The sequence below is a fragment of the Ambystoma mexicanum genome, chromosome 6p, assembly GCF_040938575.1.
Source record: "Ambystoma mexicanum isolate Mex_15411 chromosome 6p, UKY_AmexF1_1, whole genome shotgun sequence".
In the NCBI taxonomy this organism is placed as follows: domain Eukaryota; kingdom Metazoa; phylum Chordata; class Amphibia; order Caudata; family Ambystomatidae; genus Ambystoma; species Ambystoma mexicanum.
In genome coordinates, this window is record NC_090935.1 from 1,075,219,418 (window position 1) to 1,075,291,506 (window position 72,089).

Here is a 72,089-nt window from a genome sequence, read left to right on the forward strand (position 1 = left end):
TTCAACAATTGACAAACAACAAACTGTCAGCTGTTGTCACTGCCCCCACAGGTTTAGCTGCCTACAACATAGGTGGTGTTACATTACTCCGATTACTACTATTACCAGTAGAACACCAGAACAAATTAGACTATTACAAACTTTCTGCAGAAGCTGCAATGGAATTACGCAGAGTATTGAAACAAATGAAAATGCTACTAATAGATGAAGTGTGAATGGTCTCCAACCTGATGTTAGCTTTGATTCACCTCAGATTACAAGAAGTACTCAAAACAGACTATGAAGAGCTCTTTGCAGGAAAACACATTATTGTTTTTGGAGATCTGCTTCAATTAACACCAGTAAAAGGTGAACCTATTTTTAAAACATTAGGGCACAAACTCTGCCGTAAAACTGTTGGCAGCATTGGAAATGTCAACCTTGGCAACATTTCCAATACAGAGAATTAACAGAAAACATGCGCCAATCTGCAGATCTAACTTATGCCAACATTTTAAAAAGTTTGAGAGTTGGTATACTTTCTAAAGAAGCAGAAGCAACATTGAAAACACGGCACATTAATGCACTTTATGGCGATAATGCATGTGCTACAGATGTTATGGAACAATTAGCCCACAAAAATGTCAGTTGTATGGCCTTAATGCCAACTCTTGCAAGCTGTCTCACATTCAATGAAATAATGTTAAGTAAAGAAATGCAACCAATAATGGAAATTAGCACCACAGACAAACTAGATGTACATGGTATGACACTACCCATGTGTGACCAAGCCACAACAAGACTAAATAATTTAGAAAAATCAATCTCAAACACAGCAGGCTTAGAAAAGATGTTAAAATTATCCTTAAATTGCAGAGTAATGCTTAAACGTAACCTTGACGTGGACCAAGGACTAGTTAATGGAGCACTGGGTACAGTTGTTGGCTTTCAAACATACCCACGTGACAACAAAATTCAGTTTGTCAATATACTCTTTGACAAACTTTCAGAAGTAAAACGGATAGGACGCTCAACAGCTAGATTCCTTCTCTTCAAAGATATGTATGTACGCAGAGAACAATTTTCTCTAACTCTTGCATACGCAGTCACGATTCATAAATCACAAGGTCTTACCTTAGACAAAGCAATGATAGATATTGGTAACACAGTCTTTAAAGAAGGCATGAGCTACGTAGCACTATCACGCTTACGTACACTTGACGGACTATTTACTAATGAACTTTGATGCAAGTAAAGTAAACGCTGATATTCCTTGCAATAGACTTCGCTCACTATACACTCCCCATCTAAACACATATTCTGTTCCACAAAAACTAAAACGTTGTAAAAGAAAACTAAATCAAACAGAAATGCAACAGGACGTCACTGAAAATCCTCCAAAGAGAGTAAAAGAAACTAATACTTCATCAAGTACCACAAACAAAAAAGAATCAATTAGAGAAAGTAAACCAGGTACTTCTTTAAAGAAGGAAGACAAACTCCAAAAAAAGCAGTTAGATACAGAACTATCTGGACCATTTAAATTCTCAAATATAGTTGGTGTAAGTTGCTATGCAAATGTAGCAATGAATATTCTATTTCAATTACCACCAATTGTTGACAACATTTACTTACACAGTACAGACCCATTGTGTTTGCAAATGTTAGTACTTCACAGAAATGCGGCAAACAATCCTGACAACACATATAGTGTTTTTGGAATAAGACGACAGTTGGACTACAGTGCTGGAATGGTGAAATTCACTATAAACTCACAGGAAGATCCACAAGAATTTCTAATGTACTTACTACATGTACTGGAAAACAAAAACATACCTATAAATGAAATCTTTCAGATTTCATACATGTGGAAACATACATGCACTCTCTGCAACAATGTTACACAAGATGAAATCCCCAATGAACGCTTCATATATATATCAATACCAAATTGTGAATCCATTCCATTTCAGCAACTTGTACAAAATGCAAACCATGGTAGATTATGCTCTACCTGCAATTCAGATATTCGCTCCACGTTAGTAATACAAACACATATTAAATACGTAATGCTAATGCTTCTACGTTACAATGCAGATGGTACCAAAAACAACTGCAAGCTGACTGGATTCACACATGGTCAAATATCACTTGCTAAGAAAACCTTCACAACAATAGGTATAATCTACCACGCAGGAGCCACAACCAATTCAGGGCACTACACTGCATATATAAAAAAGAAATGTGGATGGTTTGAATGTAATGATAGTACCATTACTCTAAAGCAGAGATTACCAGCAAATCTTACAAACGCTTATTTGATGTTCTTAAAACCAAAATTTGATAAATAAACTGTATTTAAACCTTTAAGTAAATTTGTGTTAAAAAATATAAACTGTTAGAATACTCCAAAAGCTATCTAACTGCTCAAAGATTCTACAACAACTAATCAGATAAATGAATACCACTAAATTAGACCAAAAAATACACAGTTAGAATATGCCAATTGGTATCTAACTGTCCCAAAATTATAAATTTGTGTTAAAATAATATAAACTGTTAGAATACTCCAAAAGCTATCTAACAGCTCAAAGATTCTACAACAACTAATCAGATAAATGAATACCACTAAATTGGGCCAAAAAATACACAGTTAGAATACGCCAATTGATATCTAACAGTCCCAAAATGTAACAATATCCAAATAGATAAATCAAAACCACTAAAATATATTAAAAAAATGGACAGTTAGAATACGCCAATTGGTATCTAACTGCTCCAACATTTTATAATATCAAAACAAATGAAGAATCTGTTACTGCTCCAAAAAAATACAACAAAGCAAAGTATAAAGCATTAGCCAGAAACAACAAGTGAACACTGAAAACAAACAAACAAATAAATTGTAGCATAACAGAAAAAGGTTTTTTTTTTTTTAATCCAACATGGATTTTTTTTTATCCCACAGACCTAATGATTTTAGCAACAAATACAGAAACTGAGCAAATTGCACAGTACTCTGATTTGTACTCTACTAAATATGAGGGTCGAAAAAAAAATAAATGTATATTGCTTATACAATGTAATAAGTCATTACAAAATACTAATACTAACATGCTATTTTCTTTTATCACAGAAATGAAGAAGAAAAACATGGACTCCCATTACTAGACCAAACAGTAAGTATACAATAATAAGGACAACCACAGCAGCATATCACATCCATAATATCTAATACCTTTGATCCTTATACATTTGTTTTTCACCCAAAGTTATAAGCAAATATGAATGTGATATGCTGTGGTGGTTGTTGTCAGGGCATACAATCTTGGGTGCATGGCCAAATGGCCATGCACCCAAGACTCTATGACCTGGCAACAACCACCGCAGCATATCACATCCATAGAGTCAAACATTTAACTATGATCTATGGGAAACTTTTAATGTCCGCGAGCAATGTGAGTGTTCTTAGAACACTTTGAACTTGCCAGCGAACAATACGGACACCGTTTTCAGGACACCCCCTACGAACATTTCAGAACAACGCGATAGTTCTTATAAAACTTTCAACTTAACAACGAACAATACGGACAGCGTCCTAAGGACACCCCCTACGAACATTCCAGGACACCGGGAGTGTTCTCAAAAACGTCTTCAGAACACCCCCATTTTGTTTATTTGCGAACATTTCAGGACACCGCGGGTGTTCTTAGAACACATTCAACTTGACAGAGAACAATACGGACAAAACCTCAGGACACCCCCTACGAACACTCCCCGGACACCGCGAGTGTTCTTAGAAGCGTCTTCAGAACACCACCATCTTGTTTATTTACGAACATTTCAGGACACTGCGAGTGTTCTTAAGACACATTCAACTTGACAGAGAACAATACGGACAGCGTCCTCAGGACACCCCCTACGAACATTCCAGGACACCGGGAGTGTTCTTAGAAGCGTCTTCAGAACACCACCATCTTGTTTATTTGCGAACATTTCAGTACACCGCGAGTGTTCTTAGGACACATTCAACTTGACAGAGAACAATACGGACAGCGTCCTCAGCAAACCCCCTACGAACACTCCCCGGACACCGCGAGTGTTCTTAGAAGCGTCTTCAGAACACCCCCATTTTGTTTATTTGTGAACATTTCAGGACACCGCGGGTGTTCTTAGAACACATTCAACTTGACAGAGAACAATACGGACAGCGTCCTCAGGACACCGCCTACGAACACTCCCCGGACACCGGGAGTGTTCTTAGAAGCGTCTTCAGAACACCACCATCTTGTTTATTTGCGAACATTTCAGGACACCGCAAGTGTTCTTAGGACACATTTAACTTGACAGAGAACAATACGGACAGTGTCCTCAGGACACCCCCTACGAACACTCCCCGCAAACCCGAGTGTTCTTAGAAGCGTCTTCAGAACATCCCCATTTTTTTTATTTGCGAACATTTCAGGACACCGCGGGTGTTCTTAGAACACATTCAACTTGACAGAGAACAATACGGACAGCGTCCTCAGGACACCCCCTACGAACATTTCAGGACACCGGGAGTGTTCTCAAAAACGTCTTCAGAACACCCCCATTTTGTTTATTTGCGAACATTTCAGGACACCGCTGATGTTCTTAGAACACATTCAACTTGACAGAGAACAATACGGACAGCGTCCTCAGGACACCCCCTACAGACACTCCCCGGACACCGCGAGTGTTCTTAGAACAGTTTCACTTTGCTTGCGAACAAAACAGACACATATTGAGTCCTTAGAACACCCCCAGTCAGTTTATTTAGAACATTTCAGAACACCCGTGATGTCCGCAAACAAATCGAACACAAAAAGAACGTCTAACACATAAAAAACACAACTTTCATCCTATCTCAGACACTCCCACCCTCCCCAAACACTCCTACACACCAACACACTCTACTAATACACATTTTGAACAAAGTTTCACCGCGCTTTCCGCGGACGTCCGCGAATCCAAGATGGCGGACGTTACCGAAAAATCTGACGCGCTTTCCTCTCCACGCCGTCCAATCAGCGAACACGTTGCATGTCCGCGAACATCACGCAAGACGATTGGCCAATCAGGACACTGTCCGCGGAGCGAACAGGGAAGTGTGTCCGCGAACCGAACACAGATATCACTAATTTTTTTTACCTACTTTTTGGTCATCTTAAAAAAAACTACTGGACGGATTTTCACCAAATTTGCAAAAGCACACTTTCGGGACCAAGCTGCTGCTCCTGGTCCAAATTTGGTGGAAATCCGTCCAGCGGTTTGGGCTGTAGGCGCGAGCAAATTTTTTTTCCCATTCAGTCTATGGGAAAAAAAAATGTTTTGGGACCCCCCTATAACTTTGCCCCCCCCTGCACGAATCCTCACCAAACTTTGCAAAAGAATTCAGAGTGACTCAAATACTTTTTTTTGCAAAGTTTGGTGAGGATCCGTCCAGGGAGAGCGAAGTTATAAGCCACCCAAAAAGTGCTCTTCCTATGGAAACAGCAATTTAACCATAACTACATGGCCACTAGCGTGGCCATGTAATATATATATATATATATATATATATATATATATATATATATTCAGTGCAAAATACTTATGAACATATACAGGGAAAGTACAGTAATAAAAAAAAAAAAAACAGAACTATCAGAAAGTGCTGATAACCCTACTGATTATCTTCATGCACAGAAAGCATTGCTATCTTTCAAACTTGTGTCTTCCCCTGTGTATATGTTTCATATGATGTGACTGGACCCTAAGGGAATTACTGTAAGAACATACTTGAAGGATAAGTCTACAAATATAGTACCTTTTACATTTTTTGTTCCTGATTGTTACTGAAGAAAACCATGTGGCCTAGATGTGCCAGTAAAGGAAAAAAGGGGGAGCCAGACATGTGATGTCATCAATGACATTTGTGATGTCATCTTTGATGTCCTGGGTGTTAGTTTTAGCAGTGCACGGTCGTGGCGCGAGTTATGGTTGCTTAGCTTACCATAACTGGCGAATTTCAGGGGTTTTTCGGTTTTACTTGGAACCATAACGTCCCTTTAACAAAGTTTTTTTTCTGAATTTCATAGGTTTTTGGTAGGCCACCTTAATTTGACGTCCCTTTAACAAAGTTTTTTTACTAAATTTCATAGGTTTTTAGTAGCACGACTTAACCATAATATCCCTGACTTTATATACATGTAACATAGAACATACTGAACCCCCAGCTAGTGATTTTGATGTCCGCAGACTGTGAGTATGTCTGCGGACGGATATGGACAACAGCAACACTACCCAAAAACTCAGGGGGTATCTTAAATTGTTATATCATGCCATATGAACACTGTACAAGTTCAAAAACAAGCACACAGACACATTATATGTAGTAATAAATAAGAAGTGGAACCTATATATCTAACACATCAACCATCCATTTAAATACCATATGTACTAAAATGGAATATACCAAAAGAAGAAAGATAGGCTTCAAACATAATTACCTCCCAGAAACTGCACAACTAGGAGCAACAGCAGATCTAAAGACCAGTAAGAACACAATTTACCAGAAGCTAGTAAGTATACTTCATTTTTCTTATATATTTCGAAAATGTCTGTATTAGATACACTAAAAGTAATATATATTTTTTTTTTTCTTCACAGAAATGTCCAATACTTTAGAATGGCTTGAGGAGAATTTTCCATGTGAGGAAATGTCTGAAGATAGTGATAGTGATACTAATGGTAGACACTTCTCTATATAACCAAATTAATAAGAATTACTTTATGTACACTTAATATATATATATATATATATATATATATATTTAACAGACCATCCAAACATTGAAAATAGTACACCAAAAGATACATTGGAAAAGACTCTCCAGCGCATGGAAGAAAAAATGGACATGCTCTTGGCAAATTTCAACCATTTGAAAAATGTTGTGGAGGACCACATAAAAGAAAAAATGAAATACCATTATCACACATTTACATGCCCCCCCTCTCCATATCCCAGTCAATTATCCCCAAACCCTCTCCACGAAGAAAAACGTTTTGATGAGACTTCCATCCCTTCATCTCCTCCTATCCATCCTCTTGAAACCCCCAATTCCCGTGTTTGTGTCAGTTTCTGCTTCCCATTCTCAATATTATATGTGTTTTAATTCAGTTCTTTTTTGTGTTTTTTTAAAAAAATAAAGGCAGTTGGGGTGTCTGTAGACAGCACGGATGTCTGGGATGTCCGTAATTAACCAAAATGGGGGTATCCTAAGGACACTATACCTGTCCGTACTGTCTGCAAGCAAAATGGAACTGTTCTTAGAACACACTCGGTATCCGGAATGTCCGCAATTACCCAAAATGGAGATGTCCTAAGGACACTATACCTGTCCGTAATGTCCACAGTCAGCTTCAAACTGTTCTAAGAACACACTCGGTGTCCGGGATGTCCGCAATTAACCTAAATGGAGGTGTCCTAAGGACACCATACCTGTCCGTACTGTTCGCCGGCAAGTTGAAACTGGTCTAAGAACACATGCGGTGTCCGTGATGTCGGTAATCAAACGAAAATGGAAATGTCCTAAGGGCACTATACCTGTCTGTACTGTTCGCAGGCAAGTTCAAACTGTTCTAAGAACAAACACGGTGTCCGGGAAGTCCGTAATTAAACAAAAATGGAGGGGTCCTGAGGACACTAAACCTGTCCGTTCTGCCTGAAGAACATCTACGCACATGCGCACCACACCCGTATGTTCTCCGAGCATCGCGCCTGTCCCTAACTGTTCGTCTCACTTGTGTCACACTTTTAATTAGTTTCAGGACCCGAACACTGTCCGTAGAACACCAGCGCGCATGCGCACAACCGTTCCCGTGCATTTGGTGTCCTGCGGACACCCGTTCCCTTCGCGGACATGTTCGCGACGCCGCTGAGCGTGTGTCCTGAATTGCAGACACTTTCCAGGTCCCCGAACATTTTTAAAGTACCTTTTCAGGCAATCCACAGTATTTTATAGTAAAAATTCACCATAGCACATGTCCCAGACAATGACCCTGACTTTCTACATACATTTTGGAACTTTTTGAGCCTTTTTGGCATGTTTGATCTGTCTGCGGACAGCGTGAGTGTCTGCGAAGCGCGCAACCACACTCCTATAAAAGGCCACACCCCAGAGCTCATCCTCATTGTGCTTTTGGCTATCTGACAAGGCACTGTCTACTTTGGCTGCCAATCCTCCAGATTTTGAAGATTCTGAAACCTGATAGCATCCAGGGGTCCTCTACTTCCACCTGATGCTACATCTGCCTCAGCACCACCCCACCCCCTCCACCACCACTACCTCCCCAAGGGCCTGAAGAGGGGAACAGGCATGAGGATGTAGAGGAGGAGTATGAAGAGGATGACGAGGATGAGGTAGTGGAAGTCCCTACTACCAGCACGCACCGTGAGTCTTATGTGTGGCGGTTATTTACCATTCATGATAACGTACCCAAGGCACATGCAAACAAGGTCACCTGCAACCAGTGGAATATGGTGCTTTGTCGCGGGAGGCCTAGTTCGTATAGCTTTGGTATGACAACTATGAAGCAACACCTAAGGTTTTTCCACGGTGGGGCCCTTCGCAAGGTTGTACCTTGTGAGGAACGTAGTAGGTTGAGTTCCTCTTCTACATCCTCCATTTCCGCTCCTCTCACCAAAAGAGACACTCCTGTGGGAAAGCACATCCCTCCAGCTGCCTCACAGGCCATTCACAATGCTGATGACCCTTACCTTTTGAGGGTCACAGTTTTGTGTATGCACTGAGACGCAGTACTCTGCAGGGGGAGAGACTTCGAAGTGCTTTCGAGACTGCGGTCTGTGAGCACGAGAAGACCTGCCCACTACCTAAATATGGCCCACCCTACATCTTCCTCTCTCCATCTGCCTTGTCTTATCCCTGTGGTTGGTGTCCCCCCTTACACTCCTTTCCCCTCCTCTCCTAATGTGTTGTGTGTAAGAAACCCCAAAAAATATAAAACAACAAAAATCCCCAAAAAATGCTCTTTTCAGAGCCGCCTTTAGCAGTCTAAAAATACAAGTGACAAATAAATGGAGCAGGGCCCTGTGCATTTTGTCCGCTGACAGTCCGCGGACATATAAAAAGTTTGGGGTGCTGGCCTATCAAAACCATTGTACTTTTCTCTGGGAGGAAGTGGTTGCTCTGAAAAGAGCCTTTTGGTGGTGTTTATTTGTGTTTCAAAAACTTGAAATAGTCAACACCTACTGCACAATGGATGGCTGTAATTCCACAAAAGGTCGCAATGCATTTTGTACATTTCTCAGAAAAATCTGATTACCAGCATAAGTAAGACGAACTCCATCTCAGCAAAACATATATGTGCTACGAAACATAATATTTTCATTGTGGAAAGAGGACATGCCAACATCTCCTAGAAAGGCACAAACAGCCTTATTAACATTCTGCCTTGCTTTCTCCATTTGTGGACCAAATGAAGAAGAACGCAGCCACATTTGTCTCTGCGCAATACGAGAAAATATTACTTGGGAATTTGGAAAAATGTCCATGACCTTCCCAAGTCGTTCTTTCATTGCAAATGGCAAATAAATTACTGACACATGTCCTAAACTGTTCCCTCCACAATTAATTATAATTATGTCTGGATGAAGCTCTGTCTCCAAACTAGCACAGAGAGGTACCAAGTCCAGCCACTTCATTCCACGCACTCCATGCCAGTGCACTTCCACATGAGGGAATCCAAGATCTGCAGCTACTCCACAGCATTCTGCATGCACCTCCAACCAATATATCCATGAGTCTCCCAAAATCCAGACAATCTGTTTTCTGAAACACACAGCCATAGCTAACTGTTCTTCTCTCAGGAAAAAGACTTTCTGACAAACTCTCTCCTTACACAACACACCCACTAAACTTTACTGACCAATCAGTTGTTCTGCTCATTCTCATTTGCATGCCTCTACACCCCAAAATCCCTGTATGTAATATGCGGTGTCCGCGGACTGACGGCATGTCCACGGACATATTGAAAATCTGAGCATGCTGAATGTAAATTTAAATAGTGTGCCCCATTTCCCCTTTGAGGTTGGCTCTGAAAAGAGCCGTTTTTTGGGGGTTTTTTTGCAGATGCTTGACAAACACCTGTTACTTTGCATTTTTTGGGGGGTTTTTTGTCCTTACTTTACTCCTAAAATATTCACATAACCTTCTTCAAAGCAACCCTTTCATTCCAAAACAGAATTGCATTTCCCAAAGAAGATAAGGAAATAAAATCTTCTTCAAAATGAACAGCATTACTGCAATCAATGTTCTCATTATTACAGAAGAACATACCAGCTCTATGCATGAAAGCACACATGCCTTGGTTGATTGCACACCTAGCAATGTTTTGCTGAGGACAAACAACCGAATGATTGTCCCATATTGCCTAAGGTACTAATCCAGAAAAAAATACTTTGCAATTTGGAAGGATGTTCATTACTGCTTGAACCAAGTATTCCAAATCTTCCAACAAAGCAGGGGCACTGACATAGCCCAAATGGAAAACTCCATAATGCAAAACTACCACATGGGGATTGTTCATCCTGCTCATATCTTGTACAACTTCCTGTGCATTGCATCAGGCACATTGCTCCACACCACCTCCACTCCTTTAACATCAAAAATATTTGCCACATTCCTGCATGGAGCATACTGCTGTAAACCATGCACAAACATACCTCCAAGCACCAACACCCTGACATTCTCGACCTCTGCCATCTTCACTACACTCAGTTTCTTTCAACGCAAATCCACAACCTCAACATCTTATTGGCTGATCCCTACAGTCCCCTTTCCATGCTGCATTTGCTGGAAAACCCCGGATGTGGCATGCCCTGTCGGCGGACAGCCACTATGTCCAGGGACCGCGTGACTCTTCCACATCACTTTCTGTGCCATTCCCTCATTGGATACAGCTAAGCAGTCACACAGCCATCCACCAATCACATCCAAGACCTCTGCATCTAACTCTATCATCAGAGTTCAGCACTTCAAATGTACTGTTGATCACTCTGAGTACAAGTCTCATATCATTGGAAAGTACCTACTACAAAAACTACTCTACAAGTCTCCAAGATTTCTACTTGCAGCTGCATGCATATCCACATGCAAGAATGCAAACTACAGGTATGCATATTATCTGCACAGTACATGCACAACTCTTAAAAATGCATATAAACAGATTAACTGCCAGTTAACCTGTATAACCTATAAAATGAACGTATTGTAATTTTTTCCATCTGCTATAATCAACTGTCACTTCTACACCTGTCTGCTATCTATTTTTTTTTACTAACACACCTATCTAAAAAATGATAATATTAGAAGATGGAAGAAATGACAATATAATTGTGGAAAAACACTTAGTAGTGTATCATAACATTACACACAGCCAGTAGAATTCCATGCATCTTCATACACTCACACACATAGACACTTTCATTGAAATGCTCCCAGCTGCAATAACACCACCACTTGTAAATCACATCCTTCTACTTTATTACCCACAACTTCACAAATTGATATATACCATGCTTTTCGATACAGTTTCTACCATTTAACTAATAAAAATTGCAAAATAAATATAACATTATTTCTTCTTTCTAACATTCTATAACACAGCTTTAAAAAAAACAAGTGAATTTCATACACTTAATATACTACTAATTTTCAAAGCTTGTTGAACTAACATAATATAAATAAAATATAAAGATGGTAGATAGTCAAAGGAAACTGCATGCATACACTATGTTCAGAAATCGAACAAGAATACTACTACAAAGACATAAAAATGAACCTCTCAATTAACATCACTGCTATAAACACACAAAATTATTAACTTCTTTCTTTTACAATTGCAGTGAAGACCATTCTCCTGGAAAACAGCAACATCTGGACTACAAACACCAACTACAAAGAAACCTGCTCATTCCACAAAAAAAGAGTAAGTACAATACTACCTTAGTTTCTCTGCCTAGTCTTTAAATCTCTCCACAATCTTGCTCCCCCTTACCTCTCCTCTCTCCTCTCTTTCTACACTCCCTCCCACTCCCTTCACTCTGCTGACCACTTTCTTCTCACTGTTCCTCCTTCCCCTTGTGCGACATCCCATTTCCGCTCCTTCCATCTCCTAGCCCCCCTGCACTGGAACTCCTTACCGCTCTCACTCCACTCTATTTCTACCTTTTTTTCATTCTGCACTTTCCTCAAATCTCTCCTTCTCCATTCCCCACCATGAAACCCCTCCCACCTTCTTGCCCCTCCCCCTTGCCTTATCTCCTTAATCATCTCCCTCCCATTCCCCCTCCCCCCATTCTCACCATTAACCCCATCTGTTTCCCTCCTCCTCCTCTTCCCCACCCCTCCCCCCTCTCACTTATACTGCACTACTCTCCTTCTCCCCTTCAGTTTAATTGCTCTACTTACTGTTTTCTTGGTCTGAGTCTCAATTTTAAATTGCTTCCACTGTTACTTTTATAATGTTAATTGTTATATGTATCCTCTTGTTGTTAAAATGTGTTACTCAAACACACTGTGCGGGTGATTCATGTAATTTGTGCACCCACAAAACAAAATTTTTCTGCACCATTCTGCCCAAAATCACCATTTATTAAACATGGATTAGCACGCAGAATGGCACACAAATCCTTGTTTTTCAGTGCACAAATAACATAACTCAGCCCCTTGAATATTAGTATTACAAAACAAAGAATTGTTTTAATGTTATACCATTTGATTTACTATTAGTGCTTATCCTCACCACTAGCTCACTTTCTACTGTCATCTGAACCGCAGTATAGTAACACACAAATAGAAGAATAGCCTTCCCAACTAATTGTAGCTGCCCAATGCACAATCACACCACCAGATACATCTGTACCATCATACTCAGACACTCATGCATACAGCACACATACATTGCACAACAGCCCAACCCATAGCTTCTATTTTTTTGTTTCAACAGACCCCACAGAATACCTACCAGAAAGCAAGTCTGTAGAAAGCAACGCAGAAATAGAGCAAATGAAAGTAAAAATGTCCAAAATAAGCAACCATCTCTAGCAGAGTTTGTACAAAAAGTTCAAACAAAACAGCTAATACAGTCATTTACCGAAACAAAACAATCTTCCAGTACAGAAACTTTGCCTCCTCTATCAAAATGTAAAAGAAAACAGAAAATGATTAACAGAAATGCTGCTACCACTACTGCTAAAACTGCTCCTATAAATCTTGATATAGTATGAAGTAACCATACCAAAAAAAGTATATTAGCAAAAATGTTCCGCCACAGAGTCCTTCAGAATCTTATAAAAACAGGAGACAAATCATGCACAACCCTTAAAAACTACCGTAGAAAATTAATCTTAGAAGCTTTGATAGACAGTGCAATCCTTCTCAAAAGAAAGTTATTTATTTTAGTGTTAAACCAAATGAAACCACTAACAAAACTAAGTACTAAATTACAAAAAAAGGCTTCTCAATAAACGGAATGTCAACAAAAATAACTTCTTAAATATCTGTGGAGGTGAATGGAGTCACACCACAAGCGCAGAACCATATTTCAATGAAGAAGCAAACAAACAAATTCAAACAAACACAATTGCCATCCATAGCAGTGGACAATGTTATGAAAAACTTAATGATACCATAATGGAACAAGAAATAGTGCTTACAAAAATATCCCCAGAAAACTCAATTCTCCATTCGACTAATCCATGTAAGTGATTTCAACCCAGCACTCCAACTAAGTCAATGCCTAGCGTGTGATGCACAGCTGAAACCCTTAATTATTTATTTATGTCTATAAGTTCTTTTATTTCTGAATGATGTACACTTTTATCACGCCCCTCTCTTTGAATCCCCCCGGTCACACTGACCAGGAAGCAGGCTGTTTTGCAAAGTTAAAAATATTTATTTTATGTATTTCACAATATATATATTTCACACTATTTTAATGGTTATACAATGATCACCAATGGGGTGATGTCACAATAAATCTCTTTAATCACATGGAGTAATGATGGGAAAAATACTGCAGCACATAGATAATACCTTTGTGTGGGTTCAATCAAAATGCAATGTGATTACTGTTCCCCCCTGCACACTACTCAATCCACCCAATATGCAATATAAAGAGATGGGAGGAGAGAAAACAGGTTTCAAGAATATAGAATTCAACAAAATAGTATCAATCCCAATTTCCCTCCAGCAAACACAGAGAAAAGCAGGAATGATTGCAAACTTGACAAAATGGTTTTGAATGTGGCTATGAATGAATGGTAAAACATGGAAACTGGATTTAATTCAATAAAATGGTTTCAATACTAATGGTAGCCGCTTTGTATGGTTTCAGATAAACACTAGCAATGATTATTGAATAGCTATCAAGGTGAAAAATTAATTCTGAGGTTGGATGCAATGAATAGCTACTTCACACGTTGTGGATTTAAGCCAAATGAAAAATTCATGGCAAACTTTTCTGCCGTTGTAAGCACGATTGCAGAATAACTCAGTTTCTAGCATGAACGGTGAAGAAGTTATGAAGGTTTTTGTGGAGGTCGTTTTTTTCAGAAAGAGGCAAATTTGCAAAACAAGAATGCGCTTTTTAAATTTACAAACAAGGTTTCTTTACACTAGGGGAGACTATGAAGATACAAGCTACACAACAGCGCAGCCACCAGCCCAGGATATCACTGGATGGTTTGGCCTGCCGAGACGTTCGCCTTTCTTCAGAAAATATATCAGCGCAAAGATGATTTTAACACTAGTATTACAAAGAACTACAGGGTAAGAGAAAGAGTTCAGGCAAGACAAAAGGATTTCTAGCGAAACAGTTCTGGATGTAAGAGAATGGGTTTGGATAGGATGACTTATGGACAATACATTTGCTAGTGACACTCCTATGCTATGGATACTCACTACCAATGTTTGGAATAGACCCGTCAGGGATCTGGTCAGGGATCTTTCTGGACAGGAATTCCGCTAGCACACCGGACTGGACTCAAGGCGCTCTGGTTCTGCAATCAGCAAGGCACTCCGGACACTGCATGGTGGGACTGGACTGGATCTGATGGGTTCTGGTTCTGTTTCGCAGCTATCTGGTCACAGCACGGCTCTATTGGGTTGGATCTTTGGATTCTGGCAATAGTTTTGAGCAAGAAAGCAGCACAGCACCGCCAGGCTGTTCTTTGGTTCCCCTTGGAGGTCTGGGCTCAAATCTGGTTTCTGGATTTTTAAAGGCCAAACTGAGCATGGTTCAGCTTTGGAAATTGGCCTTTCTGCTTTCAAAGTTCTGGAGTCTGGATTCTGGACTATGGATTTCTCTTGCGAAGTGCTCCACCAGCAATCGGTTGGTGCGTGAATGTGTGTGTCCTTCTAGGTCCTAAGCGGTCTCTATTTACGTATTTCCTAAAGGAGTGGGAATGCTGAATTCTACTAGGCACACGCCAGGTATTCTATTTATTAGGGTATTTCCTCTCCCTTGATTTGACAAGAAAAAAGAGTGTCATCAGGATGATGTGTTGTATGATCCAGGGAAACCTCCCCTTTGTTTCTGCACATAAAATCTACTTTTCATACAAGACATATTTACAAACTTGAGAGCAAAAGCATATCTCTATCCCATATTTTGTGGAGCAAGTATTCATCCGAGCCCGTCACGGTGAGAGCTTGGGTCTAGATTTGGCATTTTTTTGCACTTTTGGTCTGGTACCCAATGTCGGATTTGTCCACAAGTGTACACATGTGTGCGCATGATATCTGGACATAATCATATGAAGTTTCATGTTTCTGGCAACAACACAATTGCTACAAAACCACAATTTCTGCAGTCATGTCCCTGAACATAGCACAGAGTTCTGAGTACTTTTAAAATGTGACCAGAAATTTCACATTAACAACACTGTAATTTTCCAATTTTTACAAATTCGCACATGGCTTTGTTAGTCCATTTCAAAAATAAACTTTTCTGTGTTTAAGAATAAACAAAACTGTCTTTTCCCACCCCCAAAGTTCCTGGTGTCTCAAGATCAAACCCCACCTCTTTCCTCTGTCAGGGGCTTCTGTTGACACTTGCATCTGCATAGCCTTTTCAGCCAAGGAAGTCCTTTGTCTCTCCCAGGAGCAGCAGCTCAAATCTCCTCCCCTCTTCATTAACACCTGAATTTCAGTTCCTGGGCCAGAGAGCAGAAGGGAGGTGCCTTTTGTTGGGGACAGCTGTGGAATTTGCTTTGTAGTTCTTTGGCTGGCATCAGGCTGACTTTAAAAATCCACTTGTTTAAATTTTTCTTTGATTAAAATAAACTTAGAATTTAAAAACAGGCAAACAGAACTCTAATTCCAGTCTTTTAAACATAGAGATTAAATAGTTGCAACCTATATTACTTTTGATAGCAAGTCACTTCATTCCAACCATTTGATTTTAACTGCACAAGTTTAAACTTCTAATGCAATTAAATGACAGCTTCATACAGGCGGCCGGTGGTACTGCGCCCATATTTTGACTGATTTTTCCCAGACAAGCACACTTTTTAATGTGGATATTCTTATGATGGATTCTGCTTTTCCTGACATGGTGCGCTCCTGTGGATTCCATAAATGAAGTGACGGGTAACACCCAGCATGGATGTTGGATATTTTCATATGTTTTGGACCATTTTTTTATAATCTCAGCAACCAAGGGAAAAAAGGATTTCAGAGCACTTCTGGGTTTCCTTGCAATAAAGCCCTGCCTTTTTATTGTAGTTTCCATTTTCACTCTGTGGGCAGCCCAGTGACAGGTTTCAGCAGTGTGGTCTCCTTCCACTACTGACATAGGCAAAGTAGATTGGCAGCCATCTTTTCTGGTTTCACTGCGCAATTTTCCGAGGTTTAGCGTGCATAGGGCTTTTTGTGGCCATTTTGCTGGTTCTGGTGCCACCAGCCTGCAGGGATGTCTCAGGGAAGAGCCCAGTGGGTCAGTACATCCCACAAGCCCCCCTCGCGATTTGGCTTTGACCTCCCGTCAAGGGGAAGTCGTGAGATTGGGATGATCAGTTTCTTTTTTTTCTGGTCCAAATGGCAAAATTCATCAGCTTCTCCCATCAGTGGTGGATCGACCGGTTCTCCTCGCCAATTCCTGATGAGAGTATGGAGCGATACTCCGGGCCCCTTGGATCTTTCCTTCTGGTCCATGGGTGGTCCTCCTTTGTTTTAGTCTCCTTGGTTTCCAATTCTAGGATGATAAAGCAAAAGTATGTTTGTAGACATTTCCCCACCACTATTCATCTAGTGGGACAGATACATACATTTTGACATATGAGGACAATTTTTCTATTTGCAATTTATTGATTATATAGATGGAATAGTTTTAGTGTTGGAAATCTAAGGAGCTGGAGTGACCCCCTCTTGGGTTCCAGAACAATCCTCTAGTTACTGCAGAGTGTGCCTAGGATGGCAATACTTCAGTTGGTTGATATGGACCCACTTATCTTCCCCCTCTACCAAAATGCCTTTGGGGATGCGGATTTTGTAGGCGACTGGTGTGATTTTGTCTACAATTTCAAAGGGACCCCTCCAGCTAGCCAAAAATGTGCGCTGTTTGGCCTGGTTCCTTTGGAAATTGTATAGGTAGACCTGGTCTCCTTGTTGGTATTCTTTTCCAGTAGTCTTAAGGTCATAGTGGGTCTTTATACTCTCTGCAGATCTTTCTAGATTTTGCTGAGCACAGGCAAAAGCATGTTGAAGGTGTTTTCTCAGATTTTCAACATACTCATGAGTTGTGGAGGCATTGATCAATGTCTGCTCTTGGGTTCTGTAGAGCAGATGCTGGGGAAGCACCGTCCTGCGCCCAGTCATCAGCTCAAACGGTGACATTTTAGTTGCAGATGAAGAGGTAGATCTGATGGCCATAAGGACAAGAGGTAGTCGGATATTCCAACTTGCCCCAGAATCTGCCACAAACTTATTTAATATGCTCACAATTGTCTTGTTGTATCTCTCTACTACACCACTAGAGGCTGGCCGGTAGGCAATGTGTAGTTTCCTTTTGACCCCAAGTATCTCCCACATCTTTGTCATTACTTCACTAGTGAAGTGGCTACGTCGGTTTGACTCGATCCTTTGGGGTAGTCCAAAACGCGAGAAGATGTGGTTGATCATCAGGGCACCTGCGGTTTCTGCCTTGCAATTTGGGGCTGGGAAACATTCCACCCATTTAGTAAACAAGAATGTCACAGTCAACATGTACTTGTCCCCCATAGAGGAGCGAATCACGGGCCCGATAAAATCGACTTGTAAATCTGACCATGGCAGTGTCATCCCCCTCTTTTGGAGAGGCACACGGTGTGTGAGGGATGTTGGCTGAAATTGTGCACACACAAGACACCCCTTCAAGTATTGGTCGAAGTCCTGTCCCATGTGTGGCCAGTATGCAAACTCTCTTAAGATTTCAAGTGGTGTATGAAACCCCCTATGACCGGCTGTGGCTGCATCATGGGCGTGATTTAGCATCAGGCTTCGGAATGAGGTAGGGCCCACCCACTGATCATGGCCAGCTAGGGATCTCCTCACCAACAAACCGTCTTGGATTCGGACCATTTTTGGACATTTCATCAACACTCTGAGGTCCTCTTTGTGTTGATAAAATTTACCAATTATTGGATCCCCTTTTTAATAAAAAGGGCATCTGGGGTCTCCTTACTCCACTGTGCAGTTGAGAGTTCATTGTGAGAATTTGTCTGGGACCTAGTGATTGCAGTGACCTGGATTTCCCCCAACAGGGACTCTATCTCAAGTAGATCCCCTTGGATGGCTCCGGTTTTGGCCAGCTGATCAGCTAGGTCATTTCCAGTTTTGACTGGTCCCTTTACTTGAGAATGACCCTTGATCTTTTTCCAGTAGATGGTCATCCCATTCGAGGTGACCAGATCATCAATATTTTGGATTAATTTTCCATGTTTCAATGGTTTGTTGTTAGCACATAGCTTGCCTCTGGTTTTCCAGTTGACCAGGTACTCCACAAACCCGTTCCGTACATAATCCGAATCTGTGATTATGACCAGTTTGTGGAGTCGATGTTGGACAGTAGTGAGGATAGCTTGATGCACAGCCATCAACTCTGCCACTTGACTACTTTGGTACCCAATCTTGTACCCAGCAGATGGTTCTGGGGCATCTTTCACCCATGCATTTCCCACGTCGACCACAAGTTCTTTTTCCCCGTTGTTGTCAACATGGTAGATGCATCCATCCACATAGACAGTGGGCATTCCCTCACACTGGTCTTCTTCAAAGACTTTGTGTGGGGAATTAAGGTATGCCTCCATGTTGTCCTTGATTTTAAGACTTTCGTCCTCAAGACAGTTTTCTCTGGCACAATCATGCAAGTCAGCCAGAACTTGCGAGAGGGGACTCTTCTTGTTTTGGCCATATCTGACCTCCACAGGAAAGCCTTGCATTGACAGAATCCAGGAAGTAATTTGGGAATTACTCACATTTCCGGCCCGAATCTGTCACTTTGGAGATATTGCAGAAGCTGGTGTGGAGTCTCCACTATGATGTGTTCCCCCTGGATAAACGGGCGGTAATCCTTAAATGCCCGACACCGTTGCCAGGAGTGCCTTCTCACAATCGTTGAATTTTTCCTACACAAAGGATAAAGTTTTACTCGCATAAGAGATTACTTTATTGACCTTCTCATGCTTTTGGTATAATACTGCAGTTAAGCATGTATTTGAGAACCCTGTCTCCAAGAAGAACTTGTTTTTGGCAGGGTAAGCTAGGCAAGTCGCTTGTGAGAGGCTTCTCTTGAGTTGTCTTACTGCCTCAGTTTGTTCTGTACCCCACTCCTACTTGACCCCCCCTTCAAAAGATGGATCAGGGGTCTTGTGATCTCTGCGTAGTCCTCAATGAACTTTCTGCTCTAATTAGTCAATCCAAGGAGGCTCCATAGTTCCCTCGGAGTTGTGGGGTCCTTTAATTTCTGGAGTGCTTCCACTTTCTTTTCCTGGTTATAGAGACCCTGAGGAGTAATCTCATGCCCCAAGAAATTGACACAGGTTCTACACCACTGTGCCTTTTGAAAGGAGACTTTTGCTCCGGCAGCCCTCAACTGGGTCAGAACATAATGGATCTCTGCTGTGTGTTCCTCCACAGTTGATCTTTTGACTAAAACATCATCTACATAGGCCAGGTAACCCCTTTCACCCATGTCGGGCATGGCCTTATGTAGAAAAAAGTTAAATTCATTGCTGGAGTTGATGTATCCGAAGGGAGTCTGGGTCCATGCATACTGCTGCCCCCCGAAGGTGAAAGCCAGCTTGTATTAGTCCTCCCTACTGACAGGTACAGTCCAGTACCCATTGGTCGGGTCTATTATAGTGAATACCTTTGACCCCTGGATCAGGGCCAGCCCTTAGTCAATGTAGGGAAGAGGCCATCGGGAAGTATGGACTCATTTGCTGAGCACCCTAAGGTTGGCACAGAGTCTCCACTGGCCATTTGGCTTCAAAATCCCCAGCACCAGATTATTGAAGGTGCTGTGGACTGGACGGATTATCCCATGGGACTCAAGGTTCTTAATTATTTCAGTAAGAGACTCCATTGATGCGAGAGGCAAGCGATATTGCTTCACAAACACTGGAGTCATGCCAGGGTCCGTGGGAATTTTTGTTGTGTGGATGTCGGTGCGACCACAGTCATATGAGTCCACCGCAAAGAGATCCTGAAAATCCAAGAAAACTTGTTTCAATTTTTGCCTTTGCTCCAGAGTCTCACAGGCATCAGCTGGGTTGACACTCTCTTCAACCATCTGCCTGAAGCCTGGAAAGACTTTCGGTTTTGTTATCTCAGCGGCCTCCTCCAGCTGGGTGGAGAAGTCCCTGGTCAAAGTGCTGATTTGGACTGCTGGCTTCAGGTGGGGAAGGCAGTCCTCGCGGACTTGAAAAATCACCTCATCCCTCCTGAAGTCACAAGTCACATCTTCCTTACCAAAAGGTCAGGAAGTGTACACCAGGAAATTCCCCCCATGCCCGGAGAAGATCCTGTCTGGTGTTGTGTCATCGTCACTATCACTGTCAAAACAGTCCTTGGGGATTGGTCCTAACAGTTCATTACCTAAATCTATGGAAGAATGTTGGTCATCAACCACCATTCCAATAATGGTACCTCTGGCTAGAGTGATACTCTTTAAGTCGCTGTTATCCACCTCTATAACAATGGTGTCATGTTCTATATTGACTAGTGGTGTTGGGTTTACCCCCAACACTTGCTGTTGGAAGTGAGCATTCAGATGAATATAGGCGTCAGGGTTTTTCAATTTCTCTCCCCTTTCAACTTTCACTTCCACTGAGAATTGTCAGGTCGTTTCTGGGATGGTGACTTCCTCTCCAATTTGAATTTCAACTGCATAAGGCAGCAGTTGAGCTGACCTAAATGCTTTCTCTGGGTCATCAAAGCCCATGGGATTATCCGCTAATCGGGACCAAGCTTTGAAGTTTATTAGGTCCAAACTAATGGCAAAGCCACTGAGAATGTCACTGTCTAAGTAAAAGGCGACAGTGACATCTCACATGACCCAATCATGTTTGGAATTGGGTGTTTCCAGATCCATTTCCCATTTGTCTATCAGTTTAAATGTGGGAATGGCTGGATCTTTTGGGAGTATGCAGAACATGGCTTCGCTGATGAAGCTCTTACCGTTGTTCACACACACTCGGGCGAGAACAGAGTCCTTCCCTTCATTTAACTGAATAGGGATGAACAACTGGATCTGAGCTGATTTTTCATCTTTCTGCACTATAGGAGTGGGATTTTCTGATTGTGAATTTGTAAAGAATTTCAGAGTGTTTCCTTCCAGTATGGAATACCACCTTAGACTGGAAGGAAGGTTGATTTTCAGAAATAGAGAGGACCCCCCATCACCAGTTTGCTGTCCTACAGCTATTACTGTCACGTCTGGGATTTGGTTGTTCTGGAAGTAAATTCTACTTGGTCAGATTTTTGTTCAACCATGTGGCATGTGCCGTTTAAACTAACATGGTTGACACTCTGTTTTAATTTTATTGGTCGGCTAGTCTGGGTCCAGAAGACCTTGTTTACACAATCTATGAGGGGTGACAACCTACGCATGATGTCATTCCCTAGTAAACAAGGGGTGCCCTCTGGAGTTACAACTATGACTGGGTGCTTCACCTTGTGTCGCCCAATTTTAATGTCCAAATCCGCAGTCCCCTCAACGGGAATTTCCTTCCCGTCGAAGTTCTGAAGTTGTCCAGGAAGAGGGGTGAGAAGAATGTAGTATTTCTCCCCCTTCCCGAATTCAGTTGGTCAAAGGCCTCTTTTGACAGAAGGGTAGCTTGGGATCCAGTGTCCACCAGTGCCAAAATTGTACACTGCCCCTGTATCTGGATCGGGGCATAGAATCTTCCCTCCTTCTCCTCAAGGGGGCACAGATAATGTACATTTTTGGACAACTGGTGGGTTCGTTTCTTGGTTTTGGACACTGATAGAGAGGTGATTTGGGCAGTATTCTGTTTGGTGTCTTAGGAATCTGATAAGAAAAGATGACAGCTAGATATGTGAGCCGTTTTGGGTTCCCCTGGTTCTGGGCTGCCCCCCCTTTTTGGAGGCAGTCACCAGGATGGGTTTGAACAAGTGGATTTTCATGCTGATGATTCTGGGGTAGGATGATGGGCGGTGCTAAATCAGTCCCCACATCTACCCAGTCTGGATTTGGATCTTTTGGGAGCCATTTTTCTTTGGGAGGAGTTCCCCATCTCTGAAGGAGAAGATCCTTTTCCCAGAATCCTCTGAGGACCCCTCTCCTTCAAATTGGAAGATTTGTACCTTCTCCTCAAAATGGGTCTTTTTGGGCTCTTTATTTCTCCTACCCCCCTCTGCTCCTTCGGTTGCAGACTTTCAGGGGCAGGAGATTTTGGTTCTGGTTCCTGGGTTTCCAAGGGCGTTTTCCAAGTGGGGAAGGAAGCTTCCTCCAAGGCTCTACACCCCCCTTCCTCTTGTGCCTCCTCCGTGGGAACCGGTGGGTTGTCGGGGTTCTTCCCCGTCATTGCTCTGGAGCACCAGGTCCTGGATTCGAGGCATTCTGCGCCACCATGCTCATCTGAGGGTTCTGTTGAGCCCTCAGCATGTGACTCAGATCCTGTGCCATGTTCTGGACCTGGCGCTCTAGTTGTGACAGCCGCTCAGGCTGATATGGGGTTCTCATGTCTCCCCTGGGCTGATGCCAGGATGGGTAGCTATCCCTTCTCCCAAAATACCCCGGGTTAGGGATGTTTGGGTACCCCTCCACCCTTGGCCTCCCCTCTCCCGGATAAGGCTGTCTGGGCTCACGAAATTGGGAAAGAAGGATGGATTGTTTTGGGGTTGAAAGTTTTGTGGGTACCTCGGGAAAAAATTCTGTCCAGTATTTGGGGGATTACTGCACTCCTGGGGGAAGTTACGAGGGAAGTTCCCTGGGTTAGCTGCCGTTTGGTTGGATTCCCCCCCCCCCCTTGGGCTGGAGGAGTCCGCACATAACCCAGGATGGGTCTATTCCCCTTGTAGCGGGGGCTGATGTAGTCAGGGGAGTTAGGGGTCCCATTTGTGGGATTGCCTCCCTGGCTCCCTGTTTGTGATTGGCCTGAGGGCCTTCTGGGATTGGTGTTTCTCTAATTCTGTGCAGGCAGGTTTTTAGGCCCCCCATCTCCAAATCTAAAATGGGTGCAACCTTCACCTCTGCCACCTTAGCAGCAGCAGGGGTGTCGGTTGTTTTGGGGCTTTTTGGATTATTTTTGTTTTCCACTGGCTTTTGCACCTCATAAATGCGTGTGGCTTGTTCAATGATCCAGTCTAGTGATCTTTTCTCGTGAAAGTCTCTCACTAGCTGGGTCATGATGTACTTGGGGAGAGCGTGGAAGAAAGTATTCACAAACTCTTTGCTGTCAGTGCGCACCCTTCTGGTGGTCTGCGCAAAGGCACGCTTTAATTATTGAACACATTCTTGTGGGGCCTGATCTTCCCCGCATTTCAAGTTGTAGGCTGCCGTGCGAGCCTCCTGAGGATTCCTGTGCATAGACAAATGCTTCAAGATGGCCGCCCTATAGGTGGACCATCTAGAATGATTCTGGTCCTCCAGCCCCGCAAAGAAGCTGGAGTACTTGGGAGAGAACGTCCATTTCACATATTGAATACAGCTTTGGCTGTCGTTCAAGTGGAAAGTTTCCATCATCTGTTCAAAGAGCTCTGGGTGCTCCCAAACTGAATATTTTGCGTTCTTATGATAGGGTGTGATGACGCTCCTTATCGCTTTAATTTGTTTTAGGGGATCCTTGAGCAAGGCCCTTTTTACCTTATTGTCCTTTTTGGTTCGGGTAACCCTGGTCCACTTCTCCTCTGACTCAGAGGCACTGGTACCAGAGGTGCCTGTCTGGTCTTCTAGGCTCTCCCAGATTCTGCGAGCCTGGGAATGGCTGGCATAATGTGGGGGCCTAGTTTCCTGTGTCCTGGGGTGCTCAGAGGATTCTTCTGATTCCTCCTTACCCCCAGGATTTGATGAGTACCCCCCCACTGTCCTAGCTGGGCAGAGGTTTTCAGGATGCCCTTAGTGGGCCTAGTCTCATGGAGTTCCCCACTAAATTTGACAGCACTTGAGAACCCATACCCAGATGCCCGACTATCCATTCCTGGGAGGTGCTGATCTATGAGCCCCATACTCCTCATTGGATTGAATTCTGCCATCTCCGTGGTCCTTGGCTCATGTACGCCAGTGAACATGGGGTTGGCAGAGTCCAGGGATTGGAAGAGATGAAGCCCTCTGGTACTAGGGTTCCTGAGGTTATGCTCAGGTGTTTCCCTTTCCCAGCGGGCCTCATCTCTTTCAGCCCCTGCTCCCTGTTGCCATGCAAGAACCTGAGCTTTCTGTTCCTCTATCAAGGTCTTGCTAGTTTCTATCAGTTGTTCTTGCATAGCTACCTGTCTGTGGAGCCTGTCATTTTTCTCACAGAGAGCCTCATTGTCTCAATGTGCTTCCTGTGTCAATTTAGAGTACTGGACCAGTTTTTGCTGCAGGAGGGGTACCTTCTGAGTCCTGTCCATACTGGCATGGTCCTTCCTTGCTAGAGCATCTTTCACCCTCCTGGTGTGCTCTAGCAGTTTTTCATGGTCTTTTTGGAGGTCACCCAGCCCTGAAGGGCCAGGGGATTTTCTTCTATCTTCTCGTTTAAATAACAGACCTCCTGGCCTAAGGTGTCCCTTTTCTGAACAAGAGCATGCCTCTGTGTAGCCAGGTCGTCGCTCTGTCTTTGGAGCGCACCAGCTTTCTGGCGCTCTTCATCAAATTCTGCCTGGGTGAACTGGTCTTTCTGGACTAATTTATTACTCTCTTCTTTTTCTTTGTCTAGGCGGCTTTGCAGGGTGACTACCTGCTCTGCGCATGCCCTGTTAAAATGTATTTGCTGTTCCAGTGTTTTCTGGCTCTGCAGTAGAGAGTCCAAACTTTCTAGATACTCCTTCTGCAAGGCCAGCATTTTGGTATCCTGCTCTACCTTCTCCTGCTGCAGGATACCCATATCTTCTTTTATTTTTGTCAGGACCTGTCTGATTTCATTTTGGCTCCTCTGCAGGCTTTGCTCTGCAGAGTCCAGATCAGTTTGGGCTTTTTCTAATGCTTGTAGTTGCTTATTTGCCCAATCTTGGCCTTCAGAATATTCGTCCTGTATTGCTCCAATATGGAGGTACAGATATGCCGCTATTTTGGAAATCTTACTTTGCTCTTCCTTTACCTTTGGGACCATACACAGTTCACTCAGTGCCACATATAATGGACCCTGATCTTGCCATTTGTCTAACCCGGTTGCAGTGGTCTGTTCTGTGATTGCCTGCAACCACACATGCTGATCCTGCTCTGTCCATTCACCCCTGACAAATAGTTTGTGCAGTAGGTGTTCTTTAGCCATATTGATTTCTACCAAGGTCGCCATTCTGTAAATATTAATTTCCTTTCTGACTTACATGAGTTTATTTTATTTTTGCAAAACAGACTAAGTTCCTTAGAGCGTTCCTATTGAGGGGTGTTTTTCACAGTGTAACACAGTGTACTAGCCCAACCGGGTTTATGTACCCCATCAGTTAGCACACTGTATTAGACTGTCACAAGTGGTATATCTAATTCAGAAATCCCGGCACACAAGCCCCCAATCTTGTAAGTGATTTCAACCCGGCACTCCACCTAAGTCAATGCCTAGTGTGTGACGCACAGCTGAAACCCTTAATTAATTATTTATGTCTATAAGTTCTTTTATTTCTGAATGATGTACCCTTATATCATGCCCCTCTCTTTTAATCCCCCCCCGGCCACACTGAACCAGGAAGCAGGCTGTTTTGCAAAGTTAAACATATTTATTTTATGTATTGCACAATATATATATCACACTATTTTAATGGTTATACAATGATCACCAATGGGGTGATGTCACAATAGATCTCTTTATTCACACGGAATAATGATGGGAAAAATACTGCAGCACATAGATAATACTTTTGTGTGGGTTCAATCAAAATGCAATGTGATTACTGTTTCCCGCTGCACACTACTCAATCCCCCCAATATGCAATATCAAGAGATGGAAGGAGAGAAAACAGGTTTCAGGAATACAGAATTCAACAAAATAGTATCAATCCCAATTTCCCTCCAGCAAATACAGAGAAAAACAGGAATGACTGCAAACTTGTCAAAATGGTTTTGAATGTGGCTTTGAATGAATGGTAAAACACGGAAACTGGGTTTAATTCACTAAAATGGTTTCAATACTAGTGGGAGCCGCTTTGTATGGTTTCAGATAACCACTAGCAATGATTATAGAATAACTAGCAAGTTGAAAACTTAATTCTGAGGTCGGATGCAATAAACAGCTGTTTCACGCGTGATGAATTTAAGCCAAACAAAAAAATTCATGGCAAACTTTTCTGCGCGTGGTAAGCGCGATTGCAGAATAACTGTAAGGAGTTGGGATGCGCTTCTGGGTTTGTTGGAAAGCTGAGGATGTTAGCTTCAATTAGACACTTAAAATTGCATTTCTAGCATGAACGGTGAAGAAGTTATGAAGGTTTTTGTGGAGGTCATTTTTTTCAGAAAGAGGCAAATTTGCAAAACAAGAATGCGCTTTTTAAATTTACAAACAAGGTTTCTTTACTCTAGGGGAGACTATGGGGATGCAACTACACGACAGTGCAGCCACCAGCCCAGGCTATCTCTGGATGGTTTGGCCTGCCGAGACGCTGGCCTTTCTTCAGAAAATATATCAGCGCAAAGATGATTTTAACACTACTATTACATAGAACTATAGGGTAAGAGAAAGAGTTCAGGCAAGACAAAAGGATTTCTAGCAATGCAGTTATAGATGTAAGAGAATGGGTTTGGATAGGATGACTTATGGACAATACATTTGCTAGTGACAATCCTGTGCTATGGATACTCAATACCAATGTTTGGAATGGACACGTCAGGGATCTGGTCAGGGATCTTTCTGGACAGGAATTCCTCTAGCACACCAGACTGGAGTCAAGGTGCTCTGGTTCTGCAATCGGCAAGACACTCTGGACACCACACGATGGGACTAGACTGGATCTGACGGGTTCTGGTTCTGGTTCACAGCTATCTGGTCACAGCACGGCTCTATTGGGTTAGATCTTTGGATTTTGGCAATAGTTTTGAGCAAGAAAGCAGCACAGCACAGCCAGGCTGTTTTTTGGTTCCCCTTGGAGGTCTGGGGTAAAATCTGGTTTCTGGATTTTTAAAGGCCAAACTGAGAATGGTTCAGCTTTGGAAATGGGCCTTTCTGCTTTCAAAGTTCTGGAGTCTTTCTGTTTTCAACGTTCTGGAATATGGATTTCTCTTGCAAAGTGCTCTGCCAGCAATGGGTTGGTGAGTGAATGTGTGTGTCCTTCTAGGTCCTAAGCTGTCTCTATTTATGTATTTACTATAGGGGTGGGTATGCTGAATTCTACTAGGCACACCCCTAGGTATTCTATTGGTTAGGGTCTTTCCTCTCCCTTGATTTGAGAAGAAAACAGAGTGTCATCATGACGATGTGTTTTATGATCCAGGGAAACCCTCACCCTTTGTTTCTGCAAATAAAATCTACTTTTCATACAAGACATATTTACAAATTTGCAAACTTGAGAGCAAAAGCATATCTCTATCCCATATTTTGTGGAGCAAGTATTCATCCGAGCCCCGTCGCGGTGAGAGCTTGGCTCTAGATTTGGCCATTTTTCACACTTTTGGTCTGGTACCCAATGTCGGATTTGTGTACAATTTTACACATATGTGTGCATGATATCTGGGCATAATCATATGAAGTTTCACGTTTCTGGCATCAACACAATTGCTACAAAACCACAATTTCTGCAGTCATGTCCCTGAACATAGCACAGAATTCAGAGTACTTTTAAAATGTGACCAAAAAATTCACATTAACAACACTGTAATTTTCCAATTTTTACAAATTCGCACAGTCCTTTCTCAGTCCTTTTCCAAAATATACTTTTCTGTGTTTTAAGAATAAACAAATCTGTTTGTTCCAGCCCCCAAAGTTCCTGGTGGCTCAAGATCAATCCCTGCCTCATTCCTATGGCAGGGGCTTCTTTTGACACTTGCATCTGCATATTTTTTTCAGCCAAGGAAGTCCTTTGTCTCTCCTAGGAGCAGCAGCTCAAATCTCCTCCCCTCTTCATTAACACCTGAATGTGAGTTCCTGAGCCAGAGAGCAGAAGGGAGGTGCCTTTCGTTGGGGCCAGCTGTGGAATTTGCTTTGTATTTATTTGGCTGGCATCAGGCTGACTTTAAAAATCCACTTGTTTAAATTTTTCTTTGATTAAAATAAACTTATAATTTAAAAACAGGCGAACAGAACTCTAATTCCAGTCTTTTAAACATAGAGATTAAATAGTTGCAACCTATATTACTTTTGATAGCAAGTCACTTAATTCCAACCATTTGATTTTAACTGCACAAGTTTAAACCTCTAATGCAATTAAATGAGAGCTTCATAAAGGCAGCCGGTGGTACTGCGCCCATATTTTGAAAGATTTTTCTCAGGCAAGCACACTTTTTAATGTGGGTATTCTTATGATGGATTCTGCTTTTCCTGACAAGGTGTGCTCCTGTAGATTCCTTAAATGAAGTGACGGGTAACACCCAGCAAGGATTTGAACCATTATTTTATAATCTCAGCAACCAAGCGAAAAAAGGATTTCAGAACACTTCTGGGTTTCCTTGCAATAAAGCCCTGCATTTCCTGTAGTTTCCATTTTCACTCTGTGGGCAGCCCAGTGACAGGTTTCAGGAGTCTGGTCTGCTTCCACTACTGACATAGGCAAAGTAGATTGGCAGCCATTTTTTCCGGTTTCAAAGCGTAATTTTCAGAGGTTTAGCGCACATAGGGCTTTTTGGTACCATTTTGCTGGTTCAGGTGCCACCAGCACGCAGCGATGTCGCAGGGCAGAGCCTAGTGGGTCAATACATCCCCCAGCCATAACGTCCAGTATACAAATGGCCATGCACGTCAATGTGTATCATTGCCAAAAAATCTTTCAAATCTTTAGTTCCTCAATCAATATGTGAAAGGCAAAGACAAAATCAAAATAAAACTGCTGCAAAATATGGATACCTGTCCAGTGCGCAAATACACAGGACTGCAAGGACATTCATTGGCCTGCATTTCAGGACCTATTTCAAAAGCAGCTTCCATCATATCAAAATGATATCAACACATCATTCAACTATAAGAAATCTAGTCTATAAACTGTACTATGCTAAAAGTCCTGCTTTAGCACCAGCCAATTTAAATAACAATGTTCTACATGGTACAGCCAAAGACCTACTCGAAGAAATCAACCATATCCAGAGTAAATATTTTGGAAGTGAAAACCACTTACAAAATGCAATAGCTTTACAACAGACTAGCAACAATTCTGCACATGGCAACCTTCTACTATACACATACAAAAAAGAAATACTAAAATTCAAAAGTACATCCTCTGAAGTACCAAACCATGTGTGTGTGTGTGTGTGTGTGTGTGTGTGTGTGTGTGTGTGTGTGTGTGTGTGTGTGTGTGTGTGTGTGTGTGTGTGTGTGTGTTGCCGCAGAACTTTTTATAAAAGTAACACAAAAACTATAGACATAACATACAAAATAGAAGACAATGAAGATTCCAAATGGTTTGAATTAGCTCTCTACCTTATAGCAGAAAACAAATATGAAATAACTGACCCTTAACACTTTGCAGTTACTGCACTCCAAAACTTGACAACAATCAAACTCCTTCACGTGCTATCACAAATAATATGGAATTATTCACTCTGCCAAAACCCCTGCAACTACTCAATTTATATGAGAGCATCATAATTCAAACAGTGCACCTATTTCAAGCAATAATAAGCCTTCAACCAAAAACAGCAAAATTACCGCCCTCTGAATTAGTGAAAGGCATTTGCGGCAAAGTAGTATATTTACCATTAGATCTAAAAGAAAATGTGCACGTTTTTGGCTATTGTTTCTGTGTCTTGGTACGGTTTTAGAGAACTCTTTTTCTGGATGCAGCAGGAACAAGGATTAGCAAGACTAGGTTTTCAGATTTCCCATGCAAGGCTGTGTCGGTTAAATAGTCTGTGGCTTCGTACCAACCACATTCTCTATGGGAGAGCATTTTTATACCAAAGCTGTATACTTTTTGTGATAGTGATTTGTCAGATGACATGTCATCCCAGAGGTCTTTTATGTGTTTTAATAGCTTTGGCTAAGTAGGCTGTGACATATCGTGCAACTGCATTTGAATTGTCCGCAATGTACTGCATGTCTACGTTTGCATTCCACATGAGGGCAATGATTGCATTGTAATCATTGATGTACTTTGATGCTTCAGTTATTTTTATGCACTATGTGTTCTTAGATGATTTGCCTTTCATACTGTTTACTTGTCCTTTCGTTTAAACTGGTTTAGGGAAACCAAAGCAGCATTTGGTATAGAATTTGCCATTTGCTGACAATACTTCCCAGATTTGTGTCTTTGAAACCACAACATTTGTGAATGTAGGTCACTATGTGTGCTTTCTGAAGGAATTTCGCAAGTGACTTGTGAATGTACTGCAAAACAGTGGCATCACTGTCTTGACCAAATTTAAGAGCATCTTTGATTGACAAAAGCATGTGGATGTGTGGTGCGCCTGTGGATTCCTCCAAAAGAAGTGTTGCACTTCTCCGAGGGGAGGAATTGTTTCATTACAGATGAAGTGCAGCATGACAATAAAGCAGTGATGGAAGTACTTTGACACATTCACAGGGTCAAGAGAGCAGAGTTCTCCTGGTGTTTTCATGTCTATCCCTCCTTTGTTTTTGTTTGCTATGCGTAGGAAATTGTGCAAGTCTTCCCATGCATACTCTGCACAATTTAAAGTGACAAACCATGTGGGTGGGCCAAGGTTGCATAGCATACACTGTATATCTGCGTGACATCAGAACCAGTATTCTTTCGTACCATGCATGTTTGCAAAGAGATTTCTAATACTGGACTGTAATGTTATCTCTCTCTTGCACCTTTTGAAGTTGCTGCGTAGCAGACATGTTTAAAAAATTGAAACCTGTTTTCAATGTGTGTGCAAATCCGTAACATAGAGTTGCTAGTTCACTTTCTAAAAGGAGATGTAATATATATTCAACGTTTTGTCTGAATCTGGGGCCATCGTAATACATTTGTAAAGAGCAGTATTCTCATGCTGTTATCTGTGTGCATCTTTCATCATACCTTCCACCTGTGAAAGGTGGCTCTAAAAAGAGCCTTTTTTGTGTTTTGTGAATTTTTGGGGATTTTTTTAAACACAGCACACACGGGAGGGAAGGATTGAGAGGGTAGAGAAGGGGCACAACCACATGGATAAGAAAGGGCAGATGGAGAGATGAAGATGTTGGGTCCACCTCATTGAGGTAGGGGGCACTTTCCTTTGTGGTCCCGTACCATAGCCTCGAAACCACACCAGAACTGCTCACCCCTATAGAGTACTTCGTTGCAGCACACACACAAAACAGTGACTGTTGAAAGGTAAGGATCTACTGTGGTTTGTATGGCCTGAAATGCTATTTGAAGGATCTGATGTCCCACAGGAGTGTCCCTTGTGGCGACAGGAGCAAATGTCGAGGATGCTGCAATGGAACTCAACCTACTGCCCTTTTCGAATGGAACGACCCTCCGTACTGCTGCTTTGTTGCTGGATCTCATGTGTCACCGCATGAAGGTAGTGCCATAACTGTACATCCCAGGTTTGCCGTGACTGAGAACCATGTGGCACTCATTGCAGTGAACCTTGGCTGTGTGAGCCTTGGTTACCCCCAATGGTGGTAAAAAAGCCTAAACACCCAAGACTCACTTCGGCAGCTGGTAGTGGGGACTTTCATTACCTCATCTTCTTCTTCCTCTTGTTTCTCCTCTGAATGATCATGCCTGTTCCCTTCACCAGGCTCTTGGGAAGGTGGTTGTGGTGTTGGTAGGGGTGGGGGTGGTTCTGAGGCAGAGGCAGTAGATGCAACAGCAGTGTATGCCATTATTCAGGTCATCCAGCAACTCAGCAGCCCAGCAATGCAGAAATTTGGAGCAGCACTGGAGCAATACAGCAATATGCAATAGAAAGGCAGCAATCCAGCAATCTGGTAGAGTGCTCTGTTTAGGAAATCCAAAAACAGAATGAGGAGCAGCAGTGGGGCATGGCCTTTTATGGGGGCGCTGGGGAGTGCTCTGTGGAAAGTCGAGCGCTTCACAGACACTTCGAACCCCAAGCTGAGCTCAAAAAGTTCCAAAAAGTGTCCAGTGCATTGTCTGGGACCGATTCAAAGGTGAGGTTTCACAGTAAAACACCTTGGATTGGCCCCAAAACACTTTTTTGCTGTTCTGGAGCCCAGACCATGTTTGTGAATTAGGGCCAATGCTCTGCATGGGTGTAGTCACATGGTGATGTTGTGAACGTTTGTGAATAGGACGGCTGTCCGCAGGACACCTATTGCACGGGATCCATTGTGCGCATGCACCTAGGTGTTCTACAGACAGGTTTGGGCTCCCCGAAATAATGAAAAGTGTGGCACACGTACAGCGGATAGTTCCGAACAGGCGCAGTGTTCGGAGGACCCAGGGGTTGCGATGCGCATGTGCCCAGGTGTACATGGGTGGGCTCCCCGAACTAATTGGAGTATGTCACTGCTTTGAGTAAATTGCCAAACAGGCCTGTTGTACGTAGTACCCGGGGGACAAGATGCGCATGTGCCAGGTATCCGCCGGACATGGAAGGGCTCCCCAAACTAATTAAAGTACGTCACTTCTTTGTGGACATGCAGGACAGGCTTGTTTTAGTAGGTTCTGGGTGGAAGAGATGCACACAGCTTTGCTTACATGCCAGACAGGTGCGTTGTCTGAAGGACACAGGGAATGTGATGTGCATGTGCCCAGGTGTCCGCAGGACAGGGGTGGGGTCCCTGAACTAATTCATGTTTTGTCACAGATTTGCAGACATGCCAACCAGGCATGGAGTCCTACAGACACCTCAATTTTGAATGCGGACAATCCGGACAGGCGCAGTGTCCATAGGACACCCACATTTTGATTAATTGCAGACATCTCGCACAGTCGTGCACTCTGCAGACACCAAACAGGGCTTTAAAAAAAAAAACACACACACACACAAAGCAACAGTATACACATAGAACTTTATTTACACATGCAAATACACAATTAGGAAAAGGAAGGGGTAGCGGAAACATAAACAGGGGAATTGGGGTTTGTATAGGTTGGTCATCAGGGAAGGAAGGGATTAAAGTCTCATCATACCATCTTTGCTCACAGGGAATTTGTGGGGATGGTAGGCTGGGACAGGGACAATGGGTACAGGTGCAAATGGGGCATTGGTACTTTATATTTCCCATTATATGTCTTTGTACAAACTCTTTTAAATGTTTGCCCCCAGACTCACTAGTTCATTGGCTGCATTGTGAGTTTGGTGCATCTGGCCATTTCCTTAACTTCCTATATGCGCTGCTAAAACAAAAAAAAACATATGTCAGTTACATGTGAAGCAATGTGTATTAATTCTCAAATGTTTCAAACTGCACTGTGTACCATTGGAGTTACTATCTTCACTCATTTCATCAACAGGGGAATTCTACTCGAGCCACTCCAGGGTGCTTGCCATTTCTGTGTTAAAAAATAAATAATAAATGTTACTAGTCATGTACACAGAACAAACTGCTACTTTCATTGGAAACATTATAGTGCACTTACCATTTTCTAGTACGGTTCTGCTGTCACTATTTTGCACTTCTCCTGCTGACAGTTGCTTTTCAGTTTGTATGTAAAGCAGCTTTGAGTTAATACTGTTGGAAGCACAGGTTATTTTTATCCTTTGTGCGTTCCATTATGCTGCACACCCTATGCAATTGCACTGCTGCTTTTATAAGTACAGAGTTTGTAGATCTAGTTCCTTTTAACTTATAATTCACTTATTTGTTGCTCTTTAAACATGTTCAGTGTCTTTGCTGCACGCTATCCTCATGTAAAATAACCCCTGATCTTTTGGGCAGTGTGGAGACTACCCAATATCTGCGAACAGTCGCACAGTCTGTGGATCCTGTGGTTATCAGCATCGGGTCAGGGGGTTCAGTATGTTGTATGATACATCTATGCAAATTAAGGGTATCCTGATAAAGACCTGTGAAATTCAGTGAAAAAACGTTGTTAAAGATACATTATGGTTAAGTTGCGCTAATACAAACCTATGAAATTCAGTGAAAAAACGTTGTTAAAGGAATGTTATGGTTAAGTGATGTCATCAATGACATTTGTGATGGGATGTCATGGGATGTCATGGGTGTTAGTCTTAGCAGTGCACAGTGGTGGCGCGAGTTATGGTTGCTTAGCTTATCATAACTGGCTAATTTCTGTGGGTTTTCGGTTTTACTTGTAACAATAATATGGACAGGTTTTTGTTATTGCAAAGTAACTATAACATCCCTTTAACAAAGTTTTTGCACTGAATTTCATAGGTTTTTATTAGCGACATTATGAACCATAATGTCCCTTAAACAACATTTTTTTACTGAATTTTGATAGGTTTTTATTAGCGCAACTGAGCCAGAACCTGTAACAAAGATTTTTCACTGAATTTGATGTTTTTATTAGTGCAACTTAACCATAATGTCCCCTTAATAAAGTTTTTTAACTGATTTTTATTAGCGCGACTTAACAATAATGTCCCCTTAACACATCTTTTCCACTGAATATATTTTTTAATTATTGCTATTAGCTCCTGGAGGATTTTCATTTATATAGTATTAGCAATTATCATACATTATTTGCCTATACCTACCTAATAATCATCAAACTTTGTTTTGGCTATGAAGCCATACAAATTTGACAAGCACGCAATTCAACAGTGTACACATACAAACACATCACACATTATTTACCCATGGGAGTACAGAAGAGGTAATGTCAGCATTAGATTAGAGCTATGCCTGTTAACGCTTAGTAATGATATAAAAGCTGTGATCAAACCAACTATCTACATTAGGGCATAAATGTTGGATAGTGTCATTGGACCATGAACCTTGATGGACTTAACAGGCAATCATCTCATGAGGTCGTATTGCTCAGTGCGGCAGCATTTGCTCTTGTTACAACAGACCAATAGGGAAAACTGTCACAGGAAAAGTGACTGAGTACTATTGCAGATTTTGAAGGGGGTCCACAGGGCACATTGAAGTGTAATATACCCTGAACTAGATGGGAGTCCTTGAAATCAATTCTTATGGAGTCAAGCATATAAGATCCCTGGAAATGAGACCTTATACAATGTATAATGTGATCCCGGTTGACAAATGTGCACGCCCTCACCACCCAGATCCAGTACAGACATTTATTGAAAAGTGCATCTCTGGGCTCACGGTAATTTGAAGCAAGCTTAGTGAACCTATGGAGATAAAGTGACTTCCCTGGCCATGCAAACAATAGCCTATTGTTGTTGTCAGTTAGTCTTTCAAGAACATGACCCAGCTGGGGCATTGTCCTTCTTGGTTTATTAATTTCCCAGGGAACCTGGCTACATTCGGGACTGGATGGTACAACAATGAAGACTTGGGGGGGGGGGCTAGTCTCATTGTGGTCCTGGGTATTATGATCCAGCTTTTGTGATGTCTCTTGGACCTTTTGAGAAATGAGTATTCGTTTTAAACCTATTTGGAATCCCTTCATCTCTGTGGTTGGTCACACCGTTATCAGGGCCAATGCTGGGCACACACACAGGCAACCCCTCCCCCCACACCAGCTTTTTTGACCTCTGATTGCTTGTACAACTGCTCACGATGTAGATCAGATGGAGAACCCTTCCCTGAGTTGGCAAACTTTAGCCAAAACAATACTACTATAGTAAATATCAGCCGCTGGGTCCATCTTTTCCTAATGTTCTGGTATACTCTTTCTCTCTTGACCACTCTTTCACAGGCAGGGGAAGAAACACATTGCCTTTTGGCTGATAACAGATCACCTGTAGTGCCCACTAGATCCACCTGTGGCCCCATACCTACAAATCCTGTGTGCACTGGCCCAAGTTATTCATTGGCCTCCGCTGGACCTTTAGAACATTAGAACATCCATACCAATGTGTAGCTAGATTTGTATGAGCGTTTTGCAGAGTGAGGGGATTCATAGGGGGCAGGCTTATTGGGTGTTATATTTTCCCCCATCGCAGTTGGCAGAATTTGGTTAGCCATAACATGTCTATGAGGTTATGGAGGTGGAAGGTCTGGAACTGTAGGAATTACATGCATTATACAACTGGTTGGGTTGAATTTTCCAGGCTCAGGGACAAGATCAGGTACAAGATCAGAAGTAATCATGCCCCCTACTTCCATTCTTGAAGGGACACCCACAGATGTTGAAAATGACACAAGACCCATGTCTGCATTTCTTTGGCGCAGGCTCAGGCTGCCATCATTTCCAGTTTTGCCCAGTTCAGTGGGATCAATGATGTCAGAAGTGTCTTTATAAGTGTTCTCCTCCCCCATGGGTCCACACTTGTTGGAAGGGAAGTTGGGGGGCCAAACGTACCCAGGAAACTATTAATGTTAGCAATAAAAGAATGAGCTTTACCAAGAAGTCTCTTATCACTGGCTGTGCTTGGCTCTGCTATACATGCTGCTGGAAATTGCTCTGGTGCTGGGAATTTCATTTTAACTGTTATGGTTTTCCGTTTAAATATAGATGTAAACACTGGGGCCGGATTAGCAGTGATTGATCGAACATTAGTGGTGTCAGAAGTAACATGTCCATTTTATGTTTGCAGGACCATCTATTTAGCATGGGGAGGAGGGTGGAGGAGTGTGCAAAATACGGGGCCACTCTCCTATTGTAGCTTTCGTAGCATTGATTTAGTATTTTCTCTTAGTCACTTGGTCAAATGGGTTCCTGCATAAATCATGCATCACTCGGTTATATCAAAGTCAGTTGGTGCACACTATCCAACCAAGTGTCATTGAGGATAGCTGTTGGGTATTTTGTGGATATTTGGGGCTTTGCGGTATTTTCTTACCGCCAAAATACCTTTAGCAATAATCACTCTCTATATTCATATTGGGTCACACATGACAATAATACATTGCATTATTTCAGAATACAGACCTATTTAGATGATATGCGCGGTAGTTTGCGTGGTTGGTTGGTATAGTGGTTGGTTTATTTGTGGCCCCAATATCCAACATTCCTTGTTTTTTATCTAGATTGTTCTTGATCACTAGAGAGACCTCAGGCCTACATTTTAGGGATACCACATTTTCAGTGTTAGTGTTGTGTGCCACCATGGGCTATTGTTATATTTTTGTGGTAATTTGCACTACCTTATATACGGTAGGGAACTATGTCCAGAGAGTCTCTCTTCCCGTTGACTCATGTACCTCCAACAGGCTATGCTACAAACAGTCACTCACAACTGTCCATACTGAATAGAATCATGCACACATCTGCTTTAAAATGACAATTGCACTGTTTAAAAATCTACCCACGTTTAAACCTTTCCGCATGCAAAATGAAAGAGAGAAATAATACACACTAGCTATCTGTTTTCAAATATTTTTGTATTATAGAAATTTCTTTTAAACACAGTTTAACTTTTTTTACAGAAATAAATGAAATGGTACAACATTATTTGTGATAAAATGAACAGAGAGCTGCGAGAATATATTCAATTGGTAACATTAAATATGCTGATAAGAGACTGAGACTCCCTCGAATACACTGACTGAACATTTTCGCACACTTTCGCACAGCTCCCACTCGCTTCTGTAATTACCTTATCTGATGGCTCCCTTGAAGATCAACCCCAGTGAGAACAAGCGTCTGCCGTTCTCAAACCGGGGTTATTGCCTGGAACTCTCAGCTTTTGCAGCAGGAATGCCCCAGCCAGGAAAGAGATCCTTCTCCCAGCTCTGCCAGATGTCGCCTGCCTTCCCCCTCTTCTCAAGCTTCTCCAGCAAAGTTCTAATCACAGCCTCTAGCATGATACTTGCTATGACGCTGCTCCAATCAGAATCAATCATGTCATCTCCTCCCTCACTACACAATGGCTCACTTCTACAGTGGCAATTGTAACAAACTGATTTCCTGTTCCTTCGAGCTCTTTGCTTCCTGTAGTTATGTGGACAGAGCAGCAGAGAAAAAAAATGAATGTGCGTTTAAAAGTTCACTTTCAGAGTAGGCCTAATTCTGCAGTGGAGACACATTTTTATTAGTGGGTTATGTTAAATGAAGTTTTATTAGTCAGGTTAGTTGTTAATAAGGTTAGTTATTCATTTTCAAATGTGTCTCTTGCAACATAGGCATTTCAGGTGAAAAATAGTGTGCATTTTGAATGTGCAGATGTGTGCTTTTAACTGTAAAAATGGATTTGCATCTTATATGTAAAAATCGTTTTTGACTGAATAGCCTGTCTTTACTCTTATGTCCATGTTACTCTGGCAACACATATAGCAATGCACCACACCCATGTAGTGGTGCTGCATAACAATGCTACCTGTGCAGTAGTGCTGTACTCTGTGCTGTAACACGCCAAATATCCTTACATAGCTAAATGGGTGAGTCTCACCTGCTGATTGTATGGCCCTTGAGGTCCAGCTCCTCTTCCCAATCCTCATCTGTACCAGGGTAATTTCTACCAGTGCTGCATAGTGCTGTATCCAAAGTCTTAAGGGGGCCTTAGAAACCTTCCATGACCTTCCACGAGAAGCAGCCTTCAGCCAACCCTCAAGCGCGAACACCCATGGGCGCAAACACCCACACACTTTCCCCCAGAGGGCTTCTCCCTTGGGGTGATGAAGCAGTTTTTAGTTTGGAGGGAGTGGGGCCTCTGGAGTCCAGCGGCAGCAGTGGAGGACAGACTCCCCATGGATGTAAACATGCACAGCAAGGCCCAGCATTAATGTCCTCTTTTTGCTTTGGACTCCTTTCTGTTACTGCTTTGGACTCCAGACCATTACTATTTCTGGCTGTTACTGGCTGTTACTGGCTGATGTAGCTCATAAAATGTACAATTACAGTAAAATTAGCCATCTCAAAGAATGTAGCATCCAAGCACATTATTTTGTTCTCAGAAATAATGGAATTTGTATGTAGATTATTTACAGTGAGGCAAATCACAAATAAAAAGGGATCTATTAGCAATACGTTCTGTAAACAGTAATGCTGTTTTAAAAATGTTTTCAAAATTGTTTTATTTCAAAATCATGGCTACTAATAACGATGTTTTATTTTATCACTATCATATTAACTATGTTGAGATATAAAAGTAACAGTACAGGAAGCATATTAGTTCAGTCAGTGGAGGTTTTTTTTCCCTCTACAAGAGTATGGTTATTATTCACAACCTTCATTGGTTGAGTAATATGTACACATTCAGTATTTGTACAGCACTATTATGATAAAAATAAAAATGAACTACTCTTATATTTCCATTAAGAAATATATTGCATTACCCTTTCACAGATGTCATGGTGACCGGGAAGACAAAATCAGGCAACCATGAAAGAAAGCAGGTAATCAATTTTGAGAACACATGTTTTGTTTGTTTATTTTATTACTTGTATTGCGCGCCAGACTCAAGGGTATCAGGGCGCATAGCATAAAACAGCTTGGTTACTAATCAGTTTGAAAACATACGTAATACAATAAATATACATAGCAGAGCAAATCAAATACATTCATGTTATTGCAGGATTGACGCAGAAAATACCCTATACATGCAGAATACACTAAGGGTCAAGTAGGTATGTACAAATATATAGAGTTGGCCAGGCGAAAGTGGACGGGAAGAGTCAGTCATAAGCAAGTAGATAGCCGGACCTTATTTGTCGGAGTCTTTGATCCACCTTATGAGGTTCTGTCGGATTTTATGGTAAGGTTGATCTGTTCGCAGAGAGAGAGGTAGGGAGTTCCAGGGGTGAGCTGCTTTGACCTGGAAGCTGCATCCTCTGAATCTGGAGAGTTTAAATCTAGGTAATGTAATGTAGTTGGTGTTGGAAGATCTGGTGCATCTTGTAGGACTTATTCTAGTAAGTCTCTCAGAGGGAGTTGTTTAGACATTTATATACAGGTGAATCAACTTTTAACTGGATTTTCTCGTGAGTCAAAAGCCAATTATTTGCTCTTCTGGTTTCAGAGATATGGTCTCTTCTGGAGATTCTTAGTGCTGCTCTGAGAGCATTAATCTGAAGGAGTTGGATTCTCTTGATGGTTTCCTTGTTGGCCCCAATGTAAACAGAGTTACAATAATCCAACTTTGATAGAATGAGTGCTTTAGCAAGGGTGATGCAGCTGTTGATGCACAGGAAAGGTGTACCTGCTCTTATCAGTTGCAGGTGTATGCAGTGGCAGAAGCCATCACATTGACCTGTTTATTGAAGGAAAGAGTAGAGTCAAGATAAAAGCCCAAGGTTTTCACCTCATGAGCAGTGGTAATATGGTTGTTATCAGGTAGTATAAAGGTTGATTCAGTAGGCTAGTTCAGGTATAAGAAAGCAAGTAGGTTATACAATGTACACTAGATGCATTAAAAATAGGCGGGTTCAAGAAACATTAAAGGCAAAATAGCCTGATTCAGATACCATAGGCCGTAAAGTGAGCTAAATCAGATTGCGCAAACATTATGTGCTACTTCGCTTTGACCAATAAAGGTGAATTTGTTAACAGGAATTCATGTCTTGTATGTTCCAATATTTTTTTAAGTCAGCCGCACAAGTTCAGGGTGCAATCAGGTTGCATAGATGGTGCAGTAATGACAATTGGGCATAGATAGTCGATCTCTTACCTCATGTTTTGGAAACACGTGGAAGGCGTGCAGCTCAGCAGCGCAACCAGAGCGCTAACAGTGTTAACAGGCCTTATGCTGGCCTTAGCTGAATCTGAAGGGTAAGTTGCGAGTTCTAGAGCTAGGCACTGATTGAAACAGAGTAGGCTAGTTCACTTGTCCACAATAGGCTAGTCTTAACATATCGATAGAGGCTATTTCAACCGTACGCTAGTACAAAGGGCAGTAGGCTAATTCAAAGGTGCAGTGTAGGGTGGTTCAGTGTTGCCAATAGGGAGGTACACCAGTATAAGTAGTTCAGTGTAAAGAATAGGCTAATTATCGATGCAGAATGGGCTAGTTCATCAGTACAGTAAAGGCTCGTACAGCAATAGTCAGCATATCATAAAGGATAGGACATCAATGCAAAGTAAGCACTTAATCAACAAGGCAGTAAGGTTGATTCACTGCAGCCTAGCAAACTATTTCAAAACTGCCGTACCGTATCACTGGTCCACCAATACAAATAGGCTTTTCCAGTTTGCAAAGGTAGGCTATTTCAATACTGGGGAGTAAGCAGATTCACCAAAGCAGAGTAGGCTGAATCATCATTACAATACACGCTAGTTAGCAATGCCCGGTAGATTTGCGTTAAATATAAAGGGCAATGGACACAATAGTAAGCAAACACAGGAGAAAAAAGGCAAAAGCAGAACAAGAAATCACAGTGGACTTAAGCCACGTTTGAATGCAATGAGAATCTGATCAAAGATTCACAGTAGGTACGCAAGCATAGGAAGTATGATAAGCAAAGGAGAACAAGAACTTGCAATGGGTCTGAAAACACGTCTAAATGCAAGAGAGAGCAGATCTAAAAAGCACAATGGTAATGTGATACGTTAAAAATGCGAACCAAAGCCGATTGAGAATTCTAAGTAGGCTTGTAACACGTAAGATATTCAGGTGCACGTAGGTGCAATAGGCAGAAACAGTGCCATCTAAGCGTAATCATATTAGGTGATATCCACAGGGGAAGGTAATGACTAACTGGAGGTGCAGCTTGCAAGTAGGCAGACATAGGACAAATACTAGCTTAGAGGGAGGCACAACACATGGGATAATTGGGTGTGTCACAATTTATATAAGTTGGGCTAGCGGGAAAGAGTCAGCGAGTCTGAGTATAAGTCACAAATTTGCATTTTGCATGTAGCCGGTTCACGGCGCATGGGCAGACACCTACAATGACAGAGGCAGTACAGTAATCACGTGTGTCAATGTAGGAATACAGTTGGCATGATGCGTGACACAAAGGAGTGATAGATTTTGGCAAACGTCTCATATATATATATATATGTACCATGAGCCAGGTTCATGTTAACACAGTATGGGTGGAAATGCAAAGTTAGACATAAATCGGTAAGAGGACTGTATTGGCAGTTAGTTTCAGTTTCTAGTAGCAGAGTAATAGTGCTCATATCCACATTTAGGCGCACATATGATAGATCGGTATATGCACCTCAATTATCGTGAGGAGGGTGAGACATATATGCACAGAGATATGGACAGTAGATGAAATGTTGGAAGAGAGTTCTAGTACGGTGCTGCGCTTACCCGATGGCCATGGTGCGTGGGAAGCGGCTGTGAATCGGTAGTCTGCGGTGGCGAGTCAGTAGATTTTGCAGAAAGGAGACTCATATAAATACAAAAAATAAATGGGCAGAGGCGTTGGGCCTTGGCCTCTGAAGACTCCGGACAGGCTCAGGACAGGAAGAGCCTTGGTAGGCAGGCCTTCTGAGGCGGGCCGACTTCTCGCCTGCTGGCGAATCTGAATGCAGTAAGTAGGACGGCTCCAGCCAATCTGAGGTGACCTTGCAGAGGCTGGCTGGATGCATGGTGTCAGGCACCGCACAAATGTGGAGAGGCCATTTTTAAAGTATGACCCTCGTGGTTTGGCTACCACGTTGCGGCAAGATCTTCAGCAAAATAAACGGAAAAGAGCCCAAAATGCTGCTGCAGTCGAATATGGAGGATAGCAGTAACGTGCTGGGTAAAGTAGGTGTAGAATTTCTATATTTTTACGGAATTCACCTCTCAAACCTAGAAGCTGTAGAAAAGCCCACAGGCTTACCGTGAGGATGGAGGGCACATCTTGCTTTGTACATTGTTTCTAAATATGTTCTCCCTAAAGTTAAAACTTTTAAATATTTTTTTGCAATCCTATTAGCGACATTAACAAAGAAAATATTTAAACTATGGTATAACAAAACCCTTGAAAATCAGGGAACACAATTTAGTTGCAGGAACATTAAGGTGAGTAATACATTGTAATGAAACCTTTCAAGTTCCAGGAACAAACTTTAGTTTTAGGGATGTTAAGGTGAAAAGGTAACACGATAAAACCCCTGAAATTCAGCTAAAGCCACCTTAACTTTATGCTGCCTTATGTGCATCCTCTGACCACAATGATGACATCCCTGATGACATCACTGATGTCAGTGGTGTCATCACTAATTACATCATCTATGACAACACTTTTGACATTGCTGGTGGCATCACTGATTACATTGCAACTCTAACAGACCATGGCCATTAGCCACAGCTTTTGGTCATGCCCACTACATCTTTCAACACTGGCCATGGCCTTTGTCCATGGCTAGAGGCCACAACCTTTGGAAGTGCCCACTGTATATTTCAAAACACTAGCAAGCCACTATACATGACATTCATTCATGCCCACGGTATATTTTAACAGAATAGGGGGCCACTAGCCATGGCCTTCTTCCCTGGCCATTGCCACGGCCCTTGGCACCTTAGATTCATTCCATAAATTGCCAGTATTCCATACCAGTGTGAACGCTATTAAAGAAAGCATAGAACAAAATTTAATACAAAAGAAAGATTTTTATCTCTGCCATTATACATACAAATGATCATAGACAGTAATATCACTGTAAAGGTATTTTCTTTGGTATTACATCATGATATGATATTTTACCTGCAAATTAACATAATATCTAAGTGTGCCTCTATGCCTTCATTATAATTTGACATTTTTGTATGGAACTTTCTTTCTGTCTGACTATTTTCTAGTTGCTAATCATATTTAAAGGTCAGACATTATTTATAGCCCAATGTTAATTGACAACCATGCATCAACATTCAGAATATCATTTTTATTATTAGTGTGTATGGATCTTCTTAATTCAGTGGCTTCATTTTGTGATTAAAGTGCACACGGAGAGCAAACAAGACACGTACTGTTTATGTATGTATGTTGTTTAGTGTTACTCCATTAATAGTGCATCCTAACTGGCACTTGACATTAAAGATATTACAGTAATCAATGTTTCCCCTGTGATAGTCTCAAATACGCAGAAATAAAACAGACAAGTCATCCAACAAATAAGTGCATTATTATTTATGCAATACTGATATAGATTTTATTTTAAACACAAAAAAACCCATAAAAAGCATTAATGACTAATTCCAACAAGTCAATTGAAAACACACTTTGTATTCGTCATAGTGACATGTCTATCTTTCTAAAATAGATTTCTTTGGAACAATAATAACAAAAACATATTCATCAATGTGCCCCTATTCAAATCAAAGGACACTGTTTTCACAGAGCAAATATACCGGCTCAATATACCGGCTCTCCTGTTGTCTCAAATACAATGCTCAACCACACCCTCTGAATACTGGTATAATGTTTTCTGTTCCTAGGAAACAAAAACATTTTTGGAAACTTTGTGTTGGTTCTACATGGTCAACAAGAATTACTGTGCGGTAAGTTCTATTTTCATTTTTTTCCGATGAATGGGGGGAACCCTTTATTACCCGTATTACGTCCCTACCCACTCCCTATCCAATCCTTTTATACCCCGCCATATGCCTATACCTGAATTGATACATAGCTCTATTATGCCTTTGTGCTAGAGTAAGGCATAATTATGGTTCAGACGCAGTCTCTATGAAGTTCCAGAAAATTATTTTTTTAATAACCTTTGAACACTTGCATGATACATTCTAAAAGTATGCCCGAATAATATTTTGAGGCTGCCCCCTGTGCATGCAACATTTCAGATTTCAACATTAACAGCTTCATAGTTTACATTTTTTTTACTTTGCATTTTGAACAGCTTTTAACATGGGATTTTGCATGAGAAAACACTAATTTGTCATCCCAAATATCGAAAAACTGGCACGTTTGATTACCCAATTCTTTGCAGAAACCTAGATGTTAACATGAATTGGTGCACTGAAAAAACATTTTGAACATCTTCTTGACCAATTTTGAGATATTAAGGATTGAAAATATATATTTATATGACACATGCGCACTGACAGCCACGTTTTCCAGTGAAATAAAATATGAATAATTTAAAAATACACACCAGCCATATGCTCAGCTATAACCACACACAGCATATGCGCTTACCCCCATTGTTTTGTACACAATCCAACATACAAAGAAGCAAAGAAATTCAAAATATGATAACCATGCTACCCATATGCACAGCAGCTGTAACCACATCCAGCATACACACTCACCCATGCTGCCCCATACACGTTCCAACATACAGTAAAGCAAGCAAATAAATAATCCAGCATAACTTTGCTCCAGTTGGGTTGCTAATATATACCTGCAAGGTCTGCATGGGTTTTGGAAGCGGCCTCACAGCTCCAGTCCTCGAGCTGCGGCTGGATACAGCATTACGCTTCCATGTCTCCAGGTCCTTTCCTTTCCTTGGTGCAGGCTGGATCGGGAGAGCTGAGTGTGGAGCTGAACTATTAGGTGAAGGAGAACGACAGTGCTGAGGCACTCAAGCATCTTGTGGCATCCTCTAGCATGTGGTGGTGGTGATATGCTTTGGTGAGTAAGTAAGTGAGCAATCTAGGACTGGGATGCGGGAGAGATGCTGGGAGAGACGCTGGTACATGCCAAGTAGACTGTGAGTGCACCATGGAGCCCCTCCTTCTAAGAGACCTAGATCTCTGACCACTTGATTGCTGTCTGCTTGCTGTTGTAGGCTGCAGGTTGCAGCAAGTTACAGCAAATTACAATAAATGTTCAGACGGGTCGCCGATCCATACCCTCTGGCCTTGGTGTTCACTGTTCTCCTTATCCTGACAAGTTCACGGGGCATACTTCCCCTCTACCGCTTCCCATGCCTATGAGCAGGTGATCCAGGCAGCATGAATGTAGTATTGTACTGGGAAACAGAAGAGGAAAGCTCCTTAAATAATTATGATTGTATGCAGGCAGATGTGGTGGTTCACTTTGTACCTGTGCATATACCTAAAACTATCTTCAGAGCAATTCCAGCAATTAACAGTATCATCACTGATTCGATGGGTGAGCCAATTTCATTAGCAATGGCTGTTTCTATAAACTCAGGCCAGCACACCAGGAACAGCTCTCGGTCAAGCAAGCAGATCGAACCGGCATTTCCAGCTGCAGCAGAGTGTGACCCTGTATCACAGGGCAAAGATGACCCACAAGTGACTGAATCCGGCACAGACGATTGCCAGAAAAATAAGGTTAGCCACACCCAACAGCAATAATGTCAATCACTGTTAGACTTTCAAGATCACAAGCCACCAGTGGGCAGAGAAAGATTGCAAACCCAACACTGTCCAATTCAGATGACATCTCATTAGAAAATCATCCAGGGCGTATCGAGTCCGTATTGACAATAATTAAAGAAGAGATAGTCAGTCTGCAGGCATCAAAAGCAAGGGTGAGCTGCGCTTTGATAAGTGCCTCGACACTATAATTGAAATGGCAGAAGGTCTATTCAGATTGTCGCAACCTGGATACACAGTTTGTTGAAAACCCCAAAGGGGTTGAAGTCAGCTACCCAACATTGTGCTGTTGGAACTAAACACTGGAGGTAAGAGATGACTTTAAGGGGTGCTGTGGAGGCTGCCACAAACATTTCACGAATATAAATAAATCATATTTTACACAATTACTTACAACTATATAAAACGCAGAAGTACAACAAACATTCATATATTTCAATCAAATACATGTAACAAGTGTTGATACTATATGTTTATGTTGTTACATTAACATAATGATTTTTATTTTGTAGACTTTACGTTTTTGTTGGTTTCACTTTAACTCTTTTGTAAAAAGAAAGTTTCAAATATATATGTATATATATTTATATAGTCACGGTAATAACAAACTGCAACCACATTTCATTGGCCCTGATAGAGGAAAGGAGAGCACAAAAGCAGAATAGTGATGGCTCTGATTCCAAAAATCTGCAACTGTGATGCTTACTGACCAAAAAAGAACCACTGAAGTTGAAATCTGGGGGTTTGGTTTTAATAATCTGCGACAACGGTTCAGTGGCACTCACAGAGCGAAGGAGAGCCAAGAAAGCACTATATCCAGGGCTATGTTTCCAGCACTCTGCAACTGTGATGCCTAATAACCAAACATGAACAACAAAAGCTGAATCCTGGGAGTTGTGGTTTAAACCTATGTAACAGGAGTGCAGTGTTGCTGAGAAAAAGAAAACGCTATGCAGAGAGTTGTAGCTCTACCACTTTGCAACAGTACCACATTGGGGCTGACTGGCCAAAAAATAACCAATACATCTCAATTCTTGGTGTTCCTGTCGAATCTTTTTTCAGATGTAGTGCAGTGTCTAACAGATCCAAAAGAGAAGCAAACATGTTGACTTCTGTGAGTTGTCATTCTAAGACTCTGAAACTGTAGCACAATGGTGATGACAGACCTAACCAGAACAAACAAGACAACTGTTGTGAGTTGTTTTTCTAACAATCCACAACCATTGTTAAGTGGCATTGACATAACAAAGTAGAACCAAGAAAGCTGAACACTGGGAACTGTGATTCTAGCAATCCGCAACCATCGAACAATTATGAATGCAGGCAAAATAAAGCTAATAAAGTTAATGCTGGAAGTTACTCTTTATAAAAGTAGTGCAATGGCACTGGCAGAACAAAAGAAAACCAAGAAAGGTGAATGATGAAACTTCTGGTTATAACACTGCACGATCATAATGCTTTATTGCAAACAAACAAACAGAGAGAAAGATGAAAGTTGGGAGCTCTGATTCTAACACTCTAAAATCTTAGCCTAGCAATGCTGACAGACCAAAAGAGAACCAAGATATTTGAATGCTGGGAGTTGTGGTTTTTACACTCAATGACAGTAGTGTAGGTGTGCTGAAAGTTACAAGAAAACGAAGACACCTGAATGTTGGGAATTCTGTTCCTTGCCAATTAACACGGTGGAACTTGATAACGGAACGAGATCCAATAAAACTGTATTTTTGGAATCATGATCCTAATACTCTATGACCATAGACACTAGTATTTACCAAATCGCACAGACATAACACACATTTAATTGCGTAATGAGGATTAAGAGAAGCAAGCAACACCAGGTTTTACCACTCGAGCATTCTATTTCAGGTGCACATACTTCCAATCCAGTACAAAGACTCTTGGTAGGCCATCCGGACAGTCCACTTTATGATAAGAAATATTGTTTAGGCTCGCCAGCTAATCATGAACTATTCAAAAACTAAGATTGTTGCTATAAGGAATTATCATCTAGCAAGGGTGTAGAAGTCGTGGATTTAAAAAAGAGAAATGAATGAAACAACACTGGTAATATGCTAATTTGATTCCTCTTTCATAACCTTTATGCCAAAAGCATAGTGTAAACCTGTGCCCCACTGCATCAGTAACCTGATCTGCAGGCCCTGCTCTCCAGTGGCACAGGGCAGGTTCAGAGGTCCCAGGTGCCCATTTGGCAGCTGCAGTGACAGCCAAGTCAAGTGTCTCCAGCACAGGAACTGCATTTATGATATCCACCTCTGTAACAAAACACCATCATTATAGGTATACTGTCCTGATGGCATGTTAAACTTTAAATATCAGCCACACCTGAGCTAATTATTACAGCTACACCTATTTGTTATCAGACATGTATCAGCCCTGTGACTCTGGCTTATCCGTGGAAGTATTATTTGTATTCCTCTACAGTCAGCATGCTGTTGATGCTTCAAGCAAGATTGCAGCCTTGGGAGTTGCCTCTTTTTGTTCCTTTGTGAGTGTTGGGAACACCCTCCACAGAAATACAGTCACTCCACAGGAAGCGTTCCTAGGAACAGGAACCAAAGGACACAAAGATTCAAAAAAGGAGTAGCCTCACCCGAGGGTGCTGCATACTAAATGGGTCTTTGATTCTATTAAGAAGAGTGTGGTTTTTGTGGACCGATCAAGCTGCTTTCAGCTGGGGGGAGGATTCACCATCTTGTTTCTCTAAGTCTCTATCTTTCTTGCCTTTCCCCTTCCACTTCCTGTAACACAAAACACATTGTGTGTGATGTCAGAAGAAGACTACTTGTCTCAAGAGCAGGGATTGCATTCTCTAAAGCAAGTTTGCTTTTTTTCCAATCACGTGTGGACCTTTGCCTTTAAAATAAGGGGTTTCCCACTCCTTCCTTGATGCACTTAGGAACAAACACCCAAGGAAGAATTCACTGGACCTCTATTGGGAGAGTTCACTCTCCAAAGCCCTCCACCAGAGGTGATGACTGAGTATTCAGTGCTGCCCCCTAACCAAAGGGCACATTGGCGATGCTGCTGGAGCAAATCATGCATATCTGCCAGCCACACTTCCAAGAGTCTCACCATATTGAAAGGCCACTGGAAGTGTGTGCAAGCCTACCCCATGTTGAGAGCCTGAGTAGAATGACTAAACATATTCTTTAGTCCCTGGTTTGGCACTCAAAGCAACCTAGACAGCCAAGATCCTTGTGTTTTCACCTTTGAACAACTTTGAGCTGTGATTTTAGTTGTTCAACCTCCTCAAACCAACATGACCAACTGGAGCTACCTTGGCCACTCGACTGATCTTCGAGCCTCTGTTCTGAACATTTGTACCTGTTCGCTGTTGCCCCATGACAGCTGAGGGCATTATTACCCCGGCTTGAAGTTGAAGCTCATCACTGCACTCCCTGCATGCAAACCACCTTTTGAACACCCAGCACCTTCGTTGTAATCTTCATCAGCATTCAACCACACCCTTAGGGATCCTTCGAACCATGACCTTCGAATGCTGCACCAGAATTGCCCAACTCGACCTGTGTATGCATCCAAAAACATCCGACTTTCTAACTGACCCTAGTAGACCTCACAATCCATATTTTTCTGAGTGCTGTTTTGAGCCGCCCGTTGAACCACCAGCATCTTCCCTGACAATAATCATCGAAAGTCGAATCGACTCTGGTGGCCTCATTGAAATGCAACCCCCGGAATGCCCATCACAAAATGTGTATCCCCGTAAAAACATCTTTGCCGTAAAACTGACTGTCAAATGACCCATGTTGCCCTCACCATCTGCACTTCTTTGAACCACTATGAATTTCAGCTTGAACCCGGCTGGACACCTGCTCCCCGTAAGGAACCACACAAAAAACGCATTCAAAACATGCAGCATGGGCTCCAGTACTGGGCAGGTCACCCTTGGTAGTTGCAATCCAGCCTAATGGAGTTCCTCAGGAACTGTGCAGCCCCAATATCCCTGGCTCAAATATTTCTTATGTTGTTTTTCTTTCCTCATCTGTGGCCTTTCAAACAAGCAAGTCTATGGTCCCAAGCTAGGGGTGGTCTGTCCATTTTCCAAGCTCTGGGCAAATAATACTATCATTCAGCCAGAGGCATACCCAAGAGAGATGGTTTGGGATTATATGGAGATTTCACTTCAGAAGATTAATTTCCCAATTTTCAGAAGTATTATGTCAGCCGTACATCTTAACATTATCCCACTGGCCATACAATGACCTGACAAGGCTTAAATGTAGATTTAACTTGCATTGAAATAGTAAATAAGGACCTGCTGAACTTCCTCCTCAAATGTGACACATTTGGTAACCTGTACACCATTATATTGCTGACCAGGCCAGAAATGGCGTTGTGCCTGTAATTCTGAGAGTTGCATATGAGAAAACGATATTTGATTTAAAAAAATAATTTGAAAAGGCTGCCTTGAAATATTGCCTGAACCCTGCTGCATTCTGAGTAATAGACAGACAGGTTTTTATTGGGGGTTTTTGTTTTTACATGTTGTCAATATTGATGCATGTTAATTCATTTAAAGTGTTTCTGATGTATGATTATTGAATTCATGTTAATTTGTGATATCTAAATAAACAATATTCTGACTGTCTATCTGTCTAATGGGATTCGAAGAACAGCCAACTGTCGCTTGGACTTACAGGTGCAAATGACCACCTAATACACCAGTGATGACTGGAGAAGAGCACCCATAGTAGAATGTGATAAAATCAGTACAAGAGCAAAATGAAGCATAGTAGATGTTGAGTTGTAGGTTGTGCGTATATAATGAATAGGCCAAATAATGCCTCAACCTTCATCTCTGCATTGACTCCTTCTTGAACAATGTGTTCATTCAGGAGTCATAAAAAAGTGATATGGTTATCTAGAGTGTGAGAGGATGACAGCTTGGAAGTCCTAGAGGAATACTGGTCACTATGAGGAAAAGAAACACCACCTCTACTTGATGCAGACCCAGAGGGTGGTACATGGGTAATTCCCCGGATTTTCCAAAATGTCCCCTCCGACAGTAAATACTACCTAGGAGCCCCCATATCAAATAATGAGAAATGTGTTTCATGCAAAATTTACAAGGGGGCGTAGTGTGGGTTGAAAATAATGTCCATGCTTACCGAGAGACGAATATGTTTTGAAGTCACTGGATAGAGTTTGCAAATACGAGATGTTTGCAACTGTTTTGACATCCACCTTAGTCCTGCTTGCGGCTCGATGTATGGGTGAGGACTCAGCTAGTGGCTTATTCTGGCTGTCTGAGACCTTGCATGCATAGAGAACTGGAGCTTAATTCAAACGCAATCATAGAGTGAGAACGAGTCCACATTTACAGCATAGGGAGATAGGGCTCTTACTCCTGGTCAGCACATTGACAACAGGAGAACAGCTGGATGCAATGACAGGGATGCTTGAACCCAGTGCTGTGCATAGCCATGTTATCCATTCAGATGATGCGGCCCAGAGCATACGTCATTTCCAATAATTGACACATCAGCCTCAACTGCTCCCAAGTGAACAAAGAGATCAATCACATGGGGAGGAGGTATAACCAGTTAACAAATGCCAATCATGCATTGCAAGGCCAAATCAAACATGGCATTGCCTCAACTGATTGAGTTCTCTAATATGAAATTCACCACATTAAAGTTAATAATTTGCAAAAACAATGTATTGAAACGTGAATCATTGAACATGGTCAAAGCTACCGGAGCTTAAAATGTTTTTGTCAAAGAAAGTAAAATGTGAAAATAATTATTCTCCTAAATTAGAATAAAGCTATTTGTGTAATTTGAAGAATTCAACATTTTCACTTGCAACAGTGGTTGTGTCCTATATATTGTGAACGTTTTGAATGATTCAAGAATGCCACAGTTGGATGTTGGAGCAATAATTGAGCAGTCTATTCTTTGAAGTAAGTCCAGGGTAAGTATATGAGGGGCAATCCTTATTTTAAATGGTGTGGTTAGAAGTGGAAGGGTGTACCCTAAATACCACATGTTGGGGTGATGATTTGGGGGTAGACGAGGGACACACGAGTGTACTAAGTACTGAGAGGTTTTGCCCGAGGGATGCTTGACACAATGTGGGTGACCCCATTAATTTAATGTGAAAAACAGTGTTTTTTTGCACAAGAAAAGTGAGGGTTTATTTTGGAGTCCATAAGTAGACATTTGTTTAGGGGGTAATATTGATGAGCATGTTAAAAGTTACAGTCCTGTGATTTCTTAGTACCTTGTAAAGTATAGCGTATTATGATGTTATGTTTGTAATAATATATTATTCTTATCTTGTGTTAATTCTGCTTACATTTTTCCCCGGAGAAAGTTTTTTTCACGAGATGGTCTTGTAAGAACTAGGCAATGCAACAGCATGCATATTTGAAATGAGAGCAAGCTGCACTCTCTACTTAAAATTGATTTATTTGCCTGTCCAAGTAAATGATGGCATTTTAAAGGACATTTTCCAGACAGTTTATTATTTAGAATTATTCAATTTCTTTCCCCTGCACGATGACATCTTTATGAATGGCAAGTGCTTCATTACAGACGCAAGAGATTCAAAAGTGTATCTCAAACAAAAGTATTTCGTACACAGGTTTTTGGGAAAACTCTTCAGTAATGCCATCTTCATGCTCATAAAAAGAGGTATTATTCCTAAACTTTAGTGCTAGATATGGAAATAATAATTAGGAAGTCACATAACTCTAGCAATATTGATTAAAAAAATAACTATAGGATTTTATGAATTAAAGATCAGACCACTGTACAAAGAGTTATAAGTGTTCTCCTCCCCACAGACCTTTTGAGAATACAGCATGATGATAATGCATTATAATGCACGTTGTGCAAGTAATCTTAATTGAAAACAGATTTTATTTTTAAAACCCTTTTAGATAAGCTCCACAAAGCAAATATATAAAACACGAGAAACAGGTTGTTACGTTTAAGTATGGGGTGCACTGAATGTCACCTTAAAATACGAGTACGAAGGTCGGCTTTAATCCAGTTATTTGGCTTTGGATGAATACTTTTGGAACAATCCTTCAAAGCCAAGTGACCTTTCTATGATTAGCTATTGCATCTCTGTTTCAGATATGATAGCCAATCACAGAGAGTGGAACCGCTGCCAACTTTCTCTTACATAGGGCACCACTGCCACACCTCTGCTCTGGAAAACTTTCAAAAAGGTTACTTCAACTGGTGCGGTAGCAGTGCCCTACTCAAGTGAAATCCTCGCTGCTCCTCATTCTGGCATGGCTGGTGCAGCACGGGAGCAGGGAGCATTTCACTTACACAGGGTGTCGCTGCCACGGCAGCTTGGGGAAGTCTTTCAAAAAGCTTACTGGAACCGGCACCTTAATGGCACCCTTTTTAAGTGAAACGTTCTCTGATACTGTGTTCATGGGGCCTCTAAAAAGCTTGCTCAAACTAAAATGGTAGTGGCTCCCTATGTAAGTGAAAAATGACCTTCTCCCATTCTGGTGCGGCGGGAGCGGGGTGCCTTTCAGTTACACATGCACTGCTGCCCCGTCAGCTCATGGAAACCTTTTTAAAGCTTCCATGAACAAGCGTGGTAGCGACACCCTATTAAGGGAAGAACTCTTGCTTCCATGCTGGCGGGGTGTCAGTGGGAGCTTTTCACTTACATGCTGCTGACATACCTGCACGAGGAAGCCTTTGAAAAGCTTCCCCAAACAAGCGTGGTAGTCATTTAAGTGAACAATTTGCCGCTGGTGCAAGCATGGGTAGCTTTTAGACACAACTAAATTTGACTTGTGCAGTAGGTGAATGGTCACTATTTTTTATTTTTATATATATATATCAGTGAAACAACTTTGTTTAAAAAGGGATGTTATGGTTACAAGTAAAACCGAAAAAACCCCAGAAATGTGCCAGTTATGGTAAGCTAAGCAACCATAACTCGCGCCGCTGCCGTGCACTGCTAAGACTAACACCCAGGACATCAAAGATGACATCACAAAAGAGGCTTTTGATCCATATCTTTCCAAGACAACAGTACTCTGTATATACTGCAACACACCACTCTGAAGAGGGTAGCAGTTCTGAAGTGCTTTCGGGACTGTAATCAACAAGTATAAGAAACACTGCCCCCTAACTTAAATTTAAGGCACGCCCAGCATCTTGCCCTATGCACCTGCTCCTCCTTATCTGTGGTTGGTGCCCCTTCCCTCACTTCGCTCCCCCACCTTACTTCCTGGTATCTCCTATTAAAAAAAAGCAAAACAAAAAATAAAAAGTAAATTCTTCCCCCAAAAATGGTTCCTTTAGGAACCACTTTTCACAGTTAAAAAATAGAACTAAATAAAATCATCTTATAGACTCCATCTATTTTACATTTCTCAGTAAAGTAGTTAAACTCAAGATTCTCCAATGTTTCCATTAGCATTTTGTATTATGCTAATGGGAATAATGGGCAATTGTGTATAAGAGAAAAATGGTAAACAACAGAAACTATTTTCTGTCCCAAAAACTTTTCTCTAGCATACAATCAGGACCATAATCCATGTACCTTTATAACTATCCCTGGTATCCACAGTCCCCCTTTCAGGCCATGCATCATTAAAAGAGCTGGATGGCACGTTCACACCATCGCACAGGACAGCCCTTTCAACCTTTTTACTTTTTTACTTGTAACACTCCCCCATTACCTACTTTCCAACAGTCACAAAACATTATCATCACACACACCGATGAAAACCCAGTGACTCTCACCATTCATAGTCATCTGTTTATTCAGCTTTAACAAAATACAAAATAGCAAATATGCCATCTGAAGATTGCTTTATACAGCTTTTTCAGGATGTGTTCAAAATTCAATTTGTAAACTAATTGAAAATAAAATAATATTTCCTCAAAATTCCTTATATGATATGGTATGATATTTATAACACGCCTATAGACAAGTGTTTCAAGGTGCGACGAGGCGGGGGGGAACAGAGAGTAGACAGACAACGATCTTACTAAGCCAGGTGTCAATCAGATCGCGCAACGGAAGGGGGGAAAAGAAATGTGCAGGGGGTGGGAGGGAAAGTGCAGTACATGGGATGATAAATAATAATATAAAATAAATAAAGAACAGCCAGCTGGTGGCAAGTGCAGGGTGAGTGCAGACACAAGTGCTAGTTTGGGGACTGTAGGGATACAGAAAACAGTCCCCAGGCGCAGGGGTTGCCAGGGAGGCAGCGCAAGCATGCAACTGGCAGGGCTTGGGCCCGAGATCAGATTGGTTGGCAGGTAACCCGTGCAGTCTCATTATCAGCCAGGGCTTCAGCAGGGGAGATAGGGAGAGAAAGCAGAAGCAAATAGGAAGGTTTTTAGGTGCTTCTGGAACTGAAGATGGTTCTCCTCAAGTTTGAGGGATGTGGGGAGGTTGTTCCAGAGGGAGGCCCCAGCCGAAGAGAGAGATCTACCACCAACTCGTTGCTTGGAGAAGCAACTGACCCTGAGGGAGTTGGAGGCGGATGCGAGAAGAGCTCAAGAGGGAAGATATTTAGGAAGAGAGAGTTGAAGTTATTGAGGCCCCAGGCCCCAGAAGGCCTTGTGGACGATGCAGAGGGATACTATATGAATGAGTAACATCAAGTAATGTAATCAACTACATAAATCACAATCTATTTTGTCTGAAACAGACACATATAACAATATGCATCTATATAAACAGTTCTGTGTTGTTTGTAAGAGAACCCACACCAGCAAAAAACAAGTCTTCCTAGTATGGTGCTTACTGCAGACACCACACTAAGAGTTTCAGGGCCTTCTGCCCCTTCTTCAGGTGTAACTGTCTGTAGAATTGTAGACTATACAAAAAAGTAGAGAACAATAAGAGAAAAAGCCTGTAAGCCTCCTGTCTTGGTATTGTTTTCTCATCAACCATAATATTTAGAAACCAAGTACTAACCTGTCTTGAGTTTTCTCTTCAATTCGACCTTCAACACTCACGGTTTAATCACCAATTCACACTGTAAATACATGTAAATAGTATATTTCTCTCTTAAAATCTATATGTATATAAATACCATACAGTGTTTTGCATAGGGTACAAACATTCCACTAACCTAAGAGTAGAAACTAAATGAAGAGGGTGTAAAAGATGTAACTGCCACTCTAAGTCCACTTCCGCTGTTATCTCATTCTGAAATCACTAAAATGTAAGCGAGACAGAATGAGTCCAAGTAACCATTGCAAATACAATTGCATTTTTTTTAAAACGTAGGTCTCTCTGGATGTAAAATCCTTCTCAATCTCACCTTGTTTCAAAACGGCACGGTACACGACATCGGAGTCGGCTGTCACATTTGCGAACCATGGATGCACGACTGTTACTTTTTCTTTTGTTGTGCCTTTTTGGGTGTTGATGAAGCCTTCCTCTTGGGTATATTTGGATGACTGTGACTCACTGCTCCAGAGTGGGTGGGGACCAAATATGTACGTCATTCCCTAGTGTGTAGAGGATTCGAGGGGTCAGGGTGTCTCAGGCGTTGGTCTAGCATTTCAAGGATCAGATTTTCCAGGGTAATAAAATGCTGGCCAATGTTCCCTCTAATTATTTTTCCTCAAGTGCAGAAATGGTTAGCTTTTGTGCGCACATCATTTTCCACATGCACAACTCATAGGCGTAGCCAGGATTGTCTAGCAAGTGGTGCCTGAAACTAATGTAGCAGGGCCCAACTCAGTGACCTCAACACCTGTAAATGCCCACACACCGTTGCTGAGTGGGCATTTACAGATTTTGGGTGGGCCTGACCCGCTCAGGCCCCACCTTGTCTGTGCCTCTGGCACAACTGAATAACGAGGTAAGCCACTTTGTTGTGAGAACGCACACTTTGTGAGCTTCCCAAGAGTTGGAAGGGAGTTTCCCAACCACTACAATTCAACTCTTTAACATGTGATTATAAGGAGAGCTCAACAATCAGTCCAGACTTCAAGATAAGCCATAAGTACTACCAAAAGTACTCCTCCGCAGAGAAAAAAAAATGTATGAACGAAAAAAGCTTTGTATGCTCAGGATAAACAAAAGGTTTACTTGTGACTATTCATTTGTCAACACTCCTCACAGACAATGCAGAAGGTGTTTATGCAGTTGGGAAAAAGCACTCCCGTTTATTACAAAAACAAATATTGCTTTTCACTAATGTGGCTGTCAACAAATTCAGATAGGATACAATTTTAGCAAATGGAATAATGGCAACTAAGAGGAATGTGTCAGAAAACATAACAATAGGACTTCATGGGCCACTTTAATCAAGAAATTGAAGGCCCAGGAGAACATGTCTCATAATTTGTGTAAGGGCGATAATTGCAGCAGAATAACTGCACCACAGAATATGATTAGAATTCCCGGGCCTCTACTTAGTATCCATATTACGTTGTCCTGTGAGTAGTTACATTTATTCAAAACAAGCCTTACAGCTAAGAGGCATATACCCCATTAATTTTTACTCTTTAAAAACAGGAAAAGGTGCCCAAAATAAAAAACGGGAATGCATGAACATATGGGAGTTTATCCCCTTGCTTTTACCCATAAGGCTCCACTGATATGTCTTGAATCCGTGACCAGTAGACCAGTGGCATAGGTAGCACTTTGGATATTCTTGTCTGATCTCAAGAGGAATTTTAAGGGTGATAAAACATATTTTATTAAGCATGACATATCCCTATTGGTGAAGCCAATTACTTTCTTACTCCATGAAAAGGCACTTGATTCAAAGTAAGGAGTAAAATCATATCAGAATCTTGCTTGTAACCCTGACATGGCACATAATACAGCATATAGTTTTGCTCACCCTTGCTCACCACAGCGTAGATACAATTCAACAAGAGTCTTACTGAGGTTTCTTCTGGAGCCCTGTCAAAGAAAATCCCATATATTTACTGGTTAAGTGAGTAGCAACAATGCTCTCAGGTACAACAGATCAAGTGCCTTCTTCTTTAACTAGGGACCCCTCTTCTTAAATTCACTTATCAGTTGAATAAGATGAATGGGAAGGCTAGAGGCAATAAATGCAAACACATGAATGTATTGAAAAGCCCTTAGCAGTGCAGCATAGAAAGAAATAGAAGGTGCAGTTTCCTAAACTGTTACTAGAATTTCATATCCTTTAGGAACCAAACACATTTCCTTCACTGTACTGTAAAAACGTCAGATTTGGTTTTTGCAAGTTGCTGATTTGTTTCCCACTCCAAAGGTGTGTTCTCCTGTAAACTTTGTGTCGATTCACGGGTTCTCGTCACTTCGCCTCAGCCCTTCCCTGTGAAACTAGGGAGGAGAGGCCACTACCCGGTAGACCCCCTAGGGGTGGCAGAAGACATCACCTGACAGTGAGGGACTCTTCTCCTCTGGACAGGGACTCCCATTCCCATGATGGAACTCTGTAACCCCTTTTCCCTTGGGACCAAGTTCATGTTAGAAATTCCTGATAACACCACTGTCTGTTATGGTAATGTCTCTTCAGTCAGCAAAGTAAAATAACCCCGAAAAAGAAGAGCCAAAGAAAGTTGCGGTGTAATACCAGGCTTCCTTACCATGGTACTGAGAAGAGTTGGCCCCAAGAAGGTATAAAGATTGGTTCAACAGTAAAGAAGGACTTTGACTTTACGCTGTGGAGGACCCAGCTACAGGAAATAAAGAGCAATAAAGGGCCGTGTGACAGAGAGAGCAGCCGGCCCGAAGCCAGCCCTCCCCGTGAAGTCCAAATCTGGAAACACAAAACATTACAAACGCTGACCTCAGTGACAGGGACCGATGGATCTCTGCAGTGAAAGCCAAGCCCCTGACCATTGGAAGGAGTGACAAGCCAGCCGTGGTGTGACCTCGCAGAGGTGATCCGTGTGGTCCTGCAATTGCGCCGGAGATGTGTTGCCCAAGTCCAGGCAGAGCTGCAAGGACGAAGCAGGGAGAGTGAAGGAAGCAGGAATTGCTGAAGCAATGCAAATAAGCCCATCTACCCAAGAAGAACCAGCAATGGCGTTGTGACACGTTACAGGTAATGGGAACAGCAGGAGACCCGATAGGGGTTTGCGGCAGCTCAAAAGTCAAGAAAGCCCCTGGAGTAATTTCCTTCATCACAGTAGTGATACCTGGAGAACCAAGAGTCAAGAAAGACTTGGGAGCAATCTCCCTTGTCACAGTGATAATCCAAGCGGGATTGAAGAGCGTATTAGAAAACAAGAGCTGTTAGGAGGTGATCTTCATAACGTCATCAGACAGGGAAGAATTGCTGGAATTATAAAGCTAGCTTTCAGCAGCCATTGAGAAGAAATGAGACTTTGAGGACCATTGCCAAAGAATATCCCAAGACAGCCCTCAAGGCTGGGCAAAGTGGGTCAGGAGAAGGGAGTCATTCCCCTGACCAGACTTTCGTTGTTGAACCAGAAGATAGAGCAAAGGATTGTAGGGAAAAAAGGTAAAGTATGAGCAAGTTCACCAGACGAAGGGAGTCATTCTCCTGGTATTAGTTTCACTTGGATGCTGAATCCTTTTGTAGATAAGTGGTAGGATTGGAGTAGGTGTTTGGACATAGGATGGACATTTTTCATTTGTGCAAACATTCTGACGATGAGCATCCGAGTTCATATTTGTTTAGGTAGGAATAACCCTACCTAAACAAGAGGTAGGTTATTTTATTTATTTCTAAAATAAAGTGTTGTTGAAACATGCCACCCCTTTCTCAGACTCCTTACTCCACCACGCCACACCTTCCACCCGTATCCCTCCCGACTCCTGTGCTAGCCTCCAATACTAGTTGACAGGTCTCTGTAAAAAGCAAGGGATTCTAGCAGTAAAACATTAACTGGGTATTTGCATGCCAACAATGCTTTGCAAGCAAAACATATTTAAAGCCTCACCGTAATATTATGGGCAGTGTAAGGAAATGTTATGCATCTGCATATGCACTATAACTATGAAGTGCATACAAGCTTGTTGCCAATGTACCCCACCTTTAAATTGTTGGTTAGGATTATACAAGTTCTCAGTAGAACCATTTTTGTATAGCAGCGAGTTAACATATAATCTGTGAATGACCCATGGAACTATGAAAACTTGGAAAGGATGCAGATTGTGTAAAAGGCATTCCAGCTATTATATCAGTTGCCCTAATACTCTATATGATCAATACCATGCATAATCCACACCCGTTAACTCTTGCAGGCCAACTAAATGATATTGCTATGTTGCTCTCCACTTATAGGGTAATGTTTACAATGCTAAAGTAGGAGGTGCTAAATATGAGATTTGCCTACTGAAAATTCTTACGGCCTGATTCACAGAGTGTTTTCCTATGGGAGTGCGCCATTATAAAATACTTCTGTGAATCAAGCCCTTAGTGGGCAAATGAATGTGTGAGTTTCATAACGTGTTAACTTGCACGGGGGCCGCAACAAAGTGCTTGTGTGACTTATGTACAAAGAATAGGAAGAATGTGATGAGGTTACACATGCAAGAGCCTACTTATTACAGTCAGTGGGCCTCATTACGACCCTGGCGGTAAGGGGTTAACGCCAGCGTTAGCTGCGCCGACCCCTTACCGCCAATTACGAGGTCCCCTAGCGCCATGGTGCTTTTAACACCTGCTTTTAGCAGGTGTTAAAATCCATGGCGCTAAGGGACCATGGAGTTAATTACGCCACCGTAATTTACGGTGGAGTAATTAACGCCTTCCCCACTCCCATTATGCCCTATGGGGCAAAAATGGGAATGGGGAAGGGTAAATGGGGATTGGGGACTTACCGCCCCGCCTAGGTCGGAATGGGGCGGTAAGTCCGCCAACCACCATGGCGTAAACGTAGTTTACGCCATGGTGGTAAAGTCACCGCCCAGGCGGTAACTTACCGCCTGGGTCGTAATGAGGCCCAGTATCTGATATGTGCGCAGACAGTTGGGTTGCATAGTCTGAGTGACGCTTAGTTAAGGCACAATGAGTGACACAATCTTGTGCTTGAACGCCATTCATAGTATAACACAACAAAGTGGATATAGCTACACGTCTGGTAGCCTTTTGCAGAGCCAAGGTGGGCAGAGTCAAGGTTGTTTGGTAATATCTGAATGTGGCCTGGGACGGATGTTCGAGTCATAAAATATAAGTGTGATAGAGTAAAGTATAGGAGTTCTGGAGTTCTGGGTGGGGAGAGATCATTTGGTTAATGTGTGCAGGCATATCTTAGTTTTATCTTCTGTTCATGGACAAACTTTTTCAAATTCGTTTTTTACCTCTTGTGGGCGAATTCTATTTTTGGGGTCTTTAGTTTTTTTTTAAGGTCAAACTTGCATAGCAGGGAAATGTATTTAGGATAGACCAGCATATCAAGACTAGTTAGTATAATTTAGCTTCATTTTGAGACAAAGCAATTATTGGATACCTGCTGTGGATTGTTCCTTATTACATATTTTTGAATAGGTGGGAATTGTCTGTGTGTGCTGCTGACATTCTTCTGAGCAGCACCCAGAAGGAAGCTGGGCAAGCGCACATGCGCACAGCTTAGAGGGAACATTGGACTGGTGGCCATCAAGGGTGACAGGTGGCTCTTGATGGAGCTGAGTAGGGCATTGTTTTGTGTTAGTCCTATGTTCCACTGTAATAAAATGGTTTAAGAATTTGATGATGTTTAGACTTACTTTACAGACAACGTTTGCATTGCGCCATATCTGTGTGGATATTTTTTCCAGCTCTGTTCTCTGCCTTGCCTCAGGGATTTGCAGACTTCAGACAGAACTTTCATCTGCTGCAAATCTTGCCTCTGTTTCTCCAATGGCTGCATGACATGCCCCTTGGCAGCGTAGGCAACATTTGTGATGACCTGGGATCTGCACCCCTTTCACTCAGGCGTAAGATCCCTTAGATGCGGGACAGGCCCCTCTCCAGGAAATTCCATTGGTGATTGAATTTCGGAAATGCCTGGGAATACACATCAGCAGCTTCATCACCTAAGAAGAGAGGCATTGTTACAAGACACCTCAAAATGTAGGTCTAGGCACAGGTTGGCTGAAAATCCAAAGAAAAATACAGGGGGTCACTCAATACTGAAAGGTGCCTGTAATAAATACTTCCAAATGGCCCACCAGTGCATGTCCTTGCAACATTACCACCAGCGGATATTGCCAAAGAGGGCTGTGGGCTATGCTGGAAGTTGTTGCAATTTTGAGCACGTTTTCGGGTGGTAACTCAATGAGTGAATCGGTGCCTCAAATGGATGGGTTGCAGTTTGTCAGTTGGTTGGAGAATTGCTACCTAATGACTAGTTGATGCTGGTGCTCACAAAATGGAAGTCCATGGATAGCTGTTATGTGCTCCACTTTGCCTTCACATCACACACTGCATTTCTTCGGCAGGCTAGGTTTTTCAAAACACTACTTCAATTTCGGATCATTTGAAGCTTGGGTAACAAACTATGGGCAAAGCTGTGGCTCAGAGGAGAGACGGGCCAAACACGCGCCTTCCACCTCCATGTTTCCTCTCGGAGTCCCACACAAGTAGAAAATGCAGTACTCACTTTGTAAATGTTTGTATATAATTGTGGAAATCTTTACCATCACAATAGAGATGGGTTGTTCAACTCTGGTTCTTCATGGCTGGAATACTGACTTTACAGGATATCCTTCATTAATATTCTGGAGAAAACATATGCATACATTTAGAATCATTGTATGCACATGTGTAGGGGTGTCCCAACATTCTGACAAGGATTTAGCCCTCGAGGGCTGGAGTTAGCCAACAGAGTATGATGTTCTACTCCCAGGTCACACTCAGAGTTATTATTGTTATTATTATTAGGGTATTTATTGAGCACAGACATAGCTTCGGGAAGCAACAGGGCATGTTACAATCATAGGGAGAAGAACAAGGTTAGGGAGCAGAGAAACAAGGAAGCGGGGATATAACAACAGAGAAGGAAGGGCAGTTGTTAAGAATGGGGTCTACAAGTAACCAGGGGAGGAGACAGTGGGGATCAGATAACCCAGTTTCAGGTATGGTGGGGAGTGAATGGTGTATGGACCTCGGTGTTAGGGAGGATTCATCCCTTGAAGAAGAGGGTCTTGAGCTCCTTCCTGAATTTTAGAAACAAGGGGGTGGGTCGGATGTTGATGGGGAGGAGGTTCCAGAGTCTTGGGGAGTAGACAGAGAGGGCCTGTCTTCTGGTTTTGTCCTTCGTGCACCAGCAGAGTTCAAGTCTGCACATCTCCTTACTTCTGTTGGATCGTCGGCCTCCGGAGATGCTGAGTTTCTCAGTCAGGTAGCTTGGGGACTTCAAGGTGACAGCCTAGTAGATGATGCAGCAGGATATGAAGATGATACATGCTTGCAGTGGGAGGCAGTGCAGTTTGATGAGGGTCAGGGTGATATGGTTGCTTTTACAGAATCCTTTGATGGGTCATGCTGCAGCATGCAGGACATATCTCTGGGGAGCCAGGGTAGTCACCGGAAGGCCTTTCAAGAGTGTGTCAGCATCTCCCCTGGATGCCCCATGAGAGGCTTGTCTTTTCACCGCATCACAATGTTCACATGCTACGACTATATCTCCCTTTTGAGGTGTCCCCATCTTCAATTTGTTATCACTCCATATGGCTGCATACTCCATTCTCCCAATAGAGCCGCTTGGAATGGGCTTAAGAATTTCAATAGAGCACTCTCAGAGGGACACTGCTACTAATGAGATACAAAAGACCTGCTTACGGATGTTTGTGTGTCCACTGTGCAAAGATGCAAGTTTGGGCAAAGCTTACAATGTAGCCAATTAAAAATAGGCAAAGGCAAGAGAGTAAGTAATAGATTGCCTGCTTGGTAACATTTCAACACCAAGCCTGTATCGACACTGCCCTGCTTATTTTCATACACAGGGTGCATTGAATAATAATTAGTGTGTGACAAGTTTACCTGAGCATCATTTTCTTATCAAAATAATCAAGCGTGCATAGCTCATCACAAAGCGGTGCAGCACACTGCACAATCTGTCTGTGCCATGAGTTGCCAGCCCAAAACACTTTAGAGTGCATATTACTTCTAGGTGTCCCAGATGTATGCCTTAGTACATTTCAGAAGGGTGCCACTTTTAAGGCAATCACCTACCATGGCACAAATGTTTTGTTGTGTGTTTATTGTGCATGTGTATAGCAGGCCAAGGCATTGCAAAGTGATTGAAAGTGTGTGGGTTGGAATGCTTTTGGGGTTTGGGTTTGCCAAAAGCATACAGGCCAATCATTTGGTCAATGGGATCTTCCAGGGTGGCTGCTCTGACCTTTGCCAATTCTTCACCCTGCAGTCCCACCATGGGGCGAATGGGGTTTATCATCTCCTCCCATGGTGTTAGTTCCACCGGCTCCACTGTCTCTCCTCTGGAGGCAGCTGTCTCCTTATGGTGGTGCTCTATGAAGCTACCAACCCTGGACATAAGGTAATTCAATATTTTGTGTATGCCCACAACTGCCACATTATTACGTATTTTCGATCCAGATGGCAGCCATACTTTGGTGGGTAGTCTTCTTAATCTGAGAAACAAACAGCTTTCTCTTGCACATTTCTAGCACTCTGCCTTTTTATTTCCCACTTAACTTGATGTAGCCCTCTTTCAGGTTCTGGTGGCGAGCCTGAAAGGGTGTTTTTTAAATGGATAGGATTTTTCAAAATGGCCACTTTGCAGCTTCGCCTTTTGTTTGTGATGCTATTTCTGGTTGGATGTAATTCCAACATTACCAGAATGGTTCTGCCTAAAACGGATGGAGTTTGCACTATGTAATATTTTCTGGAGGTAATTCCATCAGACATGTTTGCAGTAACAGTAATTACACATGAGAGAACTACCACCAGTTGTGCCGCCAACCTCGCAATGAGGCCTCAAGTGCGATAAATAAAGTAGGGTGGGGAATCAGCTGTTCATGGCAATAGACAGGACAGTTTAGGGGCGATGAGAAGGTTTAGAACATCAGTTGTATTATGGACGTGAAAGGGAATGTTTTGGTGTGCAAGGAAAGGGTCCAAGATGTGAAATTTGAAAATGGAACCTGTTTCAAAAGAAAGTGGCTTTCTAGAAGCAGGCTTCTATGTGCTTTTGCAGGTTGTCCTGGTTGCTATCACAACATAGTAAAAAAAAAAAAGAGTCCAACCGCAATCCCTCCCACAAGATCTTTGCTATTTCAGAATTAATCCAGGTATCTACCTTGTAAATTGGAACACTACTATTACTACTCTGCGCCCGCTGTCGCACCAGGGGATGCCGCAATCCTGTGTCTCACCAGACAAAAGCCACATTCGCTGGACTCCATTCTCTGATGATACAATCCATCTGCAACGCAATCAATGAGGGGAACGTTGCCTCAGAGCAAGAGCTGCAGATGAAATATTGCTTCACAATATACTCATGTGTTTCCCTCCACCACAAAAGAATGATGTTGCAATCAGGCCCAGCAGATACATGCGTTCCATCCTTTTCATCATTATGCATGGAGATATTAAAGCGATTCCTTTTCAAGTATTACAGGAATATGTAGATTTTGAGCCCCTACCTCTCTGTAGCCTTTAGAAAAATGCTATATGTGATTACAAAGAGGAATTGTGGCGCACACAACTACAGGAAGTCACATTGTGAACATTTGGTCGAGAAATCTACGTCTCTTTTTCTATTAAAGAAGCAGCATATGTGTCTAACATGAATCAATGTTTTTCCCATTCCTCGATGTTCTAATTTTAAATGTCCGTTTGCATCACCCTTAGGGAAACCAGCTTTTTCTCGATTTGCATTCTATAATTAGAAGTCATAGTCAGCGCATAGATAATTACAAACTCTCAATTATTAGCTCCAAGCAACCCAAACAGCCCTCACACACTGTGTTTATAACAAAGGCGACCAGATCAGGTCCAGCAAACAATTTACTTTCTCTGCAGGGTCACCAAAAATATGTAAGCGTTTACAGATACTGACTGAAAAGAAGAAAATGTTCTACTTCAGAAAAAAATGCAGCCTACCTAAGCAAACCCTAAGGCACGAAATAATCTAATTTCAAGGAAGTAGCCCACAAAAAGCAAACACGAGTTGTAGAACACAATCCAAATATATATTTTTTAAAAAGGTTTCCTTTGGATGGAAAAGAATGACCTGTTGATAGATACTGACAGCAACATTCAAAACGACGGAAATGAGAGCAGCACTTAGATAACTGCTCTGGGAGGAAAAAGACAGAGCAAACAAAAAACAGGTTTGGCAAGCGCATGCTTGTCTTTAATGCCAGTGCCGGAAATGGACAGTTATCACGGGAGGACCAGCAACCTTTTGGTTGGGGGCAAGACAAGTATGGTGATCCATGGTGCAGCGAGCCCAGCCAATAGTGCAGTAGCCGCAAGCCACCATTCATACTGTATCTATTTATTTATTTATTTACTATTTATATATATTCATAAGGTGCCGAAAACAGGCACAAAGGCATAGTGGCGCCAACAACAACATACAACACAAAAAACATAAAACCAAAGTCATGAATCCGAATAAATACCTCGTGTTCGAAAATACTTTACAAGTGAAACACAAAGGAAACTAGAATATAGTCATTTAAGTTTGAATGAAGAAACAGGGACAGTGGAGAAACAACACATGGCCTTCTGCAGATGCGCAGGGGAACTGAGCTTGCCTTAATGAACACTGTTATGTGAAGCATGTGGGGCTTTAATGAGAAGCACCAAACCCCAAAAATGTGGTGGCCACATTTGACCAGTTACATGCGGCCCTACACAAAGGCCAGCCCTTCCCTCCTGTATAATCAGGGCAAGACCTCTCTGCAGCAACGCCTAATAATATGCACTATTAATCCAGTGCACGCTGTTATTAATTTCAAGATATCATTTCAGCTCTTCAAGTTCAACAATATTTGATTATCCACTAAGACCTAACCTTGATTCATGCTAAGGCATATGTGTTTTCATCAAGTATGTTTTGTACTGCAACAGAATATATAACACAAATATTACACAGGCTTTACGCACTCTGAATAGAATCACACAACACATGAATTCACTATAGTGAATCTCCCCGCATTGCAGGTTGACCAGGGTTGGCCACGGCATGCCAGCTGGAGCCTAAGGTAGTCCTGAGTGAAGTGATGACCTCAGCGAGTGCTCGGGGCCATTATTGGCCCTATACGGCCCGAACATGGGTTTGATGACTATTTGCATCCCTCCAGGGTGTGAATAGATTGTATTGTTTTTTTCCCATTGGAAATGGGCTTCGTGCAATTTGCATGTGCGCATATTCCTGTGAGAAATAAAACCTAGATGACCAGCGCCTTGAAAAATAGAAAGGGGCTCAAATCCCTGTTCTAGTTTCATTGTGGTGGTGGATGCACAGAGAACTGAGAGGCATAGGGTTGGCAGGGGTGGGTATGGTGAGCTCAAATCAATGGGAAGGTGTAGTGTGAGGAGGTAGGGATCTATTGGGTGCAGGCCACAAAAAATGACAGACAACCTGGTGAGGTGCTTCAGAGAAACCTGCAGTGACTATTCCCAGTCCATGTTCCCAGCTACTTGATGGTTCAGACCAATTACCCCAGGTCACGATAAGACTGTACCTGAATTCTCGGCCACCTGATTGGTCAGACACTCTTCCTGGTTCGAATGTACATTCTTTCTAACTATTCACCAAGAAACAACTGCAATAGTAATGAATAGGAAACGTTATTTCTCCATGCATCTAAAGCAATTAATGTTAATGCTGTAAGGGTAAGCTTACCATTTCAAAGGTTTCTCCTTGGCGGACATAAGAACATGGAATGCACGAGCAATACCTGAACAACCATACATTACGTGAAACTGGAGATGTTTTATTGAATCTCAGGTGCTTTGCGTTTGTAATTTATTGGACAAACCTGGAATATCTTTTCATGTAGCATGCCACACAACGAGGATTCAAAGATTCACTAATTAAACAAACATATACCGTTTGTGAGCTATGTGAAACCTCCCATTGTTGACACTGCACTAAGATGAACTACTTTTTAACTAGCATTTCATTCTTACAGTGGTCACTGTTTCAGGCACTCAGAATATTGCCAGCTAAGTCGGATCAAGGGCACAGAGGTTTGGCGTGATGTTCCCAGTAAAGAGGGATGGGCAAATGCACCCTCTTCTCCCCACGTATAAGGTGCATGGCACAGAAGAAGAACAGGAGATACCGTGATCGCCCATACTGTTTCGGACTGATTCTCAGTGCTCCAATGATTGATCAGTGTGTCGAGAGGTACCCACTCAGCCAGCCCTACAGAATAGGAGCAACATCGAGAAGGGCTTGGAAGCGCTGCTTGTGGCTGGTCGTTATCTTCACATGCAACATTGCACACAAACATTTCCAGAGGAACTATATTGATACATTGCAAACTAACTCCGCCCCTCTCCCAGAAACCCTATTTCAGCCAAGTGCATGCGCATTAGCGCACGCATCGAGAAGGGCTCGGAAGGGCTGTTGTGGCTGGTCCTTATCTTCACTTGCAAAGTTGCACACAAACCTTTCCAGAGGAACTATATTGGTATGCTTAATAGTTGCAGACTTCTATCAAGCATTTACAAGTGACCTTCACTCCATCAATCAAGGAAGCATTACTACAGAATATTTTAATTTATTTTGTATCTATATTGTATCGATATTTCTTGTTTTTAGATACATTGCGAACTAACTGCACCCCTCTCCCAGAAACCTGCGCGCGTGCATCGAGAAGCGCTCGGAAAGGCTGTTGTGACTGTTGTGATTATTATGGTCTGTGTGGACGGGTGAGCCGACTATCGTATTGTGCATTTTTCCCCTGTTTTCTAAAAATTATTATTGTTATATGATATGTTGATTTTTCATTTAAATATTTGCATTGTTTTCTGAGAATTTGTCCTACATTATATAATTACTTAATTGTATATGCCAACAACATCACAGCAGATTTTGTACACACTTAAGAGCAAAATGCCTTCCAAACTTGACACGCTCAAGTTAATAGAGCATCTAAAGCAAACACCTATAAAGACAGATGTGATGATGGCGCGTACGAAAATAAATCCCTTACTGCCGCTGACCCGTGATCTTTCTACCTCAACTGATATTCGTTCCTTCTATCATTCTGATGGTGCAAGAGTACGGGTCCATGTCGATCATGACTCTGTCAGCCCCAAGCCATTAACGCATACCGCTCAGGCATGAATAATGCCTACCCTTACCCTTGCACTACCCACTTCTCTTACGAATCTAAGTGATATCACTATGGCCTCATTGCCTTGCTTGTGCTCTCTCAGCTATTGGAGCCTTCGTTAGTCCAGACCATACACGAGGCATTTATTATACAAGCTAGCACTCTTCCTAAGGCGATAATACATACCATGCCTGTCACACCTGGTGTACAACTTGATCTACCTTTTGAAGTTTCTCACAACAATGAAATGGAAGCCATACAGGAACCTTTAGGTGTGATGTCTAATATAGCTGTTCTGACCATAGCCAAAGTAATCTGAGAGGTAAACTCTCCTTTGTCTTCCATAACACAACAACCTAATAATACCTCATGTCATCACTCACCCTTATCGCAATCTCTCATGATGTTTGGATCTCCCACTCGCAACTCATCTGCCTCCTCTACTTTATTTCATTTTCTAAGCCTTGTCTGTATAAATCAGCACCATTGCAAAGTCCACATCCCCCTAATAACATGGCTTTCCCTTCTAACTCTGACCTTGCACTTCAAACTGCTCTCACAGCAATGAATATAGCTTTATCAGCTATGCTGAAACTTTACGAATAAATGGATCTGAAAATGACCACTCAATTGCTTCTAATAGAAAAATTACTTCTTGGTCAAAAAAAGATCACACAACAATGTATTTTGCTAAATGATGCAGCAAAGATGCAACAAAGAGTGATGTAACTAAGAATAATACTTCACCAACTGTTTCTTCATTTAACGACTCTGTAATCTGTGTTCCGAACTAGATGATTGACAATAGATCATCTTTACTTTCCCCAAATTTGGGCATGATTGATGCTCCAAATTGTTAGAAGAAAAAAAAAGCGTAGCTATACCCCATCACTCTAAAGCGGCGATTCCAGTTATTGTCCTGACTTCTCTTGAGGAAAACCATTAAAAAAAATCTGGCGAAAAGACAGGTGATTTCTCCATATTTTCAAAATCAACAAAAAAGTGTAAATGGCAAGCACACCCACAGAATCAATCAAAAAAGACCAAGAACATCAAAACAGGTCCTACACCCAAGCAAGCTACGACAAAGAGATTTATTAACAATCTATCGAATTTGAGAGCTAAAATCAGTAATGCAAGTGCAGCAAACACAAAAACATATATTGACATTGCTCGTTCAAGAACTAATAACAATAAATCTATATGAACAAGCACACCCTCAAATATTGAAGAACCATTAGATCTGCTACTAGCATAAATAGAATGTCAAGACAATGGCTGTGTAATCTCTGCTTCTGATTCTAAAAATATCTTGAATAAGACTAAAGTCTCGAATACGAATTCTGCTCCTACTAATGAAGATTTCCGTACCTTAGAACAGAGAAGAGCTGAGATAGAGGAATCACTTTGATTGCATTTTCGAAACATTACTCCTGCAGAAAGGCAAAGCAAACAGTTTAGAGTCATTTTAATGGACACCTCCTTAAAAACTAGTGAGATCTCTAAAACTGTGCTTTGGGATCCTAAGATCAAATCTTCAGAAAAGTCAGTTGGTTCTATTAAATCTAAAAGTGAGCACAATCCCTCTTCATTCTATCACACATTACTAATGAAATGTAGGTCTGATGCCTTTCCCTCTTACGATCTTAATGGAACATCTATTTTGAACATTTTCAACGAAATTAACAGCTTGGAGGATGTTTGTTCATCGGACATAGACCAAGTCGAATTTGTATGTCACAGTAATCTTGCATAGGCTCGACTCTGGATTAAATCGGGAGCAGTTTTAAATCTCATTTGGCAAGCTAGATGTCACATTTTCGACCTGGAATTTACTCTTGCATATCAACCTATTGAAAAAAGCATTGGGGTCATTAAAAAATCATGTGGTCTCAAAAAACATT